Source organism: Chenopodium album, chromosome 1 (genome assembly GCF_948465745.1).
Source record: "Chenopodium album chromosome 1, dcCheAlbu1.1, whole genome shotgun sequence".
Lineage (NCBI taxonomy): Eukaryota > Viridiplantae > Streptophyta > Magnoliopsida > Caryophyllales > Amaranthaceae > Chenopodium > Chenopodium album.
In genome coordinates, this window is record NC_137834.1 from 5,498,425 (window position 1) to 5,570,513 (window position 72,089).

General features: G+C 33.9%; 3 protein-coding genes, 3 long non-coding RNA genes and 1 pseudogene across 16 annotated transcripts; 3 read left to right on the forward strand and 4 right to left on the reverse strand.

Moving 5' to 3' along the window:
* Positions 1-6,848: 6,848 nt before the first annotated feature.
* LOC145627226 (ER membrane protein complex subunit 7 homolog) lies at positions 6,849-7,864 on the reverse strand (annotated as a pseudogene).
* A 696-nt stretch (positions 7,865-8,560) lies between these two features.
* On the forward strand, positions 8,561-10,597 carry LOC145627236 (uncharacterized). The gene has a single exon (XM_081679629.1). The coding sequence runs from the start codon at positions 8,561-8,563 to the stop codon at positions 10,595-10,597; it is 2,037 nt and encodes a 678-aa protein (XP_081535755.1).
* Positions 10,598-27,336: 16,739 nt separating this feature from the next.
* LOC145627247 (uncharacterized) lies at positions 27,337-33,693 on the reverse strand. The gene is made up of 3 exons (XM_081679640.1): positions 32,384-33,693; positions 28,428-29,358; positions 27,337-27,867 (listed from the first exon to the last, which is right to left on the reverse strand). The coding sequence occupies exons 1-3, from the start codon at positions 33,691-33,693 to the stop codon at positions 27,337-27,339; spliced, it is 2,772 nt and encodes a 923-aa protein (XP_081535766.1).
* A 3,791-nt stretch (positions 33,694-37,484) lies between these two features.
* LOC145640973 (uncharacterized) lies at positions 37,485-40,492 on the reverse strand. 7 transcript variants are annotated; one of them, XR_014115077.1, is made up of 4 exons: positions 38,553-40,492; positions 38,387-38,460; positions 38,199-38,277; positions 37,485-38,101 (listed from the first exon to the last, which is right to left on the reverse strand). It is a non-coding gene; the product is annotated as an uncharacterized LOC145640973 (long non-coding RNA). The 7 variants fall into 7 exon arrangements; XR_014115083.1 differs by having other exon boundaries at positions 37,485-38,460; positions 38,553-38,648; positions 38,729-40,492; XR_014115066.1 differs by lacking the exon at positions 38,199-38,277.
* Positions 40,493-44,835: 4,343 nt separating this feature from the next.
* Positions 44,836-45,664, forward strand: LOC145641015 (uncharacterized). The gene is made up of 3 exons (XR_014115099.1): positions 44,836-45,013; positions 45,113-45,226; positions 45,333-45,664. It is a non-coding gene; the product is annotated as an uncharacterized LOC145641015 (long non-coding RNA).
* Positions 45,665-47,097: 1,433 nt separating this feature from the next.
* LOC145640997 (uncharacterized) lies at positions 47,098-49,784 on the reverse strand. Of its 2 annotated transcripts, none has more exons than XM_081692213.1 (2): positions 49,194-49,784; positions 47,098-48,637 (listed from the first exon to the last, which is right to left on the reverse strand). In XM_081692213.1, the coding sequence occupies exons 1-2, from the start codon at positions 49,311-49,313 to the stop codon at positions 47,546-47,548; spliced, it is 1,212 nt and encodes a 403-aa protein (XP_081548339.1). In that variant the 5' UTR covers positions 49,314-49,784; the 3' UTR covers positions 47,098-47,545. The 2 variants fall into 2 exon arrangements, with proteins under 2 accessions (XP_081548339.1, XP_081548332.1); XM_081692206.1 differs by having other exon boundaries at positions 47,098-48,640.
* Positions 49,785-52,133: 2,349 nt separating this feature from the next.
* Positions 52,134-54,836, forward strand: LOC145639214 (uncharacterized). 4 transcript variants are annotated; one of them, XR_014114862.1, is made up of 3 exons: positions 52,134-52,719; positions 53,077-53,206; positions 53,475-54,836. It is a non-coding gene; the product is annotated as an uncharacterized LOC145639214 (long non-coding RNA). The 4 variants fall into 4 exon arrangements; XR_014114869.1 differs by lacking the exon at positions 53,077-53,206 and having other exon boundaries at positions 53,475-54,427; positions 54,696-54,836; XR_014114866.1 differs by lacking the exon at positions 53,077-53,206 and having other exon boundaries at positions 53,475-53,939; positions 54,696-54,836.
* The last annotated feature ends 17,253 nt before the right edge of the window (positions 54,837-72,089 follow it).

Consider the following 72,089-nt stretch of genomic DNA (forward strand, 5'->3'; position numbering starts at 1 on the left):
ATTGTATGTATGTACACCTAGTTTTTGTAAAAGTTCGTATAAAACTACAGCCTATAGGAAAGAAGTAACTAGCAAAGAAAAAAAAAAACTAATAACCACATTGATGCTGTATGAATTATTGAAAATTAAATAAATTATAGATAAATAAATATAATAATGAACTAAAGTCGATCAGCCAACTTCAGAATAAAAGTGTGAATACGTTAGAATATGCCTTAAATCAATGACTGATAGGTACACAACTGTGTACTACCGTACTACATACTACTCACTCTGCAATACACACGTATGTGTGGTTGATGGTACATGATCGTGTAGCTGCGCATAACTCTATTGGTTTGGACCATGGTTTTCTTTGTTTGCGCTTTATTTCAATACTAATTAACTCCTTTAGGGTTATTCCAACCTTCCAAGTTGTATTTCATCAATTCTGTTAGGTCATTATACAGTCTACTTTCTTATAGAGAACGTTTGAAGTTCGATATATATGAGATAATTTGAGATTATCATCTATTGATCATTACGAATTTGTTAATCATTCCTAATATATATGTTCTGTTTATGTGTAATATGTATTTTCTCAAGATGTATAAAACTTTTTTCTTTTGCCTGCTTATAGATGTAGCCAATGTTGAATGATTTAGAGTATTGTAGACTATTTCATGTTGCTTAATTAATATCCTAGGATAAGGTGTTGTATATTAATTTAAACAAAGAATTTTAAAGCAATTAACATAGCAAATGCAATGCAAACTCGGTAAAGAGGGGTAAAGCTTAACTTGATTAAAAATAGCAGCTCTCGGTATAGAGGAAGAAGATGTTATTTGTATTCACCCAGTTGCTGCCCGGTTTGGGTTGTGGTGGCCCGATCGGGCGCGAGGGTGGATGTGGGACTCAGCTCCGCCGCCCGATAGGGCGCGAAAGCAGAGAAGTTTTACGCAAAATAATTTCTGAATTTGGGATTTCACCGCCCGATCGAGCCACCACCGCCCGATCGGGCGCGAGAGGGGACAAAATTTCTCACCCAGAACCGCCCGATCGGGCTGTGGCCGGCCCGATCGGGTGCGAGTTGTACAGCATTACATTGACGGTTTCTTCGTCAGTTATTTTGCACGGTTTCGCTGGTTTCCTTGCTTTGATATATTTATGATATTCTCATATGATGGAAATATATTCAAGAAAAATAACCACTGTTCTTATTTTCTCTTGAAAAAGCAATTGCAAAGTCTTACTTATCATCATCATAAAATCTGATTTTTGTTTTACATTTGACCACAAATATACTACACACTATTGTGGTTGTATTCGTTGTATCTCCTAGTAATTTCGTGATACCCGGTGTGTTCTAATCAGGGTCGAAATATTACTTTGGGAAACTGATTTTGTTCAGGCCTCGAAGTGAAATTTGTTCAAGTACGTTGCGATTTTTGTGACCCGGTAAACATTTTCTCCAACAGCCAACACATTATTGGTGAACTAAATAACTTTTATTTTTGTCGATTTTATTATCTTTCTTACATCCGTTATCACAAAATATACACAACCCGGTCAACCCCATAAAAATAGGGCCTACATATATTGACTCATTCATCGTACGTGATCGATTTTAATCATAATATTTGTACTATTTTTTTTCCCCAGTATCCCACAAAGTACGTATGTCACTAATTCACGTGATTAAATACTAAATTAGCGCACTAGAGTGAGCTAGCTGATATTTCCACCGTTAATAATGTTCTGAGACGTCCTATTTTCAATCACTTTTGTATTTATTACTTGGTGCAAAATCTCAAATAAACAGTTGCAGGGAAATTCTACTCCGTATTATGTTGTGTTGCACAAGTTTTTCTGTTTGATAACAATATCATCTATTATTCTGCCTACTCCACTAAACAAGCTTTTATGTGGGAAACTGTACTCAATTGTTGCAACAAAACGTCAAGGCATGACATAATCTCGTTACAAAACATGACCTAATGAAACTAATTGCACTATTTCATTAAGTATGTTTTATTTAATTAAACTAATTGCACTATTTCATTAAGTATATTTGATTTAATTCTGTCATGTCTTGTAATGAGATTACTTTGTCTTCTTTTTTTTCTTTTGAAAAAGTTGAATTTGTATTATAATGTGATTAAACATGTGGTAAAAAATTATTCCGCGGCTATTTCTTATTTGAGTATTACTCCGCATCAAAGATGTTTAACTTTACATATTCTATCACAGGAGGAGGGATGAGAAATTGTACCCCTATCACATGGTGGGGTGGGGTGGGGTGGGGTGGACTAACCAATAATAACTCACTGCCATTAATAACTAAATCAAGCTACGTTTACCAGCCTTGTCTCGTGGTTTAAGGAAAATATTAGAGAGGTGAATAATTTATAAATTATAATAAACTAAAGCTTTAGGGTTCATTTGGCATCACTGTGTTTTGGTTTTTTTTTTTTTTTTTTTTTTAAAAAAAAAAAAAAAATTGTTAGTAATAATGATATATTTCATTTTTAAAAAAAATCAAATTTATTAGAATCATCATTATTTAAAAAACTGACTATAAAAAAAATCCAAACCATTTTGAGGTTTCTTGGTTTTTGTTTAATGTTTTCAAAAAATTAAAACAGAATACTAAATACAAACATAATCCGAACACGAACAATTAACAATTTAATTCTTCCTCAAGTGTGTATGTGTATTTTTAAAATTGATTTATCCATAATTCTAATCTCTATTGTAAACTAGTACGTTAGTATGTATATGTCAAAAGCCCAAAACATTATTTTGCATACAAATTTTTACCTACACCCCGGGGCGGGGAACACTGCATGCAAACCCCCCCTCTTCTCGCCCCGCGTGAGTGCCCTACCCCATCCCCTTTTCATTTTGTGAATTTCCTGTAAATTTTTAACACAGAGTTTGTTTTTTGTTCAAATTAATACATTTTATGAATTATTGTACTTTTTTTAATTTTATATAATGAGATCAAATTTATTTACCCCCCTTCGTTCCAGAAAGTTCAAGTCACTTTTTCATTTGTACGGTCTCCAATAAATATCTTTGACCACTAATAAATTCGGCTATGTATAAGTAAAATTTTTAAAAAGTTGATATTTGAAAATCTTATCATAAAAGGGATTCTAATAAGATCAAACTTGTTAATATATTTTGATTCTATAAATCATAAAATGTTGTCAAAGTTATTTTATTTTGACCACATAAATAGTAGGGCTGAGCAAAACTACCCGAAAAATCCGAAAAACCGATCCGTAACCGTTCCGAAAATTAGGGTACCCGATCCGATAATCATAACGGTTCGGGTACCCGTTCCGATAATTTGTTATCGGGCATAATTATTGGGTATCATTTTAAAATTAACGGTTACCCGATCCGTTTCGATAAGCATTTTGTTTCCTTTTTCCCCTACTTAAATCTTTTTTTTTTTTTTTTAAATCTAAACTCTTACTTTACTATATAATTATTTTATAATATCAATGATTTGTAATATTATTAATAATTTGGTCAAAATTATATGATATTGTTGTTAATTAGTGGTAAATTATATTATAATAACTACATAATTAAGTTTAATTATCATTATTGGATATCTTATTGGGTACCCGATAATCGATTCGAAAATCCGGGTACCCGAAGTCCGGGTACGGTTCACCCCTCTCCCTTCAAAGGGGAGGATTGGGGTTCCAAACCTTGCTCTTTGGCCCGGATATGGATATCACTTTTAGGGATTTTGGGTATCGGGTACCCGAACTGTTAGTACTAACGGTACGGGTACCCGTTCCATGCTCACCCCTAATAAATAGTAAGTGAGTTGAACCTTTAGGAATGGAGGAAGTATAAGGATTACTGCATTCAAATCATTTTAATTATAGGAAATATTGCATCATCACACGTTTTTGTTTATTCATGTTCAACGGATGTTCATTTCAAGAGTTATGTGTAGGTGATAGATATAACTATATAGTAAGATGTATGCAAATACAAATATCTTAAAATTCTATTTATTTAAGGATTAAGGAATGTCATATTTTTCTTAAATTGATTGTCATTTCTTTGAGAATAAAGTTGAGATCTAAATGCCCCCTTAGCTTTTTTTTTCTTTTTTTTTTTTGGAGGAAAAATGCACCCTTAGCTTACAGACAACCTTATAACAATAAAGTTTAATACTTCCTCCGTTTCTATTTAATTGACACGTTCAATTTAGGTACACATATTAAGGAGATGAGAGAGAGTGAGAGCGAATGATAAAGAATGTGGGATAAACTTAAAAAGCAAGCTATAAAACTTACCCAAAAAGAAAACGTGTCAACTAAAAAAAAAAACTTGCTAAAAAGGAATACGTGTCAACTAATAAAAAATGAAGGTAAGTATTTAGCTTTTTAGCTTTATTCCTTCTTTGAATTTTCCAACCATATGATCTTAGATAAACAAATTAAATGACACCCTATCCAAATTGTAGCTTATTCAACAACTTTTTTCAACTTATTCTCGATCATGGAATTAAAAAAGAACAAACAAGTCTTTTTTTTTTTTTTTTTTTTTTTTTTGAAGAGTAAAGCATAAGTAGAGGTGTCAAATCGGATACCCAAATAGAGTTTGGGTTGACCCACGACGGGTCAAGACGTTTGGGTCAGGTAATGATGGGTCATTTTAATCTTACAAACCAAATCAAATCGGGTTGAGCTTCATCAGATTCGGGTTAAAGTTGAGTTCAAGTATGGTCGGATACAAATCGAATTAGGTCGAATCAAATTCAAGTCGAGTCATATCAAGTTAAGATGAACTCAGATCCGGATTTTATTTGGTTTATTTGGGTAAAGTGAATTTATTTGACTTTGGATCGGGTCATTTCGAATTCGATTAGATCTTGGTTCAAATCACTTCAGTTCCGGGTAAAATTTGAATGTGGTTGCTTCGATTATTACTCATTCTCAGTTACAATACTTTAGTTTCGGTTTTGGGTCCAATAATTTGAATTTAGGAAATTAGGAACTGAACTGAAATGAACTGAATTAATTGGAGCTGAATTAAACTGAACTGAACTGAAATTAATTTGAAATGAACAGGCCCTAAGTTTAGATCGACAATTTCATATAATTTTAGATAAGTTTATACAAATTCATATTAGTTCAGATAAATTCACCTTAGTTTAGATAAATTCATATAAGTTCGAATAATTTCATATATATTAAGATAAATTAATATATGTTCAGATTATTTCATATAATTATGATACTTTCTTATAAATTCAAATAATTTTAGCTAACTTCAATAACTTCAGATAGTTTCAAATTGATACAGGGTATGAGTTTAGATACTTTTATATAAATTCAAATAAATTTAGAATTGTTTTATATAAATTTAGAAGTTCAATTAAGCTGAAATAAATACATATTCGTCAAATTCAGGTGTATATAACACACCTAATCACATTAATATATCATATATACATATTTATATTATAAATTTCAAATTCTATACATTTTTGGAAGTATATTTTATGGTATATAATGATAATATAGGATTTTTTGACTTTAGAGTGCAAAAATCATGAATTAATTCACTAATATATCAATCAATGTACTATTCCTATAATGTTGACTCGATTCAAACATATTCTGATTGCTTTGCCTTAATTTTGTGGTATCTCAATCGTTACTATTCATTTATTATTTTATTTTTTTTACCTTTTTATTATAGTACTCCGTATCAATTAATCAATTATCATTCCTTTCTATGACTCCCTTCTTTGTTCTCTCTATAAAGTCTACACTACATTTTTGATCAAATGCCACGGCCTAATAAAGGCTAATGCAACGGTATTTTAATTGCCGTTGCAATAGAGTAGGCTAATGCGTCGAATTCAGTATTAATGTTGTGAGAAGTAGAGCTATTACCACGGCTCTAATGAACCGTTGCATCAGCCTAGATATTTCAACAAAAAGAAAAGTTATTGCAACGGTTTGTGATTATAGTAATGGAAAAAGTAGGAGGCGCGCTGAAAATTTCAGCTTCCCTCTACTTTTTTGCCCAAATATTTTGAACCCTTATCACTATTCCATGGGCAAAAAATAAGGAACCCTTACACTATTTTCTCTCTACTGTACTACTTTCCCCATTTTTCTTCATTCTTCGAATTCTCCATTTTCTCCATTTCTCCATTTCCCCCAATTCTCCATTTCCCCCAATTCTATTAAGCTATTTTAATTAGCAATTTCGATTTTAAGGCCATAAAATACTCAAAAATTACTTACAATTTCTTGAAAATTCTGAGAGGAAAACTTAGTGAAGTAGAGGAAGGCAGAACTCAAGAGGTGGCGTAATTCAAGTGACGTTTGGTTGCTCAAGAGGCGGCGTAATTCAAGTGGAGAAGTTCCATTTTCGTCTTGCATGTCCCTGTGGCTGATATCTCGACTTTGAGTTCAAGGTATACAATGATTCTTCATTTCAGAAATTTGATTCTTCATTTCAGAAATTTCTTAATTGAAATTTTTGTTGTTGCGTGCGTTTTGATAAAATAAATTTTAAATTTTTATTGTTGTCTTTGGGAATTTGTATTTGAGGCCATGGAATATGGAATTTTCTTTATCTTTGAGTTTGAATTTCAGGTTTATTTTTTCTCAAATTTTACTGTGAAAATGCTATACATTTTTGGGGTATGTTTGGTTGAATTTGTCGTTGTTTTTGCTCGAATTATATGGGGAAAAATGCTGTGATTTTCTGCTGTATATTGTGCTCGAAATTTGGGGTGTGCTGCTTGATTTTGATAAATTAAATTTTTAATTTTTAATTCACAAATAGATGCAATTCTATGTAAGCAAGAATAGAGTTAACTAATTTAAGAGTTCAGAACAGTTACCCATGTTTTCCATTAGTTTGGGCATCACGAAAACAACTAACAACATGAAGCTTACCATAAGACCAATTGTGTGAGATTCACTGTTGATCCACTGTTGGATAGAATGATACTCCGTGATAAACAAGACTAGTTCATGGCTTACCTCATAGAGTCATAATAGTATTCCTCTCTTAAGGGCTCCAAAGCCAACTCAGACAACCCTCTTCTGGTTTCCGTCAATGCAGACTGGACTTTTTCAGGGTTTCCAGCACTAACATCAACACGAACCTACACAAACAACATGAAAAAAATTACTAAACAGTGATTACCCATACCTCCAAAAAAATAAAAATAAAAAACCCCATAAAATAGACATACCGGTGAAAAGAAATAACCAGTTGCAGCCACTTCAATTAGATGAGTGCCAGCTGGAACGTTATGGCTTTAAGCATAGTAAAGGAATAATTTATAGAGCAAGAGACAATTAAGTATTAGTGAATTTATTCTTCAGCCATTAGCATATGTATGAATCACAATTAAAGCAAGACATTGAGGATTGATCCAAAAGGAATGGCCCTATCCCCACAGATTTTTATGAAGTCTTATAATGAAATAAGCTGCATTCAAAATAAACATAAAATTTAAAAGTACACTTCGTAGGATCTACATGGTAGGATACAATGAAAAAATATCCATCAGGCCTAAAAAATGTAATCCTTTGACCACCATTGAGTATCACTTTGATATTTGAAGTCTTTGCAGGCAAACCAAAATCTCTAGCTCCAAAATCTGCAAGGAAAGATGTAGTTCAGTTTGTTGGATTTTTTCGTCAACATGAACCATAACATTATGCAAGGAAGTATCATCAGCACAACAAAAAGTAATAGGATATGGGGATGTGATCCTAATGTATAAAGTTGAAAGCAATAATTTTAGTTGTTGACATAACTATATATACTATAACATAGCTTTCACATACAAGGAACAATGTGTGTCATGTCACTCACCCATTTTAAATCAGCAAATCTTAATCACTCTGTCCTATTAAAAATGAAAATGACAGAATAATGACCAATAACTTTCAACATTTGATAAATAGGATACCATGTAGCTACTCCTATATCCAATTCTTATAGCATAATTTATCTTGAAACAACTATTGACTCGATTTATGTACTTCAATTCCACTTTCTGATCTGAACCGAGTCCTATGTATTAGTTTATATATGTTTCTGATCTTGAAAATATTATGGGCTTAATATCCTACATTTTATGCATTTTTAGTTTACTTCATCTATGATCTGAATTAGATATTCTGATTTCAAAATAAAGCCACTAATTTTTTATTATTGAGGATACAAATCTGTCTAATATGTATTGCTGAATAATGAAAGGTATCAATTTCTTTTGGACTTTTGAATTGATCATGTACATGAAGGATTCTTAGTTACTTTGTTTGTTGTTGTTTTTATAATGAAAGGTTTCTGTCAGTGGCTGGTTAAGGTTTCTATCAGTTTCTGATAATGAAAGGTTTCTATCAGTTTCTGATAATGAAGGTTTCTGTCAGTTTCTGATAATGAAAGGTTTCTGTCAGTTTCTGATAATGAAAGGTTTCTATCAGTGACTCTCTTAACTCTTAGTGAATTTATTAAATGTTTTTATTGTAAAAATTAAGTAAAATAACCCTCTTTATTCTTACCCTAAGGTATGGATAGTGGAACCAAAGAGTGGTGGATGTTTGCCAAATGGAGTGATGAATATGAACGGGGAGTAGATGAATATGTACAAAAGGTTTTTGCTTCTAAGTCTCAAGGAAATCAAATTTGTTGTCCTTGTGAAAGTTGTCATTATCGTTTTTGGCGTCATGAAGGTGTTGTGAGAATTTACCTTATTTGTAATGGTTTTGTTCCACGAACGGATAAGTTATTAGAGTTAGGGATCAACTTTGAAAGGGAACAAACTGTTTTGGATAATGAAGAAGGCTCAACCCCAAATTATTTTAATGATGACATAGTAGAATTGTTGCATGATGCACGTGATGCTTTTAGAAAGGGGCCAAATGACGAGGCAAAAAAGTTTTTCAAGTTAGTTGAAGAGGGCCAGGAAGAATTGTTCCCTGGTTGTAAAAATCATTCAAAACTTTCCTTCATGACCCGTCTTTTTATTTTGAAGTGTGATCATAAGCTAACTAATGTTGCTTTTGGAGATATATTGGAGCTTATAAGGGAGGTGTTACCTGAAGCGAAACTGCCAGCTTCTTTTAATGAAGCAAAAAGTGTTCTGAAAGTGTTGGGGTTGGATTACACTAAGATTGATGCGTGCCCAAATGATTGCATGATATATTGGGAAGAGCATGAAAATGCAACAAGCTTCCATGTTTGTGAGACGCCAAGATGGAAATCAAATGACACAGAGAATGACATACAAAATGAAAATGGCAAAACCTATAGGATTCCTCAAAAGATTCTTAGGTACTTTCCAATCAAGAAAAGGCTTCAACGACTATTTTTGTATCAAGAGACGGTGAAATACATGACTTGGCATGCTGATGGGCGTGAAAATGATCATCTCTTACATCATCCTGTTGATGGTCAAGCTTGGAAGGAATTTGATTCTTTATACCCAAAGTTTGCTGATGACCCACACAATGTGAGGCTTGGGTTAGCCACAGATGGATTTAGCCCATTCAATTCAATGAGCATTGTCCATAGTACATGGCCAGTTAAGTTGATTAATTATAACTTGCCTCCTTGGATGATTATGAAGCCTGAGTTTTTGATGCTAGCCTTACTAATTCCCGGCCCGTCTTCCCCTGGCAATGACATTGACATATATTTGCAGCCACTTATCAAGGACTTGAAGGATTTGTGGGAGTTTGGGTTGGAAACTTATGATGCTTCGACTAATCAAAGGTTTGACATGCATGTAGCACTGATGACTACCGTGAGTGATTTTTCGGGTTATGCAATGTTATCTGGGTGGAGCACAAAAGGATACTTGGCATGCCCTGAATGTCATTATGAAACAGATTCCGAGTGGTTGCCTTGTAGTGGTAAGACTGTGTATAGGGCAAATCGTAGATTTTTGGATCCATCTCACCCTTGGCGTCATGATAAGAGGAATTTTGACGAAAAACTTGAGGAAAGATGTCAACCTATTCCATTGAATGGAATTGATATTGAGAATATGTTGCGTGATTTTCCAAATGCATTTGGAAAGAAGCAAAAGAAACCAAGGCGTGATGTGGATGATCCGAATCCGTGGAGAAAGATACCCATATTTTTCGAGTTACCATATTGGAAGCATTTCTCTAATCGCCATAATCTTGATGTAATGCATATTGAGAAAAATTTCTTTGATAATATCATTGGGACATTATTAGACATTTCTCCGAAGACTAAGGATAATGTGAGTGCTCGTCGAGATTTGGTAGAACTTAATTTGATGCCAGAGCTTCAACCAATTGAATTGGAAGATGGTAGTGAAGAATTTCCAAGATCTCGCTTTTGGATGTCATTGGAGCAAAAGCGTAAGTTCTGCCAGGTTATAAAAAATGCTAAGCTTCCTCAAGGTTATGCTTCCAACCTTATTCGTTGTGTGCAAGTTGGAGAAAGTAAAATAGCAGGCTACAAAAGTCATGATGCTCATTTTATGATGAATTATCTTCTTCCAATTGCTGTGAAGACAACATTACCCAAAGATGTTGCTAGTCCTTTGATAAGACTTTCTGCTTTTTTGATATAATGGATTAAAACTATTGATCCTCGAGATCTTGAAAAATTGCAATCTGAGATAGTTGAAACTCTATGCCTACTTGAGAGGATTTTTCCACCTGTTTTTTTTTTTATATATATAATGGAACATTTACCCATACACTTGGTTGACCAAATTAAGTTGGGTGGACCTATGAGTTCAAGGTGTATGTATAGAATTGAGAGGAATCTTCATGAAATGAAACAAGATGTTCGAAACAAGGCTCGTCCAGAAGGCTCAATGGCAGAAGGAAACCAAGCTAAAGAATGTGTTGCTTTCATAGCTAGATTTTTGAAACGATCAAGCAAAGCCACACCTGAAGTTAATGAGTGTGGTACCTCAAAATCATTTTTCCCTAAGGTAGGACATCCTATCAAAGGAAAAGGAAGGACCTCAAAGAAAAAAAATCGTGGAAACATAATTGATCGCAATACATGGGCACAAGCACATCGTTATGTCTTGTTCAATTGTCATTGTGAGGAAGTTGAGAAATATATAAGGTAAGATTTGTAATCAAAATTTAGGTTTATTAATATTTTTTTATAAAATTTCTTTATTATAACTCTAGTGCGTTAGTAAGAGAAATATTTTTTTTTTTACAGTGAGCACAAGATTTGTGTAAGTGCTAAAAGGAAAAGAAAATGGAATAGTGCTCAAGACCATAGCAAGGATTTCATGGATTGGTTTAGGGAGAAAGTTGATTTGATTCTTAAAGATGGCCATGATAATATCCCGGACCATATTTTGTGGTTATCAAAAGGTCCCTCTTACGTTGCCAAAAAGTACACAGGATACTCGGTCAACGGCTATAGATTTCATACCATGAAGCGAGATGCAAACTGCGTAACTCAAAATAGTGGCGTCACTCTAACAGCCATTACACATAGCTTTGCAAGCTCCAAAGATCAAAATCATGTTGTGGGAAATGTTAATTATTATGGTTCAATAACTGAAATCATTGAGATATCTTATCATGGTCATTTCAGTGTTGTCTTATTTAGATGTCAGTGGTTTCACTCAGAGAAGGATGATAATGAGCTTATTACGGTTAATATGAATAAGACCGTTTCTAAAGAAGAACCTTTTATCTTAGCAACTCAAGCACATCAAGTGTTTTATGTGGAAGATTTGAATAGAGAAGGTTGGCATTATGCTGTTCAAATCCCTCCTAGAGAGTTTTCAGATGGTATTGACATACATTATTTTAATACTTCACTAAATGTTATTTTACATACATAATTAACATACTTCCATTTTTTTTTACATTGCAATTTATTTCAGTTTATTATATTTACATGGCAATTTATTTCAATTTATTATATTTAGATACATAATTAACATACTTCCATTTTTTTTTCCAGATGAAACCGAGTAGACCCAAATGTCCTACTTCCCAAAGTCAGCTTACTGAATATGAGTTGCAACGGCTTCAAAAACTGAAATTCAATGCAGAGAGAATGGAAGCCCGAGGATCAGCATCTGTAGCTAATAAGATACTGGAAGAAAAAACAAAAGCCTTAATTTGTCCAAGTGCAAAGCAGAAACGTATACCAGAAAATGAAGATGATGACTCTACGTCGGAATATGATGGTGAAAATGAGGTAAAAACTGATGACATTATGGAAGGTGACAATGTCACTTCTGGAAAAAGAAAAGCTAGTAAGCAGGTATTCACTTCTATTTTGTCATTTATACACACTGTTTTATATTGTTTTTCACGGTTTACATGCAATTAGTAATGCTATAATTGCCTTTTTTTTTATAGGTTTCAAAGCAAGTAAAGAAGTCATCATTTCGCCCTAAAACTATGGCTGATGTTGTGGAAGTGAATAGCCATAAGAAGCATGCAGTTGATGAAGTTCAGAACATTTACTCAATTGAGGTTGCTAGTGTTAAAGATCAACGCATCCAAAAGAAGCAGCAAGTTATCTCAGAAAAGAAGGGAACAAAACGAGCGTTCTGCTCTCCTGGTTCTATGTCAGCGTACCTTGAGTTCCGGAAAAGGCAAAAAGAAAATAATGATGGGTTTGTATCAAGTACTCAGTCTTTGAATAATTCTCTGATAAGAAAAGCAATGAATAATGGCGCTGCATTTAATGAGAATACCAATGGTGATGCTAATGTACTAAGTGAGAATGATGAAGTGGATGCACTAAATGAGAATGATGATGATGTTGGTAATGAATATGAGGGTGATAAAGGATTACAAGATGAAGTTCAATTTTAGTTTGGAAGCAAAGGAATGCAAGGTATTTGCAATCATTTTACGTAGTATTATTTATTTTAGCTTTTGTTGTTGGTAATGAATTTGAGGTTTTGTTGTTGTTGTTCTTTGTTGTTGTTGTTGCCTAGGCTTTGTTGTTTGTTGGTCTGCTGTTGTTCAAGTGCTCTATTGCTTGCTTATTTTTTTTGTGATATGATTTAGTTATTTGCTAGCCTAGGCTGTTCACACTCAGCTGTACAAAGCATTTAGGAATCTATATATCATAAGTACCTACCCAAGTCTGAAGTACGTGCTGCACAACATTACGCTGCCTCTCATCAGGAATTGGGAAAAGAACAATTGGCTTAAATAACCCTTTATCTCTAACTGTATGAATTAGGTTAGTGCCTCAATCTTAAAAGACCTGTACACACCATCCCTTGGATAATTGGCATATGAGGATCATCCCATCCATCCACTCTTTCATTATATACAAACCACAGAAGCTTAAGCCAGCTTAAAAGTGTATAGACCATACTCGATCTGCACATTATGAGCATATCCTAAACCTAACCAGCAATTACAATTAAGGTTGAAGACAACAACTAAAGCTTTAAATTATAAACTGTATGTAAAGTGAGAGAGGGGGCTCAGATCTCATCCAATAGAATGAAGAGAAAAATTAAAGCTAGAATACTTAAACCCCAAAAGAATTGGAGATCGAATGAACAAAAGTAAAATAAAATGGATACAATTCAATAGCAGCAAAAGAAGTCATACATATTGAAATAAAACGAAAATAATCAAGCACAAAAATAGAAAACCAAGTAATAAACAAAATTTGGAATTACAGCACAACTTTACCTTACACAGCCTCCCATCTGGAATCGCAAAAGGAACTAAGTTATCCAAGTGAAAACGGGAATTCAGCTGCAGAAAGTTCAACAAGTTACGAGAATGATAATCATAGTTAAGATGTGAAAATTGTGTAAATCCACACGGATACACATCTCACAAAATCAATGAATTATACCTAAAATAAAATATGCTAATCACAGTCGAATATTTCTATTATCTGGACTACCAACAAACTAAAAGGCTACTGGCAAATCATTTCTACTTAGCAGTCCTATAATATCAGTTGTGAAATTACACAAATGTTCCTGATATTAGACACCCTTAAGAATTCTGCAACTTGCTACTTAGTCCTTGGCTCCTTGCAAGCACAATCAAGGAGCTGCCTTATTAATTAGCTGCCTTAGTATTTTGATCGAGTTATTTGTTTTGTTGTTAAAGCTGATATGTTTGTCTTCTATTTATTGAGGTTTTGTTGTTGTTGTTCTTTGTTGTTGTTGTTTCCTAGGCTTTATCACCCATCCATCCACTATTTATTGAGGTTTATCACTCATACTGATTCTTTTCTTGTCTTGCCACACAAATTCTGTCCAAGAACCTCCTGATTTAGAACCTGAAAAAGCTCCTAAAAGCAAAAGGCATCGAGGTCCAACAATGCTACCCAAGGTACATGCACGAACAAGAGAAGAGCATGAAGTTATTGTTTTAAACTCACTAGGCCAACCAATTGGACCTACACGTGAAATTGTTCAGGAGTTCAAGCAATTCTTGGGTACTATGGCAAGGGATTCTGAACTTGCACCACTAAATTACATTAAGTTTCCATGTCTGCCCACACTTGACAAAATGTGGGAGTATGTCCAAGTATGTATTAATATAATTCTTTAGCTTAAGTTTGTTGGATTTCATTTTTAAAAAAATGCTTCATATTTTGTTACTAGACCATAAATAATTATATATTCATGATTTGTGTAGGAAAAGTATATGATTCCTGAAGCTGGAAGAGAATGGGTGATGCAAGCTATCAATGGAAGCTGGAAAGCTCATAAATGCTTGACTAAGAAGAATTACTTCTATGCATATCCCACTGATGCTTTAAGATGGTTTCATAAGCCAGAGACAATTTCAGAACCTCAATTTAGAGAGCTTTTGCAATATTGGCATTCTAAAGAGGCCGAGGTATTATGTATATGGTTTTGAAATGTGTTGTGCAATATTGACATAGTTTCATGACCTTAATAGCCTATTTGAATTTACTTTTTTATGATTTTTTTACGTGGTTCAAAATTTTTAAATCTTTATTGTGTTATCACATAGGAAATCAGTAAGATCAACAAAGACAATCGCCTAATTTTAGATGACATGCACACTATGGGCCGTAACTCTTACGCAATTTTATGCCATGAGTTGGTAAAATAATTCATCTCATTTTTAGACACTTTTATTATCTTTATAATCATTATTTTACAATAATTACATGTACTACATGAAGCTTTCACCCCTGTCCTTTAATTATTTGTAATCACTTCAATTTTATGTATAATGTTTCACATAAACAACAAGATCCCGATAAGCAAGAACCTTCTCAAGCAAGGGTCTATAAGGAGTCAAGGAAGAGAACAGTGGGAAGGACATACCTTACCAACCAAGAAAAAATAGCAGAGAATATTGTGAGCTAACATGCATGTTAGATCTATGTTATATTTGTTTTATTTTGATAAATAATAAGCATGTGGCTTTATTTTCCTAATATAGGCTAAAATGGATGCTTTGGAGTCTTCCCAACATGAAGATGGTAATAACTCTAAGGACCCTTACTCCGAAGTGATTCCAGAACCTAAGCATAAAAGCCGTGTACGCCTACAAGGAAAAGGTGTGAAAAAGTCAGATTTGAAGAAAAAAGAAAAAAATTCAGATTTCATATTCCCGGCGGAATTCTTAGAAAATATGCAAGCTCAATTAGTACAACAACTTGCACCAAGCGTAACAACTTCAATTTTGACTCAACTTCAGGATGCTAACCCCGGGATTAATCTTGTCATTCCTGATTTTTCGATTCCATCGGCTCCAAAGGATGCATGTAGTGCGCCACATCTTCTCGTTGACCAAAATAGGCAATCTTCTAAATCTGGGGCTACAATTAATCAGGTAACATAAATTATTTTCTGTTGCTTCTGTCTAAATTTAGTTTATGCTATTGACCTGATTCTGCCGTAGCTACTGCTAAAATATTGTTGTTGTTCATGTATTTTTCTGATGCACACTTTTGCTTTATTCCTTTATTGCTTTTGGTTGGTTTTGTCTGCCTTACGTTTCCCCCCTTTTTTCACTTATATGGTTGTACATTTTACTACTAAAATATTGTTGTTGTTCGTGTATGTTTTTGTTGCTGTTGTTGATGTTCATGCTCACCCCCTTAGTGGTGTATTTTTCTTCACTCGCCTCAGAATTATAGGCTGCACGATCATAAGCATAAGCATATATTATTTTTTGGTGTTGATCGCTCAAGTGTACAACCATATATTATTTTTTTTGGTGTTGATGATGCTGATACTGAATCTCTTATATCATCAGTTGGTGTTGGGTGTTGTAAACCTGTTGTAAATGGTGTTGTAATCTCTAATAATTCTTGATGATTTATTTGTACCAAGAATTTTTTTTTTTTTTTTTTTTTTTACAACTAGAAAAGGAAGGTTAATCCCTAAACTTAGTGAATCTAACAGAAATATACAATGAAAATAGGGTAGAATGTCATCAATTTTCTTTTTTATCATCCTATCCCCTAGCATACTAATATGATCACTTTGCACCCACTTGAGAAGTCTCCTATCTGCAACCTCTTATTATTCCAATATTCATAAAAATTCTCATAATTCAACATTGTTCTGTGAAACATCACAAATACCTCCCTGGCCAACATGACTCAACAATGGAAATAACCCAAAGTTAAGTAGTGATCACATAAAAGCTGCAATCTTTGAGCTTCTTCTAGGCCTCTGAGAATCACACTCAAAATTTCAGCTTCACAGTTCAGTTGTTGCTGCTGATTTTCCCCTCGTTTAAAAGTGACACCATCAGAATTCAGGAGCCATTCCCATTTTCGTTTCTTCCCATTCCTTCGATTGTGAGAAATACCTAATGTGATAGTGCTGCAAACCCCAGCTCTTGTAACCAATTGTATACTGTCTATGTGTTGACAACATTGCATATATCTGAATTAAAGGCCTGCTGATTGTCCTGTTCTTGCTCAAACCCCGGAGGACCTAATCTGACTCAGAGCTCCCAGAGTCTGCAAAAACCTCAGATTTTGAGTTATGCAAAAACCTCAAATTTTGCTGATTTTGAGTAATGAAAGCTCATTATTCTTTCCAAAGAAATGATAGTACCAAGAAAATTAAAACATAGGATTTTTGCATAGTTTCTGGACAGAAATTGTCCATTTTTGAACCCAATGGTGGGTCTGTGCTCTTGATTCATTACACCACTTTCTTATAATAATATGTCAAAAGCTATAGTTGTATTATTTTTATTGTTGTGCTTTATGAATACTACAATTTTGTTGTGCTTTATGAGTTTCCTTAATTCGGTTCTATTATCTAGTTAAATTATTTAGTCACATTATTTTTCTATTGTTTAGTTCTATTATTTTATTCTTTTTTACGTGTAGGTGCATGGTGAGCAAAATGGAGATGAAATATAGTGACTACATGACTAGCTAGTCATCTAACAAATGGTGCAAATATTTTGGCGACTCCTATCTATTAGTTCAAGTCGTGAAGATTTGAAAAAAAAACGGCTTATATATATGTTGGAATTTGTATTTTGGACGATTAAATTAATTATATAACTTTAGTTTATTAGTAGGGTGTCATACCGAAAACAAGTAAGTAATATTTTGTAATGTACGTATTTAGCATTATAATTATTGTATATAAATTTAATGATTTTTTGTTTCTCTTAGCTTGTTAGTATATTTAGATTTGTAGTGACTAATATATATAATTAGTGATTTAATTTACAACTAATTTAACTAACTCATATAATATTATTTTACCGTTCCATTAAAAAAAATATAATAATAATAATAATAATAATAATAATAATAATAATAATAATAATAATAATGTCGTTGCAGTAGATACACTCTCCATATGTCGTTGTATACAACAACCGTTGCATTAGGTGCCAATTTCATCATAATTATTAGTCGGTAATCTATTGCCACGGGTAATTTATGTCGTTGCATTAGGTATTGAGCTAATGCAACGGAACATAGATACCGTGGCATTAGGTGTCATATACCGTGGTATTAGACCTACTGCAACGCCAGCAGATGCCACGGTACATGGTCGTTGCAATAGGCCTAATGCCACGGATTTTGACACCTAATGCAACGGAATTAGGGGTTGCAATAGGTCAAAAATGTAGTAGTGACAATTCACAACTTGAATGTTGACTCTAGAAAGACTTCATCAAACAACGTAACTCAAATGTAAGGATATATGATTCCAAGGTTGAGCCATCATCCATTCTCTACCACAAATGTATAGTGGTAAAGAATTTGATTTCAAGATAAAAGTTATGTTAAGAAACAAGTTGGGTTTAATTGAATTATGAGTAATTTTAGGGTCGGTTTTAATTGGGTCATGGGAAGTTTCAAATCGGATAATTATACATCGGGAAAAAAGTGGTATTTTTTCGGGTCTAAATGGTTTCGGGTAGATTTCATTTCGGGTTAAATCGAATTCAGATCTTATATTATCAGGTCCTATTGGTTTCGGTTAAAATATGAGTCGATTTCAAATTGGGTTTGGATCATAAATTACCAGGTGGAGTCGGTTTTGAGATAACGTCGAGTCGACTCCAGATCAGATTCAGATAAAAAATACCCGGGTCCAACCAGTTCGAAAACAGTTCGGTTTCAAGTAAACCTTTCGGGTCGGGTAAGTTTTTGACACCCCTAAGCATAAGATCAGAATTGAAAGACACTATTTGCAAGCCCGGTAAGTCCAAGAGTTTACAAGTTTTTATTCTTGATTTTGCTATATGCTTCGTATGGAATATAGCAAAGTTAAACAATACAACTTTTTTCAACTGGTACTGAATTCCAGCGAGAATTGGTGAGTGGTAAATTTTTGTTAAATAAACACTTTAACTAACTCTCAAATAATTGACATTCTTCCCATGGAAGTAATTCAACAAGGATTGCATAATTGTTGTGATTGAGAGAGGAATGTGATATTGTTTGATTGAAAATTTGAAAATTTTTGGCAAAACGTGACTTTTGATCAAATTAAAATTAGCATCAATTAAACAGCAAAATAAAAACTTCCTTTATTTTTTATTGTTTTTGTCGCAACGGTCTTAATTTTGCACTTTTTATACACTCCATTTTAATTCTAATCAAGAAGTGTTGCAACTCTTTATACAAATAGAATAAGTTTTAAAATAAGAATTCAATTAGATTTGTCTAAAATTGAACCTTGAGTTGATTAAATTGTGTCAACTAAGGGCCTGTTCATATTTACTTATTTTCAGTTCAGTTCAGTTCAGTTCAGCTTCAATCAGTTCAGTTCAGTTCAGTTCAGCTCTAATCAGTTCAGTTCAGTTCAGTTCAGCTCAGTTGTTAATTTTTTTGTTTTAGATGTTTTAGCATATTATAACAACGACAATAATAATAATAATAATAATAATAATAATAATAATAATAATAATAATAATAATAATAATAATAATAATAATAATAATAATAATAATAATAATAATAAAAATAATAATAAAAATAATAATAATAATAATAATAATAATAATAATAATAATAATCATTATTATTATTATTATTATTATTATTATTTTAAATTATATTCGTCGTTCAAAATGGTCACATGTTTTTTTATAGTTGAACTCATTGACAAAATGAGAGTACTACACAACAGTTACTAGCTTTCATAATCGGTTAGTTCTTCGTCTTCTTCTTCTTCATTAAGTTGCTCCATTACCTCGACATTCCTCTGAATTGACTCCCATATCTGATCAGTTATTTGGTTTCATACAATATCCATAGCTGCTTTTCTGTTATCATCGTACATAGTATGATCTTCTGTTGCTCCCATGACTTCAACTTGGTGCGTGAATGGAATCCCTAGTTCATGTAAATGAACAAAATTGTGTAGAGTACAACAAGCAACGATTGACTACAATAAAATATTGAAGAATACTTTTTATTTTTATATATATATTAATACACAAAAATTTAATAATTTAAAATATAATAATTTAAAATACAGAGTTATTTTTAAAACATTTTTATATTTTTCACAATCCACTATATATATATATTATCATTAATTTTCATAAATATTTTCATATATTTTTATGCATTTTAATTTTTCAGTTCAGTTCAGTTCAGCTCCAATCAGTTCAGTTCAGTTCAGTTCAGCTCCAATCAGTTCAGTTCAATTCAGTTCAACTCAGTTCAGCTCCAATCAGTTCAGTTCAATTCAGTTCAACTCAGTTCTAGTAAATATGAACATGCCCTAAGTATTGATTATATTAATTGGTGACAACTTTTTACTGTTGGTATATCTTTGGAGTTTGGACAAATTGAAGACAACTCTTGCTTGTCTCTTTCTGCTATAAGACAATTGTCAAGAAATCATGAGAAAATGCAAGTAAAAATAATATAAACTTTATTATTCGATGATAAAACACTTTGACATCTCCACAGAATTACATATTTTTGTCTCGGGAGGCATTCATCACACTATCCACACCACCAAACTACTAAAAGTACAAACACATTTGATAATTGTATTACAAGCAAGCAATATGACACACTAGAAGCTTAGAACCTTAATACAACCACTTAAGAGATAAAAAGATTAAACTTCAAACATAAGATTGATATAAGTATGTTGGCTTATAATTTGGGTAGTTCTTAGCCATGAAGGGTTGATTATTGTTAGGAGCACCTCTTCCATTTCCATTCACTACTCTCCACTCTTCTCGAGCGCCTTTGTATATATTCCTTTCATACTCAATCACCTCAATTTTTTTCACCATCCCACTTCTTTGCAATTTTTTGATCAAGGATTCCAATTCTTCACCGCCACTACTTATTATTCTTGCATCATCATCATCATCATCTTCCATCCTCGAAACTTTCCCATAGTTACTAGGATATTTCCTATAATAATCGCGATTTTTGTTGTTGTTGTTGTGGTTGATCCTTGAGGCCGGCTCACCATAACGCCACCCATTTTTGTTCTTCACTTCTTGCCCTACTTTATCAACACCCACGTGTTGGCGGTATTGTTGACTTGGAACATGGCTCACCGAGCCTAGAGGGGGTCGAAGAATGCCACCTTGATACTTGTTATGCTTATTTTCAACATGATTATAATTTCCATACCTTGTCCCATTGTCCCAACCGCGACTCCCATCCTCATAAGGACGGTTCCAATGACCGTCCTTAACAGCCATGTGGTCGTGGTCGTGATCATGATCATCCTCCTCATCAGAGGTCTCATAATAAGATGGGTGGTGAGTAACCATCTTATGTATGGTTGGTTGTGGTACATGATACTCTTCATAAGACGGGTAGGTAGTACTCCAACGACTTCGTTGTTCATGCATAGAATAGCTCTCTTGTTTATACTCGTACTCGTATCTGCTCATATTGTTTATGTTTTGTAAAGAGAGTGTTAGTATTTGTTAACTTTGTATTAGCTTGGTAATTTGGTTCACTAATTTTTTGAGAGATATATATCAAGCTAATTTGTTTGGTATGTTTGAGGTATGATGACAACTAATTGGATGATGTTATTTATATAGGTAATTGGGTGTGTTGATTCTTGATTCCTTTTTTTTTTTTTTTTTTTTTAACTAATTATCATATCTTGGAATTAAACTAGTTAGATAAGGTTCGTTGCATCTACTTTGGAACATCTTCAAAAGACATGTATATAAAATAGAGATCTTTTCATTCCTGGAAAGGTCACTACAAATTTTTGCTAATAAAATAACAATATAATACGACAAGTTTATTTAACCTATAATCAATATATAAATTATCGTACCCTAACACAATATTAACTCTGACCCATTACTAATTATATACTAGTCACTTTTCTATATACTCGTAGGTAAGTTATTTGTCAAGAAGAGAACATACACCTCGTCCAACGGGTCATAATAATTTTTGCAATAATTACCGATCTCATAGAGTCATAGATTCTTTTAATAAGTTCCGCCTAACAAAGTATAAGATTGATTCTAATTTAATCTAAGAAATAAAATTATCTCTGAAATCGTATATTCTCCCCCCAAGCTCTTTTTATTATGATATATTCTTTCTAATAAACATTATTAAAAATCAGTGGCGTGGTCACACGGCTAAACACTGACCAGGTAATTCCTTACAAATCGAGTAATTCTTGATCGACCGAGTAATCACTTAACATTAAATCTTTGACCGATCGAGTAAACTCTGACTGAACGAGTAATCCCTGAATAAATAACCTTGGGCACACGTGAGACCAGCCGCATATGAATTTTGTTACGGAGTATTATAAATTATGAATTCACAAAATAGAATACTCCGTAAGAGAATGGAATAGATCGAGCTGAAATCAATTACTCAGTGCTCGATCTATCCATTTGGAGTGGAATAGTAATATTAACTCCTTTCAAAACAATAATTATCGAGTTAAAAAAATGAACAAATTTTGAAAAATAAAAATTATCATTCTTTGCAGCAATCTAGTGAATGATAATATCTAGCTATATAAATATAAATTACATATATCGCTTAACCTTTTTTTTTTTTTTTTTTTTGTCCCGTATAAGTACATAATCTTGTCAAATTGTCTACACAAAAATTAAGCTTACGAAATATGTAATATGTCATGAAACTTAGCAGGAATTTATTAGCTAGGTGACTCCGCATAGCATAAGTCATGTTAATAACTCTAACGATGTCTGTGACTAGGGCCTGTTCTGATTGATTGAACTGAACAAAACTTATTGGAGCTGAAATTAAACTGAACTTATTAGAGCTGAGTTGAATTGAATTGAACTGAATTGAACTGAACTGAATATTTTATGAGAGAAGGAAATTAAGAATTAAACTTAAACTGAACTTATTGGAGTTGAACTGAACTGAAATGAAAATAATCTGAAGAGAACAGACTCTAAACTTAGCGGGTAACTAGGTGACTTTGTATAGCATAAGTCATGTTAATAACTCTAATGATGCCTAACTCATGAAGTAATTAGGATTTGTTAGTGACTAAAAAATCTTTATAGAGATGCTTACAACTTACTATTTTATTCCATTACCATGTATAACGATGATGATTGATAAGACGACGATGATTGATAAGGTGTCTATAATTTAGTCCGTCTAACCTAAAACACCTAAAATAAACAGATACTCGTATTTTAGCCGGTAAAAAGCTTCACTATTACACTAGCTAGGGAACCAAATAATTGATGCTTCAATAATGTCAAAGAATCTCATTGCTAGATGTCGATCGAGAAGGCATTAAGTATCTAATTCACCACCGCCCCCCATAACAATTACGTAGAATAGAAGCTCAAGTGGAATCTTATACTTAGGTCAAAAAGTCTTGCATGAATATTGACTGCCTAATACCGCAACATTGACTCCAATAATATTCATTGAGCCACTTGTCAACTTGTCATTTGCCATTGTACGTCTTTCCTTAATTCATTGTCTTCGGCTTTAATTGTTCTAGTTTACTATACCGTCTTTGAAATAAAGTTTTATCTAGATTTTGAGCCTAATTTTCATTTTGGGTGAAGGAAAATTACCTTAAACTACGATACCTAACGACCACGATGTGCGACATAGCTAGCTGTGTCCACGAAACTATTTCGGTTTGGCCTGGTCTTATGTCACAATTATAAGTGTTAGTAGTATTAATGAGTAAAGACATGTAAATAAATAGTTTTAAGGAATAAATATCCGCAATCCCACACACTATTCTTAAAAGTTCTACTCTAAAAAAAAAAAAATTACATTAATGAAGGAAAACAACTAAATAAGTATTCTAGAGGAAGTAATAGTCCAATACTATTTATAAAAAGTTATTTCAAACATCTTTAAAAATAGGGATAAGGCAGTAAATAAATTGACACTTACAATTACAATATAAGTAAAATAAAATGAATCAAATTTCGAATCCAAACTTTGAACTCCCGTTTTACTACTCAATAGTTAGTAATAATGATTTTCCTTGTACGTTATTTCTATACCGAAACTTGAATGCATAACATATTATACTCCCTCCGTCCTTATTTGATAATCACTTAGGGCATGTTCATATTTACTGAACTGAGCTGAACTGAACTGATTAGAGCTGAAATGAACTTATTGGAGCTGAACTGAACTAAACTGAACTGAGCTGAAATTAATATTTTATGAGAGAGGGAAATTATGAGCTGAACTGAACTGAATTGAACTGATTAGAGCTGAACTGAACTAAACTGAACTGAAATTAAGTAAATGTGAACAGGCAATTATTCAATTTTTGGTGTCCCAGAATGTTAGTCATATTTACTTTTTTCAAGTACCATTAATACTAATTTTTTTTACCAAATTTCTCTCCAATTTGCAAAAATATTTGTGTAAACTTTACTTTCTCATGTAAATTTTGTTTTCTCGTGTACTTTAATTACTTTCTCTTTTTACTTTTTGCATACCCAATGTAAATTTACTTTTTCAATGTACTTTTGCTACATTTTATTCATGTTTATTAATTCCCGTGAAAATTGCCCAAAAGTGACTATCAAATAGGGACGGAGCCCACGAAGGAAGTAGTAATGAAATATAGATATTGAATTTCATATTATTGCATTAATAGACCGTTGTTCTTCCTTTAGAGAAAAAAAAAATAAAAAAATAATAATAATAATAAAGATTACCGCTTCTGCAGAATCTGCTTATTCTTTAACTGCTCGACAATCAGCATTATGGAAATCACAACAGGGTGATCACACCTCAGCTTGGCTTCGGGCGGTTCCTATTTCGGGGTTGGGTCAGACGATGAACGCTAAGACTTATCGCTATGTGTTGTCCTATCGGTTGGGTGTTCCATTGTTCTCTGTCTCGACGTCTTGTGCTGGTATTGTGGGTATTAAACATCGGCATAATGTTGTTCGGGATACCCTTGTTGATGTTTGCTATCGTTCTGGGATTTCAGCGAGAAAGGAGGTTGACATTGGGTTGGCTGGAGGGAACGACGAGGCCCTCAGACCTGCGAATGTGTTACTTTATTCATGGGATCGTGGTCGCGATGTCTGTGTTGATTTGACAGGGTCTTCTCCTTTGACACAGTCAGGGCTATCTGACTTTATTCCTGGGCGGGTTGTGGCTGATGCTGCTCATCAGAAGCGGGATAAGTATGAAGCTCGATGTCAGGCGATTGGATATGGTTTCATTCCCTTCTCCTTTTCTTCACTTGGGGAATTAGAGAACGAGGTTGTTGCGTTACTGAAGCGGATTCAGAGGTTCTCGACGACGCAAGACATTGGGGCTCATGCTGCAGCTCATATTTTCACTAGGGTAGAATTTGCTATAGCTAGAGGAGTGGGGGCCCAGATTGTATCTCGGCTTCTTACTAATTTATTGTAGGTTGTATGACTTTTGTTTTTGAGATATAATAATAATAATAATAATAATAATAATAATAATAATAATAATAATAATAATAATAATAAAATAACCTAGTGTCCATTTTTTAACCCTTGCCGTGGGCCGTGGGCCTTCAGAGGTTGTTTGCAATTTATGGGCTTTGGACCTTTCGTATCTGGCTCATCGTAATATAATCGAAACCAAGCCCAACAAACTGTGATTCTAAGTTGCTAACTGCTAAGCAAATTAGCAGACCTAATATTAAATTTTTAGTTTTGAATTTAATTATTAGTAGGTTATTTTAATTTTTAATTTGATTTTTTTTGTTTATTAAAAAGTAAAATACTTCCTCCGTTCTATTAGATAACACATTTGACTTTTAACATTATTCACAAACTTTACTTTGACTAGATTTTGTGATGTATAGCTAAGAAAAAACAATTGATTGGTTATTGTTAGATTCATCTTAACGTACATTTTCAACATATTAACTCTTTCTATTTATAACTTATTGATAATTATAGATATTCAAATAAAGTCTAACATTGACAAATTAAACGCGCTAAAAGAAACATGCCATCTAATTTGAAACTAAAGAAGTATGCTTTTTCATCCTCTAAATGATGACTAGTTTATCAGGATCATTAAGAAACTTGAAAAACCTGTCCATGTAATAAGGGAAAATGTTTATTCAAAAAAGTAGTGACTAGTGACTAGTGACTAGTGTCATTGATTTTCCATTGTCAAATACAAGTACATGTTAACGCACTCTTTATTGAGAGTAGTGGTACAAAAAAAAAATTGAAAGGTAATGGGGCGGTTAAGTTGTTGCTTTGTACATGAGAAGGGAGAGGTTAACGTTGTAGTTTCAATGGGGATTGAAAGTGACTAAATACGACACTTGGTTAGTTGCTTGGGCCCTTTGGCAATCAGCCGAAGAAACTTCAACGCATGCATTTATTCTAGTACTACCCCCTCTCCTATAAGGAAACCAAGTCAAGCTTGATTTAATAGAAATGAGAGTATCACAGATTTAGGCCATGTTTGGTAATTGGATTTTTAATGGCTTTTTGGTTAGCTTTTGGATTTTGGCTTTTTTAGGTGGTCAAACAGCCAAAAAATGTATTTGGTAATTGGCTTTTTAGTCAGCGAAAAAGCTGGCTTTTAAGCCAAAATGAAAAAGCTGCTTTAAGTAGCTTTTTTGTTGGCTTTTGGCTTGTTGGCCCACAAATTATCTAATAAACAGGCAACAACCACCAATTAATTTACTAAACACTTTTATAAACAGCCAGCTTAAACAGCCAATTTCAAAAGCCATTATAAATAGCCAAACATTCCAGCTGGTCAAACAAGCCAAGTGAACCAGCCAACAGTCATTTGCCAAACAAGGCCTTAGTGATAATTTAAGGGAGTGAGATTTCCTTACCTTTCTCCCAATCTCCGAAATTATCTATCCTACTAACTCAAGTTGAATTGACTCGTGAGGGGGTTCCGGCCTGATAGTGCCCTTCACCTTATCAACAAAAAAAAACCCACTCCTTTAAGGAATACTTAGAACTGTTAGAATCTTCAAAAGCATGTAATAACTTATTAAGCTGACGATTAAAACTCAGAAATATGCTTTATACTGTATCAAGAACATTTTCGAAAAAATTTGGATGGATTCGATTATTGGAATTAAGGTGGTTTAGTCTTTTTTTTTTTTTTTTTTTTTTTTTTAAACAGCAAACGGTGATTAATTAATTAAAATAGTGATCAATGTTACAAAATTAGGGTAAATAAGCACACAGACACTTATACCCTTAGGCCTATGACGGCTTGTGATCAACAAAACAACTAGGAGTAAAACATTCCGACTAAAGTTCCAAACATTGTGCAAACACAAAGCACTAATTAAGTTCAAGTTATTATCAATGTCCTTCCACTTATCCGTGAACAGAAGATTCTCAGAGGTATCCTTAGCTGCTATTAGTGATATCATCTTCATACACTTCTTTCGCAAAGCAGGGGGGTTCATCATAGAACTTTGCTCCACCTGTTGCCTCTGTTGCAATGGTCCAGTTGCCCTTCCAAAGCATTTTTGGCTAGATTGTGGGCGACTCTATTAGCCTCCCGAGGCACATAATTGAACGTGAAGGCGCATCCCTTGTCGAGTAAGGCCTGCATGTCCAACAAAATTACAGCCAACTCATGAGTACCATACTTGGCCACGTTCTCGATTGTCTCCTTGACCGAAAGAGCGTCAGTTTCAATAGTCACTTCCGTCAATTGTGCATCAACAGCCATTTGCATTCCCCCTCTTATTGCGATGAGTTCGGCTTGAGAAGAAGTACCAGTTGCTACCATCCAACTTTTCCCAAAGAACCACGTACCATCTGACATTCTAGCAACGGCTCCAGCACCTGCGAAAGATCCATTTTTTCTCCATGCTCCATCTGTGTTAATTTTGATGCAGGCTCCTATCGGTCTTTGCCATTTTTTTTCACGGATAAGGACGGCTGGAATCCTTCCTTTTCCCTGAAATATGCGAAGAGTTGCATCCAAATCCTGTTTATACTTATAAAACAAGGTAATGGGGTGATAGGTTGCAAATTGAAAAATAGCATAATTCCGGGCCTTCCAAAGATGCCACAAAGAAACGGAAAAAGCAACTCTCTAAGTAACACTCATGCTAAGGTTATAGTTAACCCATCCCTCCCAATCAATGTTGAAAAAGGTATGGTAATTGAACTCCTTATCCATCTTATTTAGGGAAAAAATTCTAGACCATAGTACCTTAGAGTTAATACAGCCAAGACAGAAGCAGTGGGGAGAATTTGATGTCCTATGTTCCAAACTAACATTTTGTATTTGAATGGTATAGGTATATGCCAAAGTTTTTTCCAGTTGATAGTTGGGAAAGAATGGTGAGTAACAAAATTTGAGGCCAAATTATACGCACTCCGAATGGTAAATTGACCATTGGTTTCTATACCCCAACAAAGAGTGTCTTTGACCGAGGCCACGGATGGGAGGGGGATTTTTTCAATGAGATTACATAGATATTCTGGAATAATATGCCTTATTCTATTAATGTTTCAACTCCCTTTATCTATGATATGATTAACCCCCCAATGAGCCATAGAATTTGGAATGGGTCTATCAATCACCAAGTAGATGGGTTTATCCCCCACCCAATGGTGATACCAAAGACAAATGTCTTCCCCATTCCCTACTCTATATGAAATTCCTTTCATTAGCAATTCCTTTCCTTTGAGAATATCTCTCCATAGAGGTGAATCATTAGTACTAGGAATACTATTAAGGAAGGTTGACCTCTTAAAATATCTAGCTCTAAGGATTTTAACCCACAATTTATCCGGTTCATGAATAATTCTCCATCCAAGTTTAGCCATGAAAGCAAGATTCCAGTTCTTAAGATTTCTCATACCAAGACCTCTTATTCCTAATGGGAGACAAACCTTCTCCCAACTAGTTCTAGAGAGGTAATGAGTTTTATCCACTTTGTTCCAAAGGAACCTTCTACAACTTCTTTCTAAATCATTTAGAATGGTTTGGGGAAGAAGAGTAGTTTGCATCACATAAAGAGGATAAGAATTAAGAACTAATTTAATTAAGGTACATCTACCAGCCATATTAAGGAGTTTTGCTTGCCAGCCTTTAATTCTTTTTTTAGTTTTATTAAGGAGATCCACATAATCCGAAATCCTAAGTCTATTAGGATTAATATCTACTCCTAAGTACTTACCAAATGAGGGAGCACCTTTAATATTTGCAGCATTAAGGATGGTTCTCTTAAGCGATAAGCACATTTTAGGAGGGAAAATGACTTTAAATTTGGTAGGACTAATAAAAAGACCAGATTTGTTACCAAAGTCTAAAAGGACCTCCTTAATAACTCTAACATTGTCAACTGAAGCCTTGGCAAAAAGAAAAACATCATCGGCATAAAAAAGATGGGACACACTCACATTATGATCAATTTTAATAGGATTCCATTGTCCCTCCCCTACCTTCTTTTCAATCATTAAAGAAAGTCTTTCAAAGCAAAGAACAAAAATATAGGAGGAAAGGGGGTCACCTTGTCTAATCCCTCTTGAAGGAGTAAAACTGTAACACCCCAATAATTCTCCCTTTTTCAAACTACTTACTTTAAATAAAAATAGAGGAGAACCATTGGCATGTTACCGCCACGTGTTAAAACGTTAAGGCTTTATCAAAGTATTGCAGCAGAAATCCAACTTAAATCTTAAAATAATATAATTTAGAAACCCAATAAGTCAAAGCTTACAAATTGGAACCATAAAGGCCCTTATTTAAAACCAAACCAATAATCAAAGTCCCAAAACATAATTAAAGTAGTAAAACATAAATAAGTTCAACACAAAGAACGAATACTCTCAATCACACCAATCCTTTGACAATGCGTATGTCAAATCCCCGAACTTCACATCATCAAGCTAACCTATGCAATACTGCTCCCCAATAATACAAGTGTAATAATTGGATCATCACAGGGTCATTGAAAGGCGAAGGCCATGACCAAAAGAAAACACACAAAAGCACGCAATCAGCAAAGCTGAGTACATACAAGCTACAACGTACCAAACCTAGCATGCTCAACTAATTAAAGTAAATAAACATACAACTTGAATTCATTAATCAAGACTCCACACTTAAACAATTCAGTTGACTCAACACACTTGCTAATCAATTCCAAACACTTAACTCTTTATATTTAATTTAATTAATTTAATTTGGAGTAAGCAATAGACGAGGTTGTCCAATCCATCAAATCATTTTGGTTCCAAATGACCATTTAAAATAAAAGTTTAGCGTGATGCAAGAATGGGCGCGACTCCATTCTCACAAAGTTAGTCTAGGATCTCATCTAACTTTCATTATAAAATAAAATGTAAATACCAAAAGAAAAGAGGACATGTTGATCAAATTAAACAAGCCTCGGAAAGCCACGGGCTACCACCGTGTACCCCAACCCATAATTGTCAATACTCCAGAAGTGCACGCTTTCCAGAGTTTTATTGCTCATCCATGTTTCACTTTACGTGATTACAAATTTAATTAATAGCCGACTCAATCAGATAGACCATACATAAAAATCATACATCAATTTACTTTTAATCTTATTTAGGACAATGGTGATCACATCACAAATTGACCTTTAATTCCATTAAACTTCCAAATTATCCAAATTGTTGAACATAGTCAACTCACCTACCCATTTCGGCTTAATCCACCTTTACTCAACATACTAAAAATTCATGATTGAGTAATAAAATAAATAACAACCTTGTGGAATAATTAATAAATTCATTCCACTTAAACCATTCAATTTCAATCCTTAATAATCCAAATGTGGTTAACAAACCGATCCAATAAAAATATGCTTGTATCAACATTCCATAAAAACAATTAATCCAATATAATTCAACATGTTTGCATACATAATTCCATACAAACATAATCAATTCACCAAAACATGTCTCAATCATAAACATAAGCACATGAATTAATTAAATTATAACCAAATAATTTTCATCCAAGTGTTCTCTAATCATGAAACTAAGTTCTTTTCTTTGGTACCTAAACATGATACTACTTACAACGAAGTAGACATGTACGTACCTCGTATAAACAATCCTTTGTGCCACATTTAATCACTTAAAAGTCTCCTAAGAAATAATCACTTCCTAGAAAACAAGCAACAACAATAAATTAATACTTAACCAAATTTCCAGCAATCTAATTTAGATTAAAAGTTCTTAAAACTCCATTAAAAACATGTTTTTATGGTTAATTAATCATTATAAATACAATAGGAACAAAAGCCCCAAATTAATTGCTTATTAGAACCCTAAAATCCCAATTTGGTTAAATTAAAACCCTAGGTTTTAAAATTATAAAATCTGAAAATTAAATCAACATTATAATCTGAAAATTATAATTTTAAACTATTAAAAACATGATTTTGATACTAAAAATATAAACTTTATTCCATAAAATCAAAACATAAACAAAATTAATACTTTTAAGCAAAATAGGAAAACAAAGGGGAGAGAAAGGGGGCAGCCACGGCAGGGCTGGCTGGTGGTCGGTGGTGGTGACCGTGAGTGAAAACTCACGTGAAAAGGAAAAAGAAAGGAAGAAAAAGAAAAGAAAGAAAAAGGAAAAAGAAAAGAAAAAAAAATAAAGGAAAAAAAATAAAGAGGAGAGAAAATAAGACTAACCTTTAGTGTGGGAAAAAATTTGGGGATGTATGGGGTATTTATAGGAGAGAGAGTGGTGTAAGGCAAGTTGTAAGATTGGGCCTCATAAAATTAATGGGTCAATCAAGTATGTAAAGTGAGATTGGCTTTGATTGTTTGGACATAAATATAGAATGAAGGTATGTATAAAAATTTGTACCAAAATAATTTTCGACTCAAAATTAAAAATTGAAACTTTTGAAATTAAATTCCGGAAAAATACAAATAAAAATTATAAATAATATATAATTTCATTTATAATATATTTTAAAAATATGAGGGATTACAAAAACTTTCCGTTATTTCCCCATTCCAAAGAATAGAGATTGACGGAGTAGTGATGCAACTTAAGATGAGATTAACAAGAGAATCCGGGAAATTCAGTCCTATTATTGTTTCTCTAATGAAACCCCATTCTAGACTATCATATCGTAGGCTTTGGATATGTCAATTTTAAACGCCATAAGATGTTTTTTACTAGCTTTTTTTTAAAAAAGTGAGCAATTTCCTTTATGACTAAGATATTCTCATCAATAGACCTTCCTTCAATAAAACTAGATTGAACCGGATTGATTAACTCCCCTAGAAGCGGTTTAATTCTATTAGCAATAATTTTAGTAATGATTTTGTAAATAGTATTACACAAACCAATGGGTCTAAAATCATTCATAGTTTCCGGTTGTTCGGTTTTAGGAATTAAGCAAATATAAGACTCATTAACATAGGCCGGAATTTTGCCATTTCTAAAACAATTAGAAACAAGGTCAACAATAGAATTTCCCACCACATCCCAATACCTTTGAAAAAATCTAGGTTGTATACCATCCGGTCCCGGGCTTTTCATGGGAGCCATCATAAATAACGCATTCTTGGTTTCCAAGTTAGTCACTTCACTATTTAGATACCCTAAGTCATCGTTCCTCACCACTGCTGTAGGACTAAAAGTCACTATTCTTGGTTGTGAAGATTGTTTAGACTTGAACAATTTTTTGAAGTAACTGACACAGACTTGTTTAAGCACATTCTGGTCATTAATCCAACTCCCTGACTCATCTTTTAAACAAAGAATTTTTCCCCTACTACTTTTAACCTTAGCAAGTATGTGAAAATATTTTGTGTTCCAATCACCATACCTCCTCCAATCCACCCTTGCTTTTTGTGCCCATTTAATTCTTTCAATTTTTAATATGTCATTAAGTTGGCTCAAGAGAATTTTTTCCAGATTTAGAAGGAAGGAAGAATGTCTTATACTTAGAGCTTTTTGAATACCTAGAATTCTTGCTGTTATTCGATTTTTATTCTGAGTTGTTTCATTGAAAATATGCTTATTCCAAATTTTAACCTCGGTGGTGAAGCAAATTTTTGACTCGTAAAAATTATTCCCCTTTTCCCAAGTTTTATTAAAAAACTCATCAAAACTAGGATTTTCAATCCAAGCTTCTTTGCATCGGAAAGGGAAGTTTTTACTACTACTTGTATTACCAGTATCAATCATAATAGGACAATGATCCAAGTATGTTCTAGCTAAGTGAAATACCTGTGTTTGCGGGTGCACCTTAAGCCATTCAGCATTTGCTAGAGCTCGATCAAGTCTTTCCCTAATTAGTTCCGTTCCTTCCCTTCCATTGTTCCAAGTGAAAGCCGGACCATTGTATCTTAAATCAATAAGCCCTCCAGCATCCGTCATCTCAGTGAAAACCTTTCCTTGAGAATTAGTTACTGGCCGACCCCCCATCTTCTCTACTTGAGATATAACTTCGTTCTTGTCTCCCATTAGCAGCCACGGGGTCGAAGAGGGAGGTAGGTTATCGCTCACTTTCCTCCATAACTCCTTCTTGTCTCTATCCATGGATGGAGCATGGACAGCAGAAATTAGCACCTCTGGCTCTACGGGAGAAAATTTGAATAAGGCATGGATGATATGAGGGGCATCCGCTGCCATATCCATAAGAATTGCCGGTTTACGCCAAAACATCCAAATCCCCCCTCTTAGCCCTTGCGCAGGAATGGATTTGAAATCCTCAAACCCGATTCTTCTACAGAGTTTATGCGCTACTTCATCACTCGATTTTGTTTCTAAAAGAATCAAAATCTCTGGTTTGTGCATTCTTACGACCTCAATAGCGTGAGGAGCAAAGTCTTTGCTAGTGGCGCCACGAACGTTCCACAAAATTGACTTCATATTGGCACAAGGTAGAGGGAATTGGGGAAAAATCCCTTTCCTCTATTCGAGATAATTATTCTTAGTAGGAAATAGACTCCCCCAATCCTTCCATTGGTCGAGTCTCCCCATTGCCCAAATGTCCTCTATTAATAATGGAGAGGCTATCATTCGAATCTCTTGAATTAGGTTCCCCGTGCTTGCAAATTGGAGATCCAATTCCATTCCCACTACTTCCATCACTGTTTCCAATCCTATCATCAAATTTTTGTTCTCCATAAGGTTCAATATTTGGCTTGTCAATTGCAAGAGAAATATTGGGAGGTTTTTTGGAGGAATTTCTGTAGGGATGAATAGATTTTCGTAGTCGGGATGAACGGGTGGAATAAGATGATTCATCATTATTCGAATACCCGCCTCTATTATGTTCCATTTTGCGGTTGGTATTGGTGTTGTTCTCATAACTGGCCAAAGGTGGGGGGTTGGGAATATTGGAAAAAGGTGGTGTTGTTATGATAAAGGTGAGACCCGGGAGAGAGTGGACGGGGTTTTGATTCTGTGATTCGGGTATGGTGGGTAAATTGTGGGAGCTATTGGTGCTGAGAGGAGGCAGGGTTGCGAAGGGTGATATGGCGACAGACGATTGGTTTGGTGATTCGATGGCATGTTGAACTGGTTGGGCAATGGTCTGGGTAGAATCGAGATTGGTGGCTGAGTTGATTTCCCTGCTTCCAGATTCTGGTTGTTTTGTTTTGTCATGGTTTGGTTGTGTTTGTTCTATGGCACGGTTTGATTGTGAAGCAGAGATGATAGAGGGAGCAGGGGATAAAAGAATTGGGGTTGGGCTATGATTGGCGCTCGGAATCGAAACGCCATTGGTGGAGTGGTTGTGCTTCATTCTTGGAACTGTGCCACCATTAATGTTGGATTGTTCCAAACCAAATGTTTTTTTTGGAAAACCATTCGGTTGTATTTTCTTCCCATTAATCGCTTCTTCCCCATACAAGTGTGCTGTATTTTTAATTTCGCCCTCTTCGTTTTCCTCCAATGTCAAAACATCCCATTGAATTTTTTTATTCTTCTTTTGGAGGCTATTAGTTTCTCTAGGAATCCTAGCCTTATTTCTGTCAGGAGCAAATCTTTCTTTTGTATTTTTCTTTCCCTCTAAATCTCCTTCCTTTTTTGCATTGTTGTCTTTTTTAAAATTTCTTTTTTTGGTTACCGCCAAAACCCATGGCGCATAGGTGTCTGTCGTTTCTTGCTGCAAACCTACCCTATCCTCTTTTTCTTTTTGCAGACTATTAGCTATGGGGATAGCCTCATTGTGTCTTGAGCACTCCCCTGCTTCAATGTTCCCAGTTTTGCCATCCTCCAGCAACGGCGTGTTGCAAAGGTGGTCTTTCCCTTTACTTGCTTGCTGTTTCAATCCTGTTTTCGACCCACATTGCTCTTTTGAGTGCCCAATCCTCCCACATTCAAAACAGAGACTGTGAATTTTTTCAAACTCAATTCTTTGCCAAGCTTTCCCTACCCACACCTTTGTAATTAAGGGTTTTCCCATGTCAATTTCGACATACACCCTAGCATATCTACACCTGCTTACCTTGTCGGTTGAATAATCAACTCTAATTGGATTCCCAACAACTTCGGCTATGTTGTACAATGCTTCCTTATCATAATACTCTACGGGGAGCTCCGGAAATCTTATCCACACTGAGATATTTTTGAAGCTTTCCAATGAAGGTCTGAAATTTTGCTTCCATCGTGCCATCATTAAGTAGTGATCTAAGATAAACCAAGGGCCTCCGAACAAGGCTTTCTCAAGATCATTTTGTATTGTAAATCGAAATAAGAAAACTCCGTTTTCCATTTCAATTACCTCTACGTTTCCTTTCGGATTCCACATTCTTTGGATCCTCTGTGTAATGAATTCAGATCGAATCTTCAGCCCAAGGCACTTCCCGATCAGAGTCATACTCCATGGCTGCCTAAGTTCTCTCAGTTTAGTTTTATCAAATTTGACAGCATGAAGATGAATTGTGATATCTTCCTCCTCATCTTCCCATTCCTGTGAGGCAACCACTATTTTCCTCGCCTCACTAAACCATTGCGACGATCTTGTCACTGCCTCCCTAAATGATCCGAGGGTCTTCTTCTTGTTGTTGTTCGACTCATCTTTTCTCTCTATCGCCACTTCCCCTTGAACAGGGGAGTGTGAAGGTTGTTGCTCTTGAGTTATCTCCATTTCCTGCACCTCTAGATCAGAGGCTACTTTCACAGCCATCTCATCCAACCTTATGACTGATCTGTTAACTAAATCAGCCTCTTGAGTGGATTTGGCCTCCATCTCCAATGACATCTCAGAATCCATAAGCTACACCTAACTAACGGAAGGAACAGAACGGAACTAACTAGACCTAAAGACTAATAGAGACCTCTATGACAAATACCTAGAAAGGCATTCAGATACAACCCGAGCTTACCCCTGCTAGAAGAGAGCTCCCGGAGCTCCAAACACTACTGTGTTGGAGAAAATCCCCGATGACTAAACTTCTAGAGAGAGAAAGCTTCTTTTAAGGTGGTTTAGTTACTAATGGATTGTTTAGCATCATTTTTTGTTTTCAGTTTCCCGATTTTTTGAAAACTAAAAAACAAACAGGAAGCAAGAAAAAGGTGTTTCCACTTTTCTGTTGTCAGTTTTCAAAATTATCATGATTTAAATAAGTTCAAATATTTTTTGATTCATTATGCGACATATATATAATATAATTTTAAAAACCAAAAAACAGAAAATCACAACAATGTCAAACGAACCCTGAATTGTCGACTTAATTGGTTTTTCAGAAATGAGCAAAGTAGTCACATTTTTTTAAATGAAAAAAAAAATATACTTATCTTCAATACAACTGTTTTGTATTCACTTTGATGAAACCATCGACACTAAATTGATAATATTAACTAGCAAATATCCCTATCAAAACAAATTTCACAAGTTCAAAATGCAACATGCATCATTCCAATCTTCTTATTACTCTCTCCATCCTAATTTTTTGCCTTAATTGACTTTTCGTGGTCTCCAATAAGCATCTTAAAACAGTTATATCTCTACTTTCACACATATAAATTTATAAAAACTAAATATCAATAAAATGTACAATGAGACGTATCCAACACGATCTTACATGACCATGTTATCAATTACAAATTAAGAATATTTTATGGTTTAAGTATATAAAGTTTGACCTAATTTTTTGCAATGGGGCAAAAATTCAGGGACAGAGGGAGTACTTGCACTACAACAAAATAAAGCAAAGGTTACGCTGAAAAACTATTGCCTAATATCAAAAAAGTGTTGCCTTGTAGCTAAGGCAACACATATGAGGCGTAGTTTATGCCCCCGTTGTCTATTCCTAAGGCAACACATTTTAGTTCAAAGACAACAATTTTAAAAGCCAAGATATAATGATACCTAAGGCAACACTTTCACAAAGGCAACAAAAGAAAATTGTTGCAATCTTAGAAAACATTAAAAAAAATGTTTTCTTTCAAAAAAAAAATATGTATCAAGCTCTTTATCTGTTGTATTAGATAGTAATAATACAATATTGTTGCCAAAAAATCTGATAGACAACGCTTTAAAAATTATTGTATATGAATTGAAAGAACTATAATGAATAAACGTGTGAACTGAACAATGGTAGAAAAATTAATCTAAATGGAAGCTGAACATCAATATAGATGTAACATTTTTTATATCATAACGCATGTGAACACATCTATCAAAATCCAAAAACAATATCCAAGTAAATATACAACACAATGTGTCTACCCTAAAAATGCTAAATAGATTCACAAACTAGTACATTATTAGTACCACTAATTGTTCGTATCTAATTGTATATACAATGGAGGTATTGTGACGTCCAAAGCGGGAAACAAGTCAATTGACTATAGACAATCTAAAGCTCTAATAAATCAACTCTCTTTCTCTGTCTTCAATATATATCTTTCTTCCATGTGCTTTACCTGTAATACCAATCAAATAAAAAAGTTAAAAAATAACATAGTTTTTCAAAATTTAAGATAAATAATTGAAATTCTAAACAAAGAATTAAAACCTTGGGCATCCTACAATGTCATATGACAGGAATCAGCTTCACCGTAATTGAATAAAAATGTTAGCTTCACTGTAATTCAATCAGAACCACTTTACACTCAGAGCTTCAACGTCAAAGAAAAAAGGTATCATTCTTACCTAACCTGGTCCAAGGAATAAAAATGTATGTTTTGCCAAGGTGCCACCAACTAATTTCAGTGCCGAAAAAATTCTTGTTAGGACAATAGATGTAGTCCCCTATGCAGAGAAGAATAGAATTGAAAGAAAAAAAAAGGGGGTTAGAGCTGACACAGAGTAAATTATAACATAAAAACGTATCTATCTCATTACATACTTGAATATCACCATTGAACTAACACACGATAACTTGTTGAGTATTTTGAGAGCAGCTTGAAGGCATTATGGTTGGTAGTCTTTGAATTTCAATTATAAATCCAATTAAATTTTAAAATATGAAAGGATACAAATTACTTTAAATAATAAAAATTATAATCATAGACAGTAGTAAGTCTAGTAACAAACCTGTATAACAAGAACTTTTCTCCATAGTTCTGCTTTACTGCACTCATGAACTCCTCAAGAAGCTCATCATATTCCTACAATAAAAAGTTATGTAACCTCAATCTATAATGTAGCGAATTTTTCATCACATGTATCAAAGAAAAAAAATTTAAAAAAGCTTTACAACCTTCCAAGTGGCTCTTCTTTGTCATAGACCAATGTAGAACTCATCGTTAAGCATTTTCTCGTTGTAAGTCCTGACATCAGTGGTTATTGGCAAACACTGAAACAAGAGAGGTAGGACGAACCTTCTCAAATTATATATTAAACATAATAAATTCACAAAGGATCTATTTTGCTTACCCTTGATGGACAAACTCCTCTAAGTGTTGTTTAATGAGCCAATTTTCCCACAAACATGTTCATTTTTACAACTATGAAATCACACAAGTTTTACAATAATAATGATCTATTTAGAGCTAGGGCACATCTAACCACCTGACAACCAAGATAACCAAGCCCCAAAATCCGTTTATAATCTGGCACAACTATAACTTGTATGGTTCTCTCAAGCTAATTTCTGAAAACTTCAAGAATTCTTCTCAATCACTTCAAGTTTAGAAATGCACCAAAATCACATTTGTTTACAAAAGACACCAGTATTTCCAAATCCACATATTAATTTAAGAAGTAATTTGTAAAAAATTGTAGGAAAAATAGAATAAAAATAAAAAAGAAAATGCAGAGTATTCTTTTTAGCAACCCTACCCAACTCAATGCAACAACCTCACATAGGCATCAAGAGAACAATAATAGCCTCGCTGCGATAGAACCAAGTTAGCAGACCACATAAATTTCTAGAAGGCATAACTTTCGGCACACAATTCCAAATTGAGAAATTTTTGAGCCTAGATTGGATAACTTTTCAAGATCTATAACTTTTATGAAGGGGATAGGGGCTAAAAACGAATGCAAGTCCATAATTTTGGGACAAATAGAACTGCAGCTATGGGGAAACTGCAAAGGAACAACAACAGCAATACAACATGGCAACAACAACATTATTACATGCAGCAATAATTTCAGACAAAATACAGTAGCAATTAAACAGAAAAACTATAGCAGCACTGTTAACATTCAAGCAACAATAATACAGAGTAGACAATAACACTAACTCAGCTTTTTCCAGATAAAAGCAATGCTAACACCAAACTCTCACACACAACCCACATTCTTGAACATCTATGTAGAATATATCTTGATTAAAGAAATTATTTAATCGCATCCAAATTATTCCATCTAAACATTATTGTACCAAATTGCATCCACCAAAATATTGTATGTGAATTATTTCCATCAATAAACACATGTAATCAAGTGGAGATGTCAATAAAATGGCTACAAATCTTAAGCAACAATTGAATGTACAACAGCTCATATATTAACGAAATAAATGCAATTATGAAATGTAACATTACTACAGTATCATACAAGCAAATTCAAGTTAAGCAGGATAAATAATGACTATATAATCTGGTTATTAATTTCATAAAGAAGGTGGGCTGAGCTTGTAATCCTTTTTTCTTTGAATTTTGATTGATAGAAATCAATTCATTAATTTCATTCCTAAAGATAACTTACACCAGTGGCTGATCTAGAAAACCAATATTATCAATTCCTAAGGAAAAAAAAATCGAAAAAACCAATATTATCAATTCCTAAAAAATTTAGAAACCCTAACTCTCTCATTTGATAAACTAAATAACAAATCATCAATTTCAAGCAACATCCACACTAACTTGATAGATTACATAACATAAACAATTAATTTATGCACAAAATCAACCCAACAACTCATGTAGAATAACAAATTAAAAGCTTAAAAATCAATAGTTAAGTATGAATACGGAATTAACTTGTCTAGAGTGTGGCTGTGCGGTGGCTGGAGACTGGAGTGCGGTGGATGGACGGTGCGGCGGCAGGTTGGCACACAGGTAGCAGCGGTGGCTGGCAGTGGCAGATTACCCATTGAAGAGAGAGAAGCGTTTCTCGCTGCGATTTTTTTTCCGTTGTTAATTATGAGTAACTGATTCTTAGTGGAAAAACCCAAAAAACAATTCACCATTTTCGCGGTGATTGATTGTCTTTATTTTATTTATTTATTTATTTTTTGAGATAAAAGTTCCACAGTAATTTTAATTTTTTTTTAGTTTTTAAGAGAGTTCTACTTTTTATCTCTTATTATGAGTATATGAGGTTTTTTTATTTCAACTATTAAAGAAAAAAAGTGAATTTTTTTATAACTATGTATAGAAGAAAAAGGTTTAATTTTTTTTTTAATAAGGATAATGGTCTAATTTCTATCTCTTAACGAGTTTTATGTCATGATTTCTATTTTTCTTATAAAGTACTCTGTGTATTTTGAATATTTGATAGGTAATTAGGTAAAGGGCACCTTCTACCAATGCCAATCAATGCTCAACTCCTTGTAAATTATTTTGATCAATGTCTCAATGAGTTATAAAGGTTAAATAACTTCATATTATTTATAAAATAATGCGGCATATTGATTAGTTTTGAAAACGATAGTAACTTGCCCTATATTAAATTAAATCAGTTTTAAATCATATATTCATATCTAAGCTCCCTATTTCTGGTCAAGATATGCCAATTATAGGAATATACAATTTTATCCAAAATTATCAAGATAAATATGCGGGCTTCTAAAATAATCTTCTAATTAAGAGACATAATTGATAAACCAATACAAGGTGAAATTCAAATAGAGTTGTAAATGATCTACCTGTACCAATTAGGTTTCAAACCTAATAGTATTGTACTTAAAATCATATAAACATGATGAGCCTAAATCATTTCATTCTACAACTAACTTATTTTACCCAAATCGCTTATAATTAACCTGCCACAAGTTTTAACTCAAATTTTATTGTTTATAACCCACCAAAAGTTTAACTGAAATCATATAAACCCGGCCACCCATTAGACCCGTTTTTACCTATAAGTCTATTACCCATCATACCCAAATTATTTACAACGAACCCACAACCTGTTTAACCCTAACCACTTTAGTGTGACTCATATTATATGGTACATTCAGTTGTCGATAATTCAACACCAATTTGATTTAAAAATAATAAGTTGATAGATAATGATAAGAATGAAAATGATAATGATACGATGACCCATAAATGACTTAATGTGATAACTCAAAGCCCCTTAAACCTAAAATCATTGACACGTTTGGTATTTTGTTTTTTAAAAAAAAGTTAAATACAAATTTTGTTCAATAGTTTTTTTTCCTTTATCAAATACAATTTTTTTTTATAATTATATATGTTGTTAAATAGGTATTATAATAATATAATGCTTTTATAATATAAACTTTTATATTTTTATATAGACAACAATTTGATTGTTGTTATCTTGTAGGGGAACATATGAAATAAATGTTGTCTTATGTAAGAGAAGAGACTACATTTAATAATATTGTTGTCTAACATACTCTAAAGCAACACTTTTGCAACCGTTGCATTGTCATGTACTATAGATTGGTATGATTAAGGTAACAAATAAGAATTGTTGCCATTTCCTACAAAAGACAACATTTGTTATTTTGTTACAATTTTATGTGTTGCCTATTCTTATGTTTTTTGTAGTGTTGGGAGCTCCCTTCTCTATAATTTAACAAATTCAAGTTTGGGGACACTATTAAAATCAACTTTGTTCCAGATATGCTCCGACAACCTATATCAAGGATCTGCAAAAACCCAATCATTTAGCCAAGCACCTACACAATCAATGCAAGTTAGCTAACTTCGAGGTTTGTCTAGGAATAACCACTTTGATGACAAAGTCAACTACGGTTTCAAGAACATAAGAGAAAAGAAGAGAAGAAGAATGATAAAGAGAGAAGAAGAGAGAGTTTTTAGAATTTTTAGAATATATTTATTACCTTGTAAATGAGGAAATTAACGAGTATTTATAGGAAGATTAACTTGGCCACGTGGTTGTATTCAATGCCGCAAGTGGCAAGTGTCCACGTGTTTGAAGCAACCAGCCACGTGGGTGATTTTAAGGTTGTGTATTTGCGATATGGTCATATTGTCGTTATATAAATTGGTTACCAAGGTCTGACTTAACTAATTCGGATCCGTTATTTGTTATATCGGCACCGATATCACCTTACACAAACTCGATTGTGGCATGAAATATTCTTTGAAACTTTGACGACTACACTTGCTAAATCTTTGGGTATTTAAAAGCTATCAAAGGAAGGTTAAAGCTTAATAGATTGACTAAATGATGCTTTCAAAAAATAACACAAAAAATGATTGATTAAATGACAGAAATTAGATAGATCTTCTTTTGGTGACCCATTAAAATCTACTTGTATGTACTAATTTATGTGATGCTAACCTAACGGGAAAAAATCATCAAATTTAAAAATGACTGAACCATCATAATATCATATATAGGACCCATCAACTATTTCCCCCACATCCAACCAATTGAAGACGAAAGGCAAAGGACAGGCAAAGTTTCAAAGAAGAAGGACAAGCACAAATTTTGTGAATTGTGATGCCCACTTCATTATTTCTCTATCGGCTTACGAATGACTCCATTGTATTTTTGACATGTTGACAATTTTTTTAAAACGCAAAAATTGGTGCTCCATGTGATAATTTGATATTTGGGCTTCAACCAACACAAAAAAGGTTCATATCTTTTGGTACATCTATAACCACCGCCACAAAATGGAACAATAGTAGAATATACTCGGATTTTCAAGAGATTTAAATTAATTTTATTTCCTATTATATTAATCAAACGAAAGTATATTAGAAGTGTAAATCATAGAAAATTCATAAGACAAAGATTATCACCATCTTAGGGCTTGTTCTCATACATTTATTTTCAGTTCAGTTCAGTTCATCTTCTAATTTCCTTCTCTTATAAAATATTTATTTCAGCTCAGTTACGTTCAATTCAGTTCAGTTCAATTCAGTCTATGAGAACATGCTCTTATTTATCTTAATCTCTAACTAATTGATCATAAGAGTTACCATCATACTAGAGAAAATATGCAATAGGACATTTGTTTTCACATAGATTGAGTGAATTGAACCATTACCATACATATATACATGGAGTAAGTTTAGATAGGATTATCTTAAATTAATTTTCAAAATGAGTAAACTAAAATAATAAAACTCTAACACAAAGTATCAAAAATATCGTGTCTAACCGTTTAAAAAAAAAAAAAAAAAAATCCCGTGACAAAAAATAGTAATGTCACTCTCATCTTGCAGCAGGTCACTAGACTTGCTACCATTCAAAACTTTGTCACTGATAATCTTCTTTCCCAAAAAAAAAAATATTAAAATTAAATTAAATAATCTACATCCAAGATTCCAAGTGTATGTAATAATCGTATAACACGTAGGTCCAAAAAAATTAAAATATAAATAACACTCAAACTATACAATATTAGTTCATCTGTTAATAAGAAACTGTCAACTACAAAAGTAAGATTATAAAAAAACTTTCCTCAAAAACATTCTTTTATATTCAAAAACAGCAGGAAACTTAAATAAATTAAAGTTACAAATGATTAATTAATTAAATATACTACAACTAGAACTGGGTAAGCAGACATGACAACCATGAAGCACATGACAATAATAAGGACAGAGTACTTCAACATGGGAAGTTAGCCAAACGCAACCTCAATCTAGGCCCACTTAGAATTTTCTAACATTCATACAAAAAATATCTTAAAAACTTTTTAAACAAAAGTTTCATTTTCCAAAAGCAAGCAAATATATATGTCCGTTTTTAAATAAGGAAAAATTAGAAATAATAATCCCAACTTTCATCAATTTTGGTAGAATAATCCCAACTTTAGATTATACTGGAATAATCCGAACTTTAAGGGGTGTTCTTTTTCTTCAATCCCAAACCGGTCAACAAAAGTCAATGACCTACTATATCAAGTCATTTGACACTTGGCAAGCTCTGATTGGTCCAAAAATTAAAAAAATAATAATAATTAAAAAAAGAAAACCAAAAAATCAGAAAACCTAGCCAACCCCCACCCACCGTCCCCTTCCTCTTCCCCCACCATCATAGCCAGACCGCCACCTCTCCCCTCTCCGGACCGCCGCCTATCCCCCACCCCTTGCGTCGCCGTTAGGGGTGTCCATAATTCGGATAAAAACCGAAATCCAATCCAATCCAAACCGAATTATCAATTCGGATCGGATCCGAACTTTAAATCGGATCGGATCGGATTGAGATTTTTTGAAAATTCGGATTTTCGGATCGGATCGGATTGACCCTATTCGGATCCAATTAAAACCGAACACCGAAATTTAGTTACCAACATTTATATAATGGTCTGCTGTAGTTTATAATTGGGCCTTTAAAATTTAGCCCAAATACAGACTATATAACTAAAAACCCTAAATTTGCCTCTTTCAGTCTTCATTACTCCTCAAGACCTCAACGCCTCCTGACTCCCTCATTCCCTCAACTTATCAAGCGCTCTTTCTTCATCATCTATTCATCTCATGAAAATTTAAATCAAATCATTCCTTATTCTGATCTCACAATCCTAAACCACTTAAGGTAATTTGCTACCCTTCTTCTATTGTTTTTTTATTATTATTATTTTTTTTGTTGAATTTCAACTAAATTTTTTTAATTTATTCGTAATTATACTTGCAGAGTTGCAGTATGTCACGAGTCTCACGCAAAGGGGGGGTTGAACCTAATAATGTTGAAGCTAATAATGCTGAAAGTAATGTTGATGTTTGGAGGAAGTTGAGCAACTTGAAGAAGGTGATTGCTAAATCTTTTTATTTTCTTGTTTTAATTATGTATTAATATTGTTATTGATTTTAATTCTAATTATTATTTGTTCTTTATTTTTTCTCTCAATATCAAGATTTGTGCAAGATATCCATTGCTGAGCCTGAAACAGTTGAGGTTTTAGACGACTAAGCTTCTGCCTTGATTAAAGAATGCTGGTGGGCTGTTTTTCCTGCTGTTTGCTGCTGTTCGTTGCTGATTTTGCTGCTGTTTGCTGCTGATTTTGTTGTTGTTTGCTGCTGTTTTTGCTGCTGTTTGCTGCTACTTTTCTTCTTAAGTTGTTCCTGCTAGCTTTTTTGTTGTAGTGAACTCTTAGTGTTGCTTTTAAGTTGTACTATTTATTTTGAACAATTTAATTAGTCTTGATGTTAAATAATTTATGTTAATCTTGACTACCGTTTTATGTTATCGTATTAGTTTATTAGACGTTATAAATCAACTTAATTTAATTCGGATTTCGGATCGGATCCAAAATAACCGAATTTTAATTCGGATTGGATCGGATTGGATTGGAAGAGTAATTCGGATCGGATCGGATTGAAAAAATGAAAACCGAATTATAATTCGGATCGGATTGGATTTGGCCTAAATCCAAACCGAAAACCGAATGGACACCCCTAGTCGCCGTTTCCCCCCTTCCCGAAACCCCTTCCTATTCCCCCCACGCAACCAACGAAACCCCAATTTCGCAGCCAACGATACCCCAAAACGCAGTTGCCGAAACCCCTGTATCGCAGCCAATGATACCCCAAATCGCAAATTCAAGGCTGTTTTGCAAATTTAGGGGTGATGTTTAGGTGATTTCGGGATTAAGGGAGTGGTTTCAAGTGAGTTTCGTGACAGGTGCCGACCGGCGTTCGTGGCTGGGAAATTGAGAGGAGAGAGAAAATGAAAAGGGGTTAACGTTTGGCCGGATTTCGTGAGTGGTGGCCGGATTTCGGGGCTGGTGGATGAATTTCGTTGATGGTGGTTGGGTTTCTTGGCTGGCCGGATTTCATGGCTGGTGGCCGGCGTCCATGGTTGGTGGTCGAATTCAAGGATTTTCAGTTTTTTTTTTTTTTTTTTGTTTTTTTAATTAAATTTTTTTAACCACTTAATTTGTTACACGTGTCACTTTAACAAAAAAAAAATAATAAAATTAACTCATTCAACCGGTAACCGGTATTTGGGATTGAAGAAAAAGAACACCCCTAAAGTTCGGATTATTCCAGTATATATTAAAGTTGGGATTATTCTACCAAAATTGATGAAAGTTGGGATTATTATTTCTAATTTTTCCTTTAAATAATTGTAATTCATTCTCCATAAATGGATTAAAGTGTTCCACTTCTTCATATCGGGTTATTTTAAGGTAAGGTGATTTCAGGTTCAGAATAGGTTAATTTTTTGGGTCGCACTTTGAACAGCCCTTTTTTGCACATTTTCTTTGGGTTATTTCGGAATATAAGAGTTATGGACGGACTTTTGGTCATGTCCAGTTTTGCTAGCTCTACTTGAAAATACCCTCTTCTGTTGACAACACTAGTAAGTGAGGAATGACGCAGAAACCTTAATAGAGAAGGCAATTAGTGGTATACGAATACAACAGCAATAATTCTTCCTATCCAGCGTAATATTCTATACTACAGCTGTCTGAAAACATCTTCCATCTACCAGGACGCTTAGAATGAACAACTCCCAGCAAACTAACAGATGGATTGTTCTTCTTCTTCTAATTTGGTTTATTCTTTTCTTTTTCGCTTTCTTTGCTGGGAAAAGGGGGGCAAAGGGGTTGATCATAGCTTGTACGGAGTAGCTTACAATCATCGAACATGAACATTGTAAAGGGTAAAGCAAGAACGGAAAATTAAAAATCAACGAATTGGATAAATGAGAACTAAGCCGGAAGAATCCATAGAACACAGTATAGCAAAGACAGGAGGTGAAAGAATATACGAATATATTAGTCTAAAACCACAACACAAAACTATCTATCGCTCCAAACAGCCTCTCAGCATTTCCTCAATCTAAAAGAGTATATGAGATTAGTCATGCCATACCAAGCTAGCTCCTCCAGGCATGATCCAACAGGAAGTTCCCTCTATAAGTAATTGGATATGTACCAATTTTCCATACAAAACCGAGCCCCAGGAATTAGATATGTACAGAACTCCCAAAAACTCCGATTGACCAATGTGATACCTCAAACATCACAGAGAAAAAAGTTCTGGTCAAATGTATCTCGGAATACCACCCTAACATAGGTCAAACCAGCCGCATCAGAAAACCAAAACCAGCCGCATCAGGCTCTCACTCGCTTTCTCTGACACAATTTCCAGGCAACAGGAATTTATACTTATCAGCATTCTCCAAAAGATACGATGGTAGATGAACAGCAGAATAAGAATGAGGGACAGGCCCCATCTTTCCGATTATCTCCTTAAACGTGTATTCCTCGGGTAACATATCAAACAAGTCAGCCCCTTTGCAGATTACATTCTGAATTCTTTTGGGGTTCAAGTAGTGAGAAAACCTCACTCTGTCACTGTGGCTATAAGCTTTCATCTTGAAGATAAACTCACTTATACGGCGGAAGCAAAAGCTGCAATGCCACCCAGCATCAGCCAACTGGGTATCAGTTTGCCTGAAATGAGCATACCTCGTCTTCCCTGTCTGATATTTGTGTATCGAAGCCCTCCAACTGTTGTTATCCACAAGAAATTCAAACGAGTACAAATAGTTCTTTAGCTGCAAATGAAGGACCTCAGGGGTATCATCACACCACCTTAACAGATTTATGGTATGCCTACTAGGTATCTCATCAACATCAGACATTATCAATAAATCATCATCTGAAATACCCGCAATTCTCAGGAGTTGATCCAATGCAACACGCTGATACGCTTCCTCAACAAACGGATTCTCACCCTTAATGAACCGACCCCCAATAGTCCCATAAGTCAAACGAGGCTCAACAAATTTGAACTGATCTCTATTAGCAGCAAACACCAGAGGCTTTGGCAACCCTGTGAATGTAGAGTTCGACTCAAGAAGCACAAACTGTGTAATGTAAGGGTACAGCTCCTGCCACCTTATATTGAGAACGTCGACCTCATTGCTGAACAGAACAGCATCATAAACTCGTCTTGGGTACTCACGAACCCCCCAACCGTGAAGCTTACAAAGATTTTCCATGGTCACATTTTCATTGTAGTAGTGTGGAATAACATTGAAAGGTTTTGGTGGTTTCTCCCACAACGGTCGGAGAAAATATGTTATTTTCTGGCCATGTATATAGATACCCAAGGTGCACATCGGAACGATCAAGAACAAGAACAAACAGACCTTCAAATCGATCCCTCGAAGAACACAGCATAATCTAGACATGCTTGATTTGCTTGACTGCTAGAAGATAAACAGAACATAGTTCATAAGTAACTGAGCAATCAACACCATATCTTAAATTTCAGATTCAAAAAAAGCATATACCAATTTCTTCATACTCAACAAATCCAATCCTAATTGTTTATACCATTCAAAATTGGTGTTCTTTATTGTTATATAAGCAACATTGAAATGGAATATTAATCATACAAATTGCAAAATAAAACACAGAATTCAATAGTTTCAAAGAGAAGCATTGAAATTACCAGAAGAAACCCAATTCAAAATATAATTAAAACCAAATAGATCTATAGAGGTGTATACTAATCAGCGATACATATTAAAAATGTCATTAATTCAATTAAACCTAAAATGAAAATTCAAAGATGTTCTGAAGAACATTCAAAAGATTCACAAATACCCAGATGAAAAACTACTCAAAAATCAACAAATTAATCAGAAATCAAGCAAATTCAATCAAACAAATTAAGGGATTCATTCAAATAAATCCAATAATGTGAAGAAAATTCAGATCACCAAAAAAAATCCCAAAATATAGAGAGAAAGTAATTACCTGGCAACAACAATCTTTGCACAAACTATCGGTTTTTTTGGAACAATAATGGCCACCTTGTTCAGCCATCAACAACATTTTCCCTGCTATATCTTTCGCATTACCCGTTTTTGTCGACATCACAACAAATTTATAATTATTTTTCCAATCAAATTTAACCCAAAAATTTCAGGAAAAAAAAACCAAGAAATTCCAGATAAAAAAAATATATATAAATCCCAGAAATCTCTCAGTTTTTATCTCTTCTATCCAACAAAAATTTCCCAACTTTTTTCAATAATTTTTCCAATGAACAAAATCTGGAACAAAAAAATAAAACACAGATTGGCGAAATTACAGGCGATTGGTTTTTCCAGAAATGCTGAAAACTAAGGAAAAATATATAATTGTGGTTATATAAGTAATTTAAGGGGAAAAAAAAAGATGAATAATAATAAAAATATAGTTCAAGAGAAAAAAAGGGGAAGAGGGTTATGTGGCTAAATATAGGTGATAATGGGGCGCAGTTGTTAAGACTTTTTTTCAGGCTTTTTTAGAGAGATAGCCGTTTTCCTTCTGTTTTTTTTTTAATTAATATGAATATCATATATTATACGATTAATTTATTTTTTGATATATTTTACTATAATGTGACGAAGCTAACTGTTTTATAGGTGTATGAAATTTGTGGATTAGTGATATAACCAAGGGTATTTTGGTCAATAAAATTGACTAGGATTTTTGCCAAGTTTATAATAACGAGTCCAAAAGACGCGTTTAGAAGAGTTTGCGAGTTATTGGATTGACTGACTCAATCCACGGGGTAGTGTAACGGAAACTTAATGATGATGGTGAGGTTGAGGTTTACTTAAGAGTTGTGGAAATTTTAGGAACTTTTTGTTTTGTACTTGTTGTATGGATTTGATTGGTATGAGTAAATTACCTTTGCCATTCCTTTGTCAATTGTCATGTTACTACTCTCTCTCTTATCTCTTTTTTAAGGCCGTAATTTAATGAATTGTTAGATACAGTTTGTTCTCACCGTGTAAAATTTATGTTATGATGTATAATGATTTCTAAAAATGAAATCACAAAATATATTTATAGGTTATTAGTAATGTCTTCATTGTATTAGCTAATCCAAAATTAATATTACAAATTTAGCACCTTTTTTAACTTAGAAAATATATTTTGTCATCACCATAATGTTACAAGTGTGTGCTGGACTAGGTTATGCTCATTTTATTTGCTTGTCAAAATAAAATTGCTTGAATTTAGGTGTTATGGTATAAACTTTTTTAACACATAAGCTTTTGATCAAATTGATCATTTATAGTGGGTAATCAAAAGGAAAATTAGAAGCTGTGTTTTATCTAGCCTCTATTCACTCTCTAAAACCCTAGCCTTCATTGTTGAATTTTGGAGGGGCTTCCATCGATTTTTATTGGTGGAAAGCTCCAATTGTTTGTTTTTGTGTACTTTTTCTATTGTTTTAGGTTTATAATAATTCTTCCTCTTCTAGGAGGAATATTTCTCCCTCGAAAGACAGGGTTTTTTTTCCTCTTTAGGAGGATTTGGCTCCTTCGAAAGACCGGGTTTTTCTTCTCTCTTTTGAGGAAGGATTTTCTTTTTTATTCTATGGATTGTTATAGAGTTGTTTCATGGGTAAAATTTTGTACGGGATCGAAAAAGAGGTTAATATTTCGATTACAATCTAGCGAATCAGACGGAAATTTTCTGCACGGCTACAACATATCGATAGACCCCCTCGCCGATGAAGGCTGTAAATCACAGCGATATGAAAGAGGGTATGAATAGTGTACGATTTGCAATAACGGATGTTGTATGACTTTATTTATGAATCAATTTTATTTCCAAAAAAAAAAAAAAAGGATCATTTATAGTCGTATATATCCAATTTGTATGGTCTATATTAATCTATATCTATGTCTTCTATACGTATATTAAAAAGAGTTTCTAAAACAAAATTTGTGCCGCATGTCACCTTTAAACACTATAATGTATCATGCTTATTCCAAGACTTGAACTCGAGACCAACAAGTATTAAATTACAAGTCTTACCATCTTAGCTATTCATTCATTATGTTTTTATCTAACAAAATTATACTTTAGTTGGATAAGATATAATTAGTGTTTACTAATCTTTTTTCAAGGCATGAAATTTCAAAATATTTATCAAAACACTAAGAAAAGACAGTCAAACATAATTAAACTAAATAAGTACAAACTAGCATCTTGGAGCATTGCTCAGGCTACACACTAGTTTGATATAAGTCTACTACAAATAAATTTAATTTGTTCTTATCAAACATAAGTATCAGTAAAATAAGAATGAGTGTGAATCCGACTCACCTACATTTAATATTTTTTTTAAACTTTAACTTGCATTGTAAATGTGGGTGCAGAAGATCATCCTTGTGCGACATAAACGTTCTCCTTTGCTCAAGTGTGTGGGGTTAAGTGACGTTGAGAACATTAACACCCCTACCCCTTTTGTGTTTTGTCACAAAAAAAGAATACACTTTGTAAATAACAGCAACTTTTATCCCTTTTATCTTTGGTGTGAAAAATATGACTAGTACATGTACAATGTTATTTACTCTTTTTCTCTCATAATAATAATGGCAAAACATGCTTTGTAAATACAACAGTAATAAAAAGAGTCAATCAGATATGACTAACTAAGTAATTAGTGCATGAAATTATGAGAGGAATAAGCTGAATGAGGCCTTCTTGTGGGTAGGCTCCCTTCCACTTCTCTCGGAGAATATTCTGTTAAATCATAATAAATGGTGCAATTCTTGTTCTTAGAAGAGAGGTATAATCGTACCATGCATATAGTATAAAGATATGACGTTGGCATATAAAGCTATATATCCGAGTTGTTGCAATGAACATTGAAGCGTTACAATGCGAGTTATTATACAATTTATCTAATACCAGGCCCGTAGAAGGCCATGTGCAAGGTGCCCCTTAGCACAGGGCCCCCAATTTAAAAGGGCCCATTTTTTTCCAATTATTATTAAAAAAAAAAAAAAAAAAAACACAAATATCTTGTTTATTCCGCCACAAACAGCAAAGAGGAAGGAGAACTGGAGAACAGGAGAAGCAATCAAGCAACCACGATTCACGCATTCAACATTTCAACTTTCCCAATTCCCATTCAATCAATTCAACCTTCCATATTAATTTCTCCATGTTTCCAATTTCCTCCATAATTACATCAATCAACTTCTATGGAAAATTGTATTGCATATTTTCCCATTCAAGGAATTTCAACGGAAAAAAAAATAAACTCATTCAAGAAAACAATTTCAATATTCCGAATTTCTTGTATTCAAACGGTAATTATTTTCCCCTATATATGGGTTATCTTCCATTCAATCATCTTCATCCTGTCATCCATCTAATCCCAATTGATACAATTATACTTTATACAAAATCAAAAACGAATTGAAGGGTTGAAGCAATTTTTTTTTTGCTTTTGAGGGGAATGAATTGAAGCAATTGAAGTCATCGATTTTAGGTAAATTTTTTATTTTTGTTTTTAATTATTTCTGGGTTTGATAATTTCAATTGAAGCAATTTTTAGTTCATTTTTTTTTTGATATTTCGGCCCTGCTAACTGCTGTGAATGAATCGTGTGTTGTGGTAAATTTCTGATTTTTGTTTTTAATTAATTCTGGGTTTGATAATTTCAATTGAAGCAATTTTTAGTTCAATTTTTTTTTTTATATTTCGGCCCTGCTGACTGCTGTGAATGAATTGTGTTGTGGTAAATTTCTGATTTTTGTTTTTAATTAATTCTGGGTTTGATAATTTCAATTCTCAATTGAAGCAATTTTTAGTTCATTTTTTTTTTTTGATATTTCGGCACCTTCAGTTTCAATCATGGAATGCAGTCTGCAGAAGCCCACAAATCAGATCAACAGACCACGATTTGGAATTTGCTCATTACTTTGATTCAAGGCTCAAACATATTAACTGAGCGGCTGAAAATTTAAGCACACAAGGTTAACTTTAGGCTTTAGCAATCGATAGTATGGTTTATTTTACAGATTTTGCCTCTCCAACTGACTGCTGTGAATCAGTTAATGAATTGTGTGCTGTGAATGAATTGTGTGCTGTGAATGAATTGTGTGCCGTGAATCGGTGAATGAATGAATCTTCATTGTTATTTTTGATTTATTTGTTTTTAATGTCAATTGAAGCAATTTTTAATTTTTGATTTTGTTTATACTCTTCTGTATCTAACGCAATTTTATTTTTTGATTTTTGAAGGTCCAAATTGGTCGTATTCTTTTGAACAAAGATTGAGAATCAAAGTTATCGAGTAATTCGCCAATTTGTCCAATTGAATGAAATAAAGCTTCTGCTTTCCAGGTTTTTTCAATCCATATATATGATACTGTAATTTTTGTTTTTTTTTTTGCGATTTTGAGATTATGCCTCCTAGTAAGTATGAATCTGGGTCTCAAAAGCGTAACAAAAAGAGAAAATTGGAAGGGCCCCTTTTTCGATTTGGAACAGGGCCCCCAAAATCAATGCTACGGCCCTGCAAACGGTAATTATTTTCCCCTATATATGGGTTATCTTCCATTCAATCATCTTCATCCTGTCATCCATCTAATCCCAATTGATACAATTATACTTTATACAAAATCAAAAACGAATTGAAGGGTTGAAGCAATTTTTTTTTTGCTTTTGAGGGGAATGAATTGAAGCAATTGAAGTCATCGATTTTAGGTAAATTTTTTATTTTTGTTTTTAATTATTTCTGGGTTTGATAATTTCAATTGAAGCAATTTTTAGTTCATTTTTTTTTTGATATTTCGGCCCTGCTAACTGCTGTGAATGAATCGTGTGTTGTGGTAAATTTCTGATTTTTGTTTTTAATTAATTCTGGGTTTGATAATTTCAATTGAAGCAATTTTTAGTTCAATTTTTTTTTTTATATTTCGGCCCTGCTGACTGCTGTGAATGAATTGTGTTGTGGTAAATTTCTGATTTTTGTTTTTAATTAATTCTGGGTTTGATAATTTCAATTCTCAATTGAAGCAATTTTTAGTTCATTTTTTTTTTTTTGATATTTCGGCACCTTCAGTTTCAATCATGGACTGCAGTCTGCAGAAGCCCACAAATCAGATCAACAGACCACAATTTGGAATTTGCTCATTACTTTGATTCAAGGCTCAAACATATTAACTGAGCGGCTGAAAATTTAAGCACACAAGGTTAACTTTAGGCTTTAGCAATCGATAGTATGGTTTATTTTACAGATTTTGCCTCTCCAACTGACTGCTGTGAATCAGTTAATGAATTGTGTGCTGTGAATGAATTGTGTGCTGTGAATGAATTGTGTGCCGTGAATCGGTGAATGAATGAATCTTCATTGTTATTTTTGATTTATTTGTTTTTAATGTCAATTGAAGCAATTTTTAATTTTTGATTTTGTTTATACTCTTCTGTATCTAACGCAATTTTATTTTTTGATTTTTGAAGGTCCAAATTGGTCGTATTCTTTTGAACAAAGATTGAGAATCAAAGTTATCGAGTAATTCGCCAATTTGTCCAATTGAATGAAATAAAGCTTCTGCTTTCCAGGTTTTTTCAATCCATATATATGATACTGTAATTTTTGTTTTTTTTTTTGCGATTTTGAGATTATGCCTCCTAGAAAGTATGAATCTGGGTCTCAAAAGCGTAACAAAAAGAGAAAATTGGAAGGGCCCCTTTTTCGATTTGGAACAGGGCCCCCAAAATCAATGCTACGGCCCTGTCTAATACGAATGCATGAATCTAATTAGAGATATCGGAAATGTAGAAGATAGCATCTTAAATCGTATAAAGACCATGAATGAGAACCTCCTCTTTGAAATTATTGGAAAATACCATCCAGAAGATCTAATCTAATTTGAACTTATTAGACCATTTAAATTTTAGTTTAGTTTTTAAATAGTTAAAGAACTTTATTACAGAGTATTGTGTATTAGAACTAATTTAGCCGGCCTTATTCCAAGCTCACATTTGTTTGCATTAGAACTTGGAAGTTTAATACCTATCTTTTAAAAAAGTATGTATGAGAATACACATACACTTATGAATATTGGGAGATCCTTAAAATATTTGTTTATTACTTATATGCCTCTATTAATTAATATTATAATATGATGTTAATTGTCTCTAAATATAATACTACCTCCGGTCCAAATTACTCGCAACTTTGGGGTATTATTTGTGAAATATAAAATATTTCAAAGTTGCAAGTAATTTGGACCGGAGGTAGTAAGTTATTTCCTATAATACTGTACTATTCATATATTACTATTCAAAAATATATTACGGAGTAATAGTATTTAATTTGGACAATTATTACACGCCCTCTAAAATGTTTTTTTATTACTTGTACTTATTTGTCATCATTTACAATAATTATATTTTTAAAAACTCTTAAGAATAATATACGAACATTTATACTCATAAAAATGTTTGTTTATATATTTTTCTCTCATTATATATGTTGCCAACAAATGAAAGAGCTTCCCATAAACAGCAAGCAATGACACGCGCGATACACACGTAGTCACCTAGTTATACTAATATTTCGTTTAGTAATTTGTATGTCCATAAGATCAATTGATAACATTAATTAGCTGCAGTGAATGAGCTCAATGAAGGCTTAAGCCATCTTCTAAGTACGTACCTAGTCTCTTTAAACCTTTTTGACATCTAGTGAAAGTTGATCCTAACTCTAATACTTCGTATAAGACAACAAACAGCTAAGGGGGTAATAATAATTTTCTTAAGATGTTTGTACTTATGCATTATTGTAAGCTCTTAATTATATAGCTCATTTAACATGGGATATCGAATCAGTATACCATTTGAGATTGTAGACATCTCAAAACTTATCAAATTTGACTGACTAAAACTAATATGAAAATTCGAAGTCCATGACAAGTAGTTCAAAATATTCACTTCAAAAGCGATAATGAGACTGATTGATTGAAACTATCTGTTTCAATCATCTATAATAAGATCGACCGTTCCAATTCGTTTTGACCATTATAATTAAAAGAGCATAAAGCTGCAATCTATCAACCTAAAAAAACATACTCTATTTAATTTTAACTGAAAATAATCTTCGAAACTTACTAAGGGACTGTTCTGATTTACTGAACTGAACTAAATAAAGCTGAAATGATTATTTATGAGAGAAGAAAATTAGGAACTGAATTGAACTGAAATTAAGCTGAAGATAACATACAGACCCTAAGGGCCTGTTCTTATTGACTGAACTCAGCTGAACTGAACTGAACTGAACTGAGCTGAGCTGAACTGAACTGAAATGAATATTTTATAAGAGAAGGAAATTAGGAGCTGAACTGAACTGAAATGAATTTCAACGTATGAGAACAGGCCCTAAGTTCTCATTTTGGTGAACTCCATGTTCAACAACGTCCACAATTTGGGGCATCTCCATGTTGGTCCATTATCACAACGTTCACATTTTGGTGCATCCCCACGTTCAACACAAATTTAAGCAAATTGTTTCATTCAATATCGAACTATTGGTGTACTATGCAAGTAGCTTAGCAAGAACAATGGATGAGAATGTTGTTTTGTTGAAACTTGAAATGTCTTGGAACAATAACATATCTTCGATAACTCTTAAGATCAAGTTGAACATCTATGTTTACTTTTCTTGATATACGAATTACTTGTATTAATTTTCAAACGATAATGTCATTGTAACATCACTATTATATACATATGGCATTGCCAATTGTCTCAACCAAGGCCTGTTCCTTGCATGTGATAAGGCTTCTTCCTAATTAGGATAGGGTTTGCATTGCGTTGTTATGTGTTGATGAGAATCATGCAACAATGGATGGATAATTGGATAGATAATAAATTTCTACTAATGAGTCAAAATAATTCTCAAAGAGAATAGTGATATGTATACATATAATTTAATCATAAAAATAGTGATATATGAAATTACGAAGTATAGGATATGTATGTATACATAATTACATATAATTTAATCATAAGAATAGTGATATATGAAATTACGAAGTATATTAGTATATATATACGATATTATATATGTAATCATAGATTTAATATATTATTTTCAGAACTATATAGCCTGGTACTCATTAAGTTATTAATCTAATTGCATTATGAGTAAATAGCTAGGTAAGTGTTGTGCTCACCTGATTTAGCTAACATTTAGTAAAATAAGTAAGCTACCTAACAAGATGATTTTGTTCACCTTAAGTTCAGATAAGTTTAGTTCAAGAAAAATAAGTTATCATAAGGATTACCCAAATATAAATTGCAATTAAAATAAGTTTTAATAAGGTATAATAAGTTCAGATAAAATCAGATAAGTGAAAATCAAGTATACAGGACACACAATACAAAGTACTCTGTATATACTAAAGCTAGCATTCTATTTGGATTGATGCATAATAAAAATCGATACAGTACATACATTTTTCACACAATATTGAATTAAGATGAAAAATAAGAGAAAAATATTATGTACACATAATCACAAATCATAGGAAAATATTTACTAATTCATTATTAATTTATAAAAGGAAAAATACACTTTAATATTCCCAACTATGGGCGATTTACCTACAATAATCCCAACTAACTCTTATTCTACAATAATCCCAACTATTAGGTCAGTTTTCCTCCAGCAATCCCAAATCGGTCAACAAAAATCAACAACCTATTATTGTAGGTTGTTTGACACGTGTCAGCGTGTGAGTGGTTTCAAAAAAATAAAAAAAAAACAAAAAAAAATTAAATCTGGCAGCCCTAACCACCACCGCCGCCAGCCCTAACCACCACCACCTCCTCCACCTCCTTCCGCCACACCCTAAAACACCACCTTCTCTAGCCACCCAAGCCGGAAACGACTACCACGACCAGCCGCACCCCCGAAACACCACCTAAATCGCACCAGCAGCACCCCCAAAACACCTTCTAAATCGCACCAGCAGCACCCTCGACCAGCCGCACCCCAAAAACCCTTGCCCATGAAACCACCAGCAGCCCCAAATTGCACCAAATCGCCCTGAAACCCTTGCCTCTGAACTGATTGGAGCTTGAATCCGCGACACCTCGTTGGAAACCACTCCTCACGACACCGTTGCTTTCAATTCGATAAGGCCTGAATCCTAGAGATCGAAGGCGGTGCGTGGTCGGATTTTAGCTACGGGGCTAGGGTTCGGGAAGGTCGATCTCCTGGTGGTCGGATTTGGGAATGAAGGGGTGGTTGTCGTGGCTGATGGGCTGATTTTTCTTTTTTAAAAAAAAATTAAGCCAATCATGTGCTGACATGTGGCATTTAAAAAACCAAAAAAAAAAAAGTTTACCATTTCAGTAGGTAACCGGTTTTTGGGGCTGCTGGAGGAAAACTGACCTAATAGTTGGGATTATTGTAGAATAAACGTTAGTTGGGATTATTGTAGGTAAATCGCCCATAGTTAGGATTATTAAAGTGTATTTTTCCTTTTTAAAATAGGAAAAATATGCATTCATATCAATTATCAAACCATCCAACGCCAATTTTATTTAATTGAAAGTGAACTATACAATTAGGGTCTGTTCTCATAGACTGAATTGAATTGAACTGAACTAAACTGAAATATATATTTTATAAGAGAAGGAAATTAAGAGCTGAACTGAAATGAACTGAACAGAACCTTAGTATATTGACTTTAAATCCCAATTTACACGCCAAAAACTTCAGTGCAGCGTGTGTAATATTCTATAAATTCAGATAACAATCATGTGGTAACAAAAACACAAAAAAAAATTGAGTGTACCTTGTCAATAAAAACTGTAAGAATGTCGACACTTTTGAATATTTACATAGAAATTGAGTGATCATCTTCTCTTTTCCTCAATCCATCTTGTAATCTTGTATGTGGTTGCATTGTAGATGTGAACCATTGACTTAGTCAGAACTTAATTTGCAAATCAAGATTGAGTCAAGTCAAGTCAATGCCATTTGTTTTTAATTTTTTTTTTTATAAATTTTTGTGAAACAGGAAATGTCATTAATATCCACACTTCGTACTTCATACTTTCATAGAACAAGTTATACACGGAGTTACTACAACAATTATATTCTTACGGAGTATTAAAGAGTTATTTTTCATTGATGATTTATTGCAAAGTAAACTGTGTACTTCATTTTAAAAATTTCATGCATATATAAGGGACATAATTATTAAATTGTCTTTTGATCAAATACCAAAATTTTCATTCAACTTTAAGGAGAACCAATTTAGATTTTAAACCTACTTTAAAGTATCTAAAACATTTTTCCCTAACAATTTAAATTTTGTGAAAATTATATGGTGCCGAGGCTAGCTCCCGACGATCCCTCTTATGGTATTGGTAAGGCACACATACATATAAACACATCCCTACATATTGATTGAGTCCGTTTTGTACGCGAGTCGTTGCATAACTAGGGGGTAAGGAAGTATTCGTTCTTGTTCCATTAACATCTAAGCAAGTACTTTGGCCAGTTGGCCTTTGCTAAATAATCATGCATCAATCCGCAATTAGAGGTGTACGTCATAAACACATCCAACTCGACCCGATACGAAACCGACCTGAAAAATATCTAATTCTGATTTGGACCCGAAAAAAGTTCAGCATAACTCAACTTTAAAAATTGACGCAACTCGACCCGATGTGATCATCCGTATTGACACCTCTATCCGCAACTGCTTGCATTATACTTCTTGGTAAGACTTAAGATAAGGTCCAATACAATAACAACTAAGCTATTTAGGTGTATGGACCGGTTGTTGACGTGCAAGATAATGTCGCTACACTCTAGTAAGTTGTACCAAGTAATTTCATGAGTATCATGGATTGGGACAAGAGACAAGAGACAAGAGACAAGAGACAAGAGACGATAATGTAGGTACTTAGTACAAAGTTATAAAAGCCATTAATTAATTTGGATATCAATAAGAAACTTAAGAGTAATGCATGCCATTGTTCGTTGACGCGTTTATCTTTTCAAGTGAGGCTTTGTTATGAAAAACAAAACTTTAATCTTTAATTTGTTTTTTTACTACTCCTTCCGTCCGTCCCTTAATACAAAGCCTCTTTCTAGCATTTATTACTCACATAATAAAGAGAAAGATGCTTTTTATTTAGGGACGGAGGGAGTATTAGTCAACTACACATTTGCATCCAAATTAATGACCACATGCCCATGCTATATTAGCATCAAGTACTAATTAATGATAATATGATTAATTAAGTGTCAAAAAGAATGTACGTATGGACTACGTTTTTAATTAAATGTTGAATTAGGAATTTCTATGATTCGGTAAAACCTTATGGTTTTGTGATTCCTATATAGAGAAATAAAAATGAAAATTTTATAACATTATAGGTTAAGCTAAATGATTCGATTCTATTATTGATTCGTGAGGTGTTTATTTAAAGTGCTCATACTATAGATAGAGCGCTATAAATTTGTATAATCTCACATGTGCAGGTTAATTAAAGGAAATTCCCTCTTTCTAGAAACGAAATTTGTTTTTCATAGGGGCATTTTCGTGAATAAATCAACAACTTTTTCATTATTGTGGGCAGTGGCGAAACCAGAAAATTTATATAGAGGGGCCATAATTATAAATTTTAGTTATATTTCCTACCAAAAATAAAAAGTTCATATGCATTGCTAGGAAACATGAAAATAAAAAAGAAAGATAAGAACATGAAGACAAAATGAATTAAAGTTTTGTTTGAATCCAATGAAAACAATGTAAATATTCTTTGCAAGGATCGAACACAGCTCAGCAAAAAAGTTCTACACTAATTGAACCCCAAAGAAACCAACTTTGCCAAGTTTACAATTACATTTTATTTAACAATTAATAAACTTTACCATTTACAGGGGTGGCCATGGCTACCCCCAGCCACCCCTAATTCCGCCACTAATTGTGAGCTCCACAGTTGAATAAAATTGTTGGTTTATTTACGAAAATGTCATATGAGAAACAAAAAATCTAATTCTCACCATACGAAACTGGGACATCCTCGTTAATTAATATGCCATTTGTTTGGTTGGTTGGACTTGCATGACTTGTGCATTGCTATACATTTGTAATTTCCACTACAAGAAAATAACCTTTTCGTAGCGATTATTTTAACCTTTAGTATCGATGGTAATTGCAACAAAAAGCTTTCCCAACGAATGCTCATTCGATACAATATCCGCCGTTGCCTTAGCCTTTAGTAGTGGTTTTCAATATCGCTGGGGTTGGCCTCAATAATCGATACGAAAAACTACATCCAATCGTGGTGATTATTGTATCGATTACAATCGCTATAAATGTTTAACTCATTTTCTTCAAAAAAAAAAAAAAAAAAAAAAAACGAAAAAACATGCGTATGATCTTTACAAGATTCGAACATGTAACCTCAAACTCTTATATTAAATGTTTCACCAATAAGCTATGACATATTTTATGTACTCTTTGTCAAACAATATTTATATATCTAGTGTTGAAAAGGCTTTTCGTATCGATTTTTAGGATTTAGTGGCGATTGTAAATGATACGATTTCTCAAAATTATATAAATGTGTAAAAATAGTGTGGATATGTATTATTATGTTTTCCGTATCGATTTTATATGGAAAAACCATGGCGATTGTAAAAATGATACGACATCCTTAGTTATTTCACAAACATACTTGCATATTGTAGCGAATGTACAATCGCTACGAAATAATCGCTACGAAAAATGATTTTTCTTGTAGTGTTCACATATGTGCTTAGTACTGTTATTACCAACTTACCATACCATGCATCATTTTCTCCACTTCGAATGACCAAAATTTTCCATCAAACTCTTTGTGGGTTTGAGGAATTACATTTTCACCCTTGCCGTAAACTCTCTACATTTTTCTTTTTTGGTGTCATGTGTTTTTAGTCATCCCTTCTTAATTTTTTTTTTTTTTTTTTTTTTTTTTTTTTTTTTTTTTTTTTTTTTAATTTTTGACAAAATCCCTTCTTAAATCTTGATTACAAAAGCCTTCCATTTTTTTTTTTATTGACAAAAGTTGCACTTTTTCATTGTTATTATTGTCATTATTTATTTATTTTTTGTGTCGTAAGTAGTTCAAATCTTCTCACCAATTGAAAGATTTGAAACAATTCAGGTACACTTACTGATTGACTAAATTGACATGTACACTTTATCAAGTATAACCCATACAATAATATAGAGTTACTTAGCTGTTGGATTAGTCGATCACCAATATATAATGTCACCTATTCAATCTTGTATACTTGTATATATTATGCATTATATTTATGCCCAACCACTCCCGCAAGTACGTAAAAAAGAGGGTTAAATTAAGGTTATGATTCCAAAAGATTAATCAATTTTAGTTTTGAAAATATTAATTTATGTAGGTAGAAAGCTAATCAATGTATTTTAATGAAAGACTATCATATGGTTGGCAGGGTGGGAATCTAGGACGCAAGGCCAAACCATGCAAAAACAAGCACTTTCATTATTTACTTTTTCAAATTAAGAGCATATATCACCATGTGATCTCTCATCACCTTCTTTTTCAAATCAAACCGTACTTCACGTTTATCTTTATAATTTTTCTTTACAATTACTTAGCTTCAATTTGATTTGTTAGTGTTTTTGGCTTTTTTGTATTTTTAATTATATCAAAATAATTGTGAAACGACTTTTGTTATTACTAAGAAGATATTTTATAATAATTATAACACTTTTTATTTTATATGCATGATTTATTATAACAAGGCTTGCGAAATATAAGTAAGTAAACCATCCCTAGTTAAAATAGTTAGTTATGATATGATCATTATATTATTGAAATTATATGGAGTATATCCATTATTTATCAAATATGCAAGCGAATATGAGATCCTTAATTGATAGATTATGTATAAACGAAATAATATCATGGTTTAACCATTAGCTTAAACTTTTGGTTGAAGGCTAGGATTAATTTATATACTCTATCATATTAAAGGATGGATCATCTCAACAACCAAGATCTGTTTATATGTTTAATCACGCCCTCCTCACTTGAGAGCACTTTGGGGTTAAAATGTGTATGCACCATAGACCTCCTCATACCTAGCGCAAAATATTTCACTTAATTGAAAGAAGTGATCGGATGGATATAAAAATTTGAACTTGAATCCATGTTAAAGTACTAACTCAACCAAAAACCTTATCTAATATGATGGTATCGAGGCTAGTGTACTATGACACAAAGATTACGAACACATCAAATAAATATTATCTATCTACTCTTCCTTTTAAGTGGAATTTTAAGTGTTGGGTATAGCTGGGGTTCATGTCACATCCACATTTCAAACCCAACAAGCTCTCATATCAGGGTACATGTCTCAACCATTAGTTTATTAGGTTTTTTGTTGAGTTGATCCTCTAACAATGGTCTTGCATGGAAATTCAAAATGTATGCATATATATACATACAACAAAATTTATACTTTTATTTAATTTGTATGAGTAGTATATCTATATTGATTCCTTAATTACATATTTGTATTTGATTTTACTTTGAATCAATCAAAGAATTAAGTAAAAAAGGCTTCCAAATTCAACTTTTGTAGAACATTGTGTCACCAATTTAAGAATATGAACGCATGAGGTTTTTTTTTTCCCCCCCTTAATCTATAAGTAATAGTAAAATGACATCCCCGTATTTTTTTTCCGATCCTCTTCTTCCGGGTGAGATAAGTTTTATGAACTCGAGGCATTTTAATTTAAATAAAAAGGTCAAAGATTAACCATAACTCAATAACATAGATTAACCTAAAATATTTACAACGGTCAACTAACTTCACAAGTCATTCACAATTACGATTAAAAGTTATATGATTAAACCAGTAAAACTTTTCCTAAGCGAGTCTTTTTTTCATGTGATTTCCTAGCTAATCCTACTAACTAAAAAGAGGAAATTGAGGTGTTAGATAGATAATTAGATACTGTTCTATTGACAATCAACTTTCGAATAACTTTTGATTTTCATGACATGGGAACTTTTGACTACTAGTCTACTAGTAATAAATTTTATATACGACTAATAACTGAAATTATAGGTCTCTTTTTAGCCAAAAAAATATTCATTTTATATTACCAACTTAGCTTGGTATTTAATAGGTGTCAAATTCTTATAGTAAGATTCAATTAATACCTAAAACAAGGAAAAGGGAAAGAAGACAGAACCTATACTTTTGAAATTAAAGTAATTTTACTACGGAGTACATTACGTGAAGTTGCCACGTTCAACCAATCATTAAGGGTAGCTTAACTACAAAGAACATATTCTATAACGATAAAAAATCTTGTGTTATTTAAAACTAGTTACATAATCATATCATACATGGACATGTGTAATATTTAGTAGTGTATAACTTGAAAGCATTTTATTCGATCTTACTAATTTAATTCTTAAGAATCGCAAAGGAAGTATAATAACTTTTAGTCTAAAATTATGACTTCATATATTTGAGAACTTTTGAGAATAATTGATAATTGTGGTGGTATATGTATTGGGGTTAATAAGTGTGACAAATTGTACTTGATATATAGTTACTCGTACATGAAATTGTGAATATATATGATACATATAACATGTGTGATGGTATATTTGTACTTTATATAATTGAGATGTCCTGGTTAATCATATAAGTTTTTTTTAATGACTTATGCTATTGGTGTGTTTAATGATTGTAGTGATATACATTGTATAAGATGACGACTATGATTAGTATATTCTGAAGCAAAAAGAAAAAGAATAGAAAGAATTTGAAGTATACGGAGAGGGATATTCAAAGTCACAAGGTAAGATGCCCACCAAGCTGTCAATTTGCTTGATTAACATTCTAAACCAATTACTAGTTGCTTACTTGCATAGTAAAATTTGTTGGTAAAATAACTGTTGAAATCAATAACAAACAATAAAAGATTAGAACTTTCCTGGATTGAAGATCCCAAACTCACAGTCGCGCCGTGGAACAATAATCCACTGCCTTAGAAGCGAAATACGCCACCACCGGTACAAGTTTCCTAGTGACGCACGCCCCCCAAGTTTAACGCAACTCTCTCCGTAATCCGTGCACCCGAACTCGAAGAGTGGAATTGCTCAAGAACTGTTCATATCTCAAAAGATAGGTTTGTGTTTTCGGCTAGAAAAAAGTGAATAATGTCACGAAAAGGTAAGACTCGTATTTATATGAGTCTTAGAAAAGGAAACACGTAACCAAACCGACCTAGGAAAAAAGGCGGGCCCGATCGGGCGAGCTGCCGCCCGATCGGGCGCGAGATCATATTTTTCCAGACGTAGTGTCGCGCCCGGTTGGGCGGACACCGCCCGGTCGGGCGATCTGAAATCCCCATTCCGGGCGAGCCATCGGGCGAAGCCGCCCGATCGGGCTCGTCAAAAATTTGAGTCCGCCGCCCAGTCGGGCGAAGCTCACCCGATTGGGCGCGAGAGATCTCGTAGAAAAACTCTTGTCCGTCGCCCGGGCGGGCTGGGCGCGAGAGTTCCCTATTTTCCTTGACCACCTTCGCCCGATCGGGCGAGAGCCGCCCGATCGGGCGCGAGTCATCCGTTTGCATTACTATTTCCAACAATCCCCCACTAATGCGAGCGGATCTTCAACATGAAATCTGAACAGTAAATGAAAGTCTTAGTACTTAAATGCTAGTATCCAAAGGTTTGAACTAACACATTAGTGCACAAGGTTTTCAACACTTCCCTAGTGAGTATCCTAAGATTTGAACTCCTAGGAGCGAGGAAGGGACCTTGAATGCACATACCTTGACTTTAGAGCTTAAGCAACTCCGCCAATCTTGGCCAACACTTGGGCTCTCATGAGTACTTCAGGAAAACAATACTTCAGTCTTCCCTTGAGAGAGGCCACCTCTCGTACTCACGTAGGTGTTCATCCTATGTGTTACTCACACACGTTCCCAGCAAATTCAAAGGTCTTTCCCTGCAGGCTTAAACATGTTTAAGCACCTTGCAAACCTAAGAAATCCATGCAATGGAACTAGAACATTAAGAACATAAGTTCAACCCTTCAACTTTTGGTGTCATTATCTATCCTGTTTTAGGAGCCACTGGGACAAAGGTCTTAACTCTTTAATAACCTTCACCTATCCCTGCTCAAAAAACAACTGGACTAATGACATTAAGAGATAAACTCATCCTAACAGAATCAACTTACCACTCTTATAGAGTAATAGATTCAAACACATGATACACATATAACAAATCCACATGATTCATTACAATGAAACAAAATAACCAAAACAGGTTCTTGATTTATTATAACCAATGTATCATGTCACATAGCTAGAATAGCTACCATTTCAAGTCATTACAACAAAGGTCCTAAACCCATACCAGCTGATGACTCCACCACTAGTCTACGACTCAAACCCTTAGTAAAAGGGTCTGCCAGGTTTTTCTCTGTTCGAACATAGTCCTACGAAATAACCCCATTCACAATAAACTGCCTCACAGACTCGTGTCTGACTCTTATGTGGCTTTTCTTACCGTTGTAAACACTATTTTTAGTAACACATATAGTGGCTTGTGAATCACAATGCATAGATACAGGTGGTGACGGCTTCCCCCACAAAGGAATATCAATCAGCAAATTTCTCAACCAATCTGCCTCTTGTGTAGCAAGATCCAATGCAATGAACTCAGCTTCCATAGTTGATCTAGCTATACACGTCTGCTTACCAGACTTCCATGAAACTGCACCCCCACTAAGGGTAAACACATAGCCACTTGTAGAGCTTGTTTCATCACTATCCGTTACCCAATTTGCATAACAATACCCTTCAAGAACCAAAGGATGACCAACAAAGTTCAATCCCCAAGACATGGTTCCACATAGATATCTGAGCACACGCCTCAAAGCAACCCAATGTTGCTCACTAGGACAATGAGTATAGCGACTAAGTCTACTAACAGCAAAAGCAATATCAGGGCGAGTGCAATTCATCAAAAACATCAGACTTCCAAGCACCTTAGCATATTCAGTTTGAGACACACCGTCCCCTACATTTTTCACCAAAGCTCCAGAAGGATCAAAAGGAGTTCTCAATGGAGGCAAATCAAAACAATTAAAGTTCTTCAGAATTTTCTCCACATAATGAGACTGAGACAGAAAATACCCTTTCTTGGTTTTAGTAACTTTAACACCAAGGATCACATCCACCTCTCCCAAATCCTTCATCTCGAACTTTGAATTTAAATATTTCTTAGTTTCATTTATGACATACATGTTTGTGCCAAACAGGAGCATGTCGTCAACATACAGGCATAATATCATACATTGCGCACCAAACATCTTAGAGTACACACATGCATCACTACCATTAACAACAAAACCAAAACTAAGAATAGTTTTATGAAATTTTTCATACCATTGCTTCGGAGCTTGTTTTAAGCCATATAAGGATTTCTTTAGTCTGCACACCTTATTCTCCATCCCAGGAACTACAAAACCCGGAGGTTGCTCCATGTAGATCTCCTCCTCCAAATCGCCATTCAGAAAAGCTGTCTTAACATCCATCTGATGCACAATCAAGTTGTAAGATGAAGCTAAGGAAAACAAAACACGAATGGTGGCAATTTTAGTCACCGGAGAATAAGTATAAAAATAATCAAGGCCAAATTTTTGAGTGAATCCTCTTATCACCAATCTAGCTTTGAACCTTTCCACGGTGCCATCGGTTCTCATTTTTCTATTTAAAATCCACTTGCACCCAATAGCTCTGCTCCCTTTGGGCAGGTCCACAAGCTCCCAGGTTCCATTTGACATGATTTGAGTCAAGCTCACTGTTTACAGCTTCCTTCCAGAAGGTTGCATCCACTGAACTCATAGCTTCTTCAAACGATTTCGGATCTTCATCCACAACCTGTAGACACAGCATGATCTCATCTAGATCATCTTCGAACTCACCTAGATTTCCGCACTCTGCTATAAAGGCTGTTAGGAAATCAGGTCCAAAGCTTGTCTCCACTCTTTGCCTTTTACTTCTCCTAGGTTGAATCTCACTTTCAATCCTAGGGGAAGTATCTTCTGGCTCTGCAGATGAAGGAACTGAAGAAACATCGTTAGTAACTAAATTTTTCTTCAAAGGAAATACCTGTTCAAAGAACTCTGCATCACGAGATTCAGATATAGAGCGATCTTCCAGACTCATAAACCTGTATGCGGCACTATTCTCAGCGTAGCCAATGAATACTGTATCATAGGTCCTAGAACCTATAGTTGAGCGCTTGAACGACGGATAGCCCACCTTAGCTAGACACCCCCACACTTTCATGTGATTCAATTTTGGAGCATAACCCTTCCATATTTCATATGGAGTCTTGTCTAACTTCTTGTGAGTTACTCTGTTCTGTACATAATTAGGTGATAGAACCGCTTCACCCCACAAATTGTCTGGCAACCCGGAACTTAGGAGCATTGCATTCATCATTTCCTTCAAGGTCCTATTTTTCCTCTCTGCCACACCATTTTGCTGCGGAGTATACGGGGCCGAAACTTCGTGAATGATTCCCTCACTTTCACATAAGTCCTTGAGGAAATCGGAGCCATACTCTCCACCCCTATCTGAGCGAACTCTCTTTATTTTCCGCTCCAACTGATTTTCTACCTCTGCCTTATACACAAGAAACTTGGACTCAGCTTCATCCTTCGTCCTCAAAAGATACACCCTGCTATATCTAGAACAATCATCAACGAAGGTGATATAGTAGCGTTTCCCGCCTCTACTTTCCAAGTTCTTAAAGTCTGCTAAATCTGAATGAATTAGCTCAAGTGGTGTGGTCTCTCTCTTCGTGACAGATTTATAGGGTTTCTTCACGAATTTAGACTCCGCACACACTTCACATTTTTCAAATCCATCTAATGAAATATTTGGGAGCAAATTTAAACTTTTCATTTGTTTCAATTTTGTTGCACCAACATGACCCAATCTACTATGCCATAATTCAAAGGACTCAACAATATAAGCAGAAGTAGAAATCTTATTCATTGAAGGAACAGTTACAATCTCAAGAACAAATAGGCCCCCACTAAGGTAACCCTTTCCAACATACTCCCCATTACGGGTTAACACAAGTTTATTAGCATCAAAAACTAACTTAACTCCTACTTTGTTCAACAAAGCACCAGAAATTAAATTTCTACAAAGAGAAGGAACATACAGCACATTGTGAAGAGCCAAGGTCTTCCCTGAAGTCAGCTTCAGAACCACTTTGCCCTTTCCAAGTACCTCAGAGCTGCTTGAATTTCCCATGTAGACTTGTTCACCTTCCTTTGCATCTTCCATACTGACAAACAGGTCCTTGTTAGCACAGAAGTGTTTAGATGCACCAGTGTCCACGATCCATTCACTATTGTTCTCAACCAGATTGACTTCAGAAACAACTGCAGCAATGACATCTTCATCCTCATTCTCAACCAAATGAGCATGACCCTTGATTCCTCCACTCGATTTCAGATTTTTCTTCTTCTTGTTTTTGCATTGTGAAGCAAAGTGCCCCACTTCACCACATGACCAACACTTGCCAGTGACTTTCTTCCCAATCTTGCCCTTAGCTTGGAGATTTCCCTTCTTCTCAGAGCTTCCCTTCTTGGCACGATTATCACTTGTTTTCTTGTCAGAGTCAGCACCAGATTCAACAAGGTTAGCCTTGATTGCTAACACATTCTTAGGCTTAGAGGAAACATCCTTAAGCCTATTGGCTTCCTCAATCTTCATGTGGCTCACAAGTTCTTCTAGGGTTAGATCCCTTTTTTTATGCTTGAGGTGATTTCTATAATCAGACCAGGAATCAGGCAATTTTTCAATCAAGACATTAGCCTGAAGGATTTCACACATCTTCATACCCTGAGCAAGAATTTCAGCAACATAATTTTCATACACATGGACTTGGTCCATAATAGGCTTTGTATCAACCAATTTGAAATTCAACCAATTTCCAGTCACATACTTTTTTTTCCCAACATCATCAGCACCATATTTCTTTTCTAAAGACTCGCACATCTCCTTAGCAGATTTTATATTGACATACAAATCAAATATGTTGTTTTTCATGCTGTTCAAAAGATGACCTCTAACGAATTTATTATCACGATCAAATTTCTTGATTTCAGATTCATTAGCAATAATAGTAGTGATCCTTTGACTAGAACTAGATTCTTTATTCCCAGGAACAGGAGTACTAGGAATTTCAATCATGGTATTGGTTTGCTCAATGGGTTTTGGAGCATCCCTAAACAAAACATAATCAATCTCTACTTGTTCAAAAGCAATCAACATCCTTTGCGACCATCTCTTATAATTAATTCCATCAAGAGACTCAACCTTAGACAGATCTAGGTATAGACGAGTTTGAGAATTGCTAGTCATGATATCAACATAATAAATCAAATTCTATTTCGCTTCTAAATTGTTGGTAAAATAACTGTTGAAATCAATAACAAACAATAAAAGATTAGAACTTTCCTAGATTGAAGATCCCAAACTCACAGTCGCGCCGTGGAACAATAATCCACTGCCTTAGAAGCGAAATACGCCACCGCCGTTACAAGTTTCCTAGTGACGCACGCACCCCAAGTTTAACGCAACTCTCTCCGTAATCCGTGCACCCGAACTCGAAGAGTGGAATTGCTCAAGAACTGTTCAGATCTCAAAAGGTAGGTTTGTGTTTTCGGCTAGAAAAAAGTGAATAATGTCACGAAAAGGTAAGACTCGTATTTATATGAGTCTTAGAAAAGGAAACACGTAAGCAAACCAACCTAGGAAAAAAGGCGGGCCCGATCGGGCGCGAGATCAGATTTTTCCAGACGTAGTGTCGCGCCCGGTCGGGCGATCTGAAATCCCCATTCCGGGCGAGCCATCGGGCGAAGCCGCCCGATCGGGCTCGTCAAAAATTTGAGTCCGCCGCCCGGTCGGGCGAAGCCCGCCCGATCGGGCGCGAGAGATCTCGTAGAAAAACTCTTGTCTGTCGCCCGGTCGGGCGAAGCCCGCCAAATCGGGCGCGAGTCATCCGTTTGCATTACTATTTCCAACAAAATTAGTATACATACATATATACATCCTAGAGCGAGTATGTTATATATATATATATATTAACAATGTTATCTTATCTTAAGTATGTACAAAGTAATTTAATATTACCTTACATTTAATTAAACAATGACTCCATTGTTTCAAAAAAAAAAAAAAAAAAAAAAAAACAATGACTCCATATAATAAATTAATCTGATCTACAATATATAATTCCATCCCTCGTTATTAACTGTATAAAAAAAAAAAATGCCAAATTAACATTGAACTTCATGTTTTTTTTTTTTTTTTTTTTGAATAGTGAACTTCATGTTAGTATGCCAATACAATATTTATTTTATATCCACACATTATTAAATCAGATAGATGTTATCAAAATATAACGTTCCTAAAACTAGAACTAACTCCCATAATTAAAATATTTATGATGATTGTTTTAAGGATTATATTCTGAAAATTTATCTATAGGATTATGTCTTTATATTACTCGTTACAAAATAAATTAAATAAAATTTGATTATTAATTATTATTGCCACCTTTTATTGCTTAAAAGGACAGTAAGAGGAATAAAATTCAATGATGAATTTTTAAGGGGATTAAAATTGGCATATTCTCCTGTAATTTGTATGCACTCATTAAACCGTCCATAAGGCCATAATTGTGACATGTAAGATCATTGAAATGATTATCAGGATATTCTCCTTCACTATTACAAGGCCA

Bases quoted from the DNA above. Each gene is read 5' to 3' on its own strand.
- LOC145627236 (XM_081679629.1), top strand. From the start codon at position 8,561: ATGGATAGTGGAACCAAAGAGTGGTGGATGTTTGCCAAATGGAGTGAT.
- LOC145627247 (XM_081679640.1), bottom strand. From the start codon at position 33,693: ATGCACAAACCAGAGATTTTGATTCTTTTAGAAACAAAATCGAGTGAT. The intron at 29,359-32,383 runs GTATTGGGATGT...TTGCTTTGAAAG, and splicing joins CAACCTAGATTTTTTCAAAG to ACTTTCTTTAATGATTGAAA. The intron at 27,868-28,427 runs GTTAATCATATC...AAGTATAAACAG, and splicing joins ATTCTATGGCTCATTGGGGG to GATTTGGATGCAACTCTTCG.
- LOC145640997 (XM_081692206.1), bottom strand. From the start codon at position 49,313: ATGTCGACAAAAACGGGTAATGCGAAAGATATAGCAGGGAAAATGTTG. The intron at 48,641-49,193 runs GTAATTACTTTC...TTTATCTTCTAG, and splicing joins GCAAAGATTGTTGTTGCCAG to CAGTCAAGCAAATCAAGCAT.